The 72,089-nt window shown below is 34.1% G+C and overlaps 2 protein-coding genes across 3 annotated transcripts in view; one reads left to right on the top strand and one right to left on the bottom strand.

Annotated features, from left to right (window-relative positions):
• The window catches only part of LOC150077828 (uncharacterized), a 12,490-nt gene extending 10,818 nt beyond the window's left edge, over positions 1–1,672 (top strand). The window contains exon 2 of the mRNA XM_090384375.1: positions 677–1,672. Within this exon, the coding sequence (XP_090240501.1) occupies positions 677–1,672 (996 nt within the window). The remainder of the gene's footprint in view (positions 1–676) is intronic.
• Positions 1,673–24,602: 22,930 nt separating this feature from the next.
• Positions 24,603–61,805, bottom strand: Hmgcl (hydroxymethylglutaryl-CoA lyase). Of its 2 annotated transcripts, none has more exons than XM_090385549.1 (10): positions 61,701–61,805; positions 52,166–52,237; positions 50,244–50,351; positions 46,118–46,213; positions 40,303–40,361; positions 37,197–37,286; positions 33,930–33,997; positions 30,906–31,090; positions 30,180–30,305; positions 24,603–24,780 (listed from the first exon to the last, which is right to left on the bottom strand). In XM_090385549.1, the coding sequence occupies exons 1-10, from the start codon at positions 61,779–61,781 to the stop codon at positions 24,679–24,681; spliced, it is 987 nt and encodes a 328-aa protein (XP_090241675.1). In that variant the 5' UTR covers positions 61,782–61,805; the 3' UTR covers positions 24,603–24,678. The 2 variants fall into 2 exon arrangements, with proteins under 2 accessions (XP_090241675.1, XP_090241674.1); XM_090385548.1 differs by having other exon boundaries at positions 30,906–31,094; positions 33,934–33,997.
• Positions 61,806–72,089: the final 10,284 nt, after the last annotated feature.

The following is a 72,089-nucleotide window of genomic DNA, read 5'->3' as shown; positions in this document are numbered from 1 at the left end:
CACCGTCGGTTGATCCCACTGTACAGAATTTAAAAACTGTCTGAGACCACTGTACATAGTACCTTTTACAAGATGGACTGTAATAGAAGAGTTGCGAATGGAATTGCATAACTAGCTAGGTCAGATCAAGCGAGGGAAGTTTCTCAGCTTCCTTTAGTCTCCTTACAGTAATACAAAATCATATACATGACATTGTCAACTTGTAGCACTGTGCAAAAAATTACCTTGGAAAGCAATATGAATTAATTAGAAAAATCAGTTTCCCTATGACAACAACAAAAAAAAAAGTTGGGGAGAGGGCTTAAAATGATTTTCACATAACTGCTAATATGTTAACTAATACCTGTATCAAAAAAGTAAAATCATAAGTAGACACCCTCTTCAGAGTGTCAATGCTCTGCAGTATTGGCAAAATGTTGATGTTCCTCATTAAACCAACATACCTTCTCTTACATTCTGGAAACATATACAATAATGTGGCTTAAAAATAAGATTATTACTATAGCAGCTCACAATAGCTTATTTATTAAATAAATTTTTATCCATACAGTATAACATTTTCATTGTTTGTTTTAATGACAAAAACTAATAAACAGAATTTAAATTTTTTAAAAAATATGAGTTGAAAAAATTGTTACACTGTACTATTTTTAAAGCTTATATTTATTTTATTTAGATTTCTGTGCAACATCAAGGAGCAGCATCATGTACTGTTGTTCTTCCTTCACTGTGTAATGAAGATGACCAGATGATAGGGTACCCACAATGTATTGGCTATAATGGTCGATATGCTGTTCTGAATTACATCACTATTAAAGATTCTTTTATGAAATTTATTCTAATAGATACATGGGAATCAAAAGTTCTGAATGTAATGTCTGATCTTTCTCACTATTTCTACAAGGATATACTAGACTCAGCAGTAGAATGCCATTTGGAACCTGTATGCTCCTTTTCTCCATCACAGTATGTTCGTTGGATTTTACGCCTCCCACAAATAGTACTTACACCATACAAGTGGTCCAGAATGTATTTATATAAGCATAATATTAATTCTGGAGAGACAGAACTGACGATCCCAATGCGTGACCGACGATGGCAGGGTGTTGCCTTTCATCCTCAGGGACATCAGCTGTGCCTTTCTTTAGTGAATACATATGGTTATAAATGCAAGTTAGTGAAGATAGATTCAGAAACACTTCAAGTAATTAGTCAAAGAGACTTCAAATCATCTCTGCGCCTTCGAAAACCAGAGGAAGAGGGTACAGTTTCTCAGAGTACTCTTCGATATAGTCATGACGGAGATGGTCTTCTAGTTGTCAGCTGTTTGTCATGTGTGAAGGGAACATTTTGCCTCCTCCAGTTTGATTCCCTATCATTAGCATGCTTACGATGTCATCGAACCACTGATATTCTTAGTAAACCAGTGACTATTGATGATACAATTTGGGTATCTCTGACATCTTGTGGCAGTTCCATAAAACTGTGGAGGTGGGATGGGAATGCTGGAAATGTATTTGCCTCTTTACCCCTTGCAAAACCCTCTACTTTAATTTCAATGTGTCGAACAATTATCAGAGATTCTGTCCTTCTCCAGAATATACCAAAGTTGCCTCTTCCAGCTAAACTCCAGTTATATCTTATATTTCATACCCAAGTGCCTTTTATTTAAATATTATTCAGCTAATTTTCATATACAAACAAAAAAAAATTGAACATCTATGCAAACAAAAAGGTACAATTTATGTAAGCATTTTAAAAATTTTTATTCTTTTAGTTAGATTAGAAGCTAATATACACACTCGGTTTAATATTTTGAAAATATTTTAACCAATACTTTAAAAACTTTTATTTCCTTTGAAAACCTGTTATATGGCGATAATTTTTGATTAATCTTTTATCTCTGAGAAACCTGAATACTATTTTAGCAAGCTTGTTGAATTCAGAAATGTTTTATCTGATCTTTTATATTTTGTGACTATGCAGAGGGTTTCAAAATTGCATGGGACATTGGAGCATATTCTGCAGCTAAAAATAACAAAAAAAAAAAAAAAAAAAATTCCTATAAACAATTTTTTCAAGTCTTTATTTCTGAGATATTGAACATTAATTTCAAATTATAAATAAAACATAAAAAATTATTTCAGTTTTAATAAACTGAAATAATCCTCTAAAAAGGAAAACATATAAAGCAGTTATTTCAAAGTGACTTCCATTTTTTTCAGTGCAGCATTCAGCACAATAAATCCATGATTACAAGGAATGTCTTATAGTTTCAAGACCATTCTTAATGGCTTCAGTAACTTCAAAAATGTGATTTTTTTTTTTTTTCTCAGTTTGTCTGTGACCAGAACATGTCTGAGAAATTGAGGATGACATGTAGATTTTAAAATTCATATCTTGTGGCAAAAATTCTTGTATGTGCTTACTGTGAGATGGATACAATTGCTATTCATCTAATATCCTCCACATTCTTGCAAATGAAACAGTTATGTTGCCTTGATAACCTTGTGGTAGGAGTATTACTTTACAGCATGAAGTATTTATCTTCAAAATTTGCAGTTTATCAAAATTTCCCCACAGTATATACTCATAATGGTTTCAGTATACCCATTTCTGTAACTCATCTTTCTACAGCAGCAAATATTTTACGATTTGATAAAATATGGTGAAAATTTTTTGGCATATCTATTAAAAGCAGCCACTGAGTTCTTATGAACTTCACTATAATTAAAATCATATCAATTAACTCAGCAAAAACAAACAAGTTTAACAAATTCCATTCTGTAAACAATGCAGTCATAGTGGAACCTGGAACTTGAGTAACAAGCACATTGACACTGCTAGTATGTACTCTGCCACACTGAATAATTGGTATGATTTGTGTAGTAGAACAGCACTATTCATAACTGTGTTGAAACATTTTGTACTGTCTAATTATTAATATTTAATATCCCAGAAATAGACTTGAAAAATACATTTGTAGGAACTTTTTTCTTATAAAATGCTCCTACATTTGTTCTGTATAATTTTGAAACATCCTGTATAATACTTTCTTTACACAATCAGAAAAATGCTTAAAATGAAGGATGTGTACATCCTAAACTGTATGTGAAGGGTATTTGAAAAGTTTCTAACCTATCATATATTTCATTATTTGAAAATAAAATAAACACAATAATATTAATTACAAATGTTTATATGCATGCAACTTAATATTTAGAATAATATTTAAATTTTTTTATTTTTTAAAGTTTAAAAAACATTCACTTAAACCATTAAATTCCCAAAAATGAGCCATTGCAGTAATAATGAAGTACCTTTTTTAAAGGGCTGTCTAGTAAACAAATCCATGGCGATATGGGGCAGGGAGATTAAACAGTAATTGCCCATCATATAGCATGATCAAGAACTGAATTATGAATTCAGAAGGGGATCATAAAGTCACCAAATCCAGATCTAGATTACCCATGATTGTATCAACCATGGAAAACATTTGTTGTTCACGATCACGTTTTGGAAGATTTTTTGATTGGGTTACAACATATATATTATAGCCCAATTCAACAATCCAGGAAAGGTGTGGCATATTATATCCTCTAAATACGAGTCTATATTATAGGCATATTATATTCTCAAATATGAGTCTGTCAATTGTCCATAAAGAGTTGATTGTGAAAAATGTTGCAGATTTGATATCTATTTTGAGTATCTAAAGATTGTAATGCATACCAGAAGAGAGAAAAAGAATTGTGCAAAGACAGTTCTCCTAAAATATGGCCAAGATTCAGACAAGTTTGTCAACAAATTGTGGTGACTATAGGATGAAACTTGGATTCATTACTGCGATCCAGTGAGTGACCAAAGAACAGTCCATGGAGTGACATCATGAAGAATGTCTTACCATGACAAATTTTAGAAGATGCTATCAAGGTAATGGTATCGGTTTTTTAGGACAGGGAGGTCTGATATTCATTGATTACCTTCAAAAGAAAAATCCATTTCAGATGAACATTTATTCTTTCTTTGCCACTGAAAATTTTGTGAGCAGTTAAAGAGCAAATGTCATGAGAACTGCTCTAGAAGGATCCTTTTCCTGTGACAGCATTTTCAGTCATGAAGTTCAGGTAAAAATGGATACAATCAACAATTTAAGGTTAAAAATTGTCACACCCACCCTATTCAGGTATTGGCTCCTTCGAATTCTCTTCTGCATTGAAAAAAATCATCAGAAAGGGTGACATTTTGTGACAAATATTGATGTTATTATTATTTCGATTGAAGAGAAGTTAGAGCACCAAAATAAGTAAAAGGTTTATAAAGGATAAGGAAATGTAGCATCAGCCCTTACAGGTGATTATTTTGGATAAAAAAAAAAAAGACAGTTAATTTCCAGATTTCTCCTTTCTTTTAAAACTAGACCAGAAACTTTTCAAATGCCTCACATATGTATAGAATGATTATAAAATTTCTTCTAGAGCTTATTCATCTCTTTGGCTACTTGCTATAGGGAACTGAAATCTTGGGAAGATATCCTGCTACTCTACATTTTCAGGGCCAGATTTGCTTAAGGTGGTTTCAGTGTTCACCATTAAGTGCTGCTGATATAAGCAAAATAGAATATATCAGTTATCTGCTGTGTTTGTGACAGAAAAGTGGTGAAGTTTTTTTATATTCAAGGTAAAATTTAAATGACAAATTGGATATCCCAATTTTTCATTGAAAATGAAGAAATGGAATATCCCAGCTGCTGATCTTAATTTCAAAGTGGCAGTTATAAATTTGAAATAATGATATGCTTTACTTTTAAATTTATCATGATTGTCCGAATACTAAGATTAACATTATTTTTAAAATGATTTTTCCTGTTTTTGGCAATAATAAAAATTTAGAAGAAATCTTATTTATTTTATGCAAATAATTTTTAAATGGGCTACTCATGTTTGGATTTATTTAAGAAGTTATTACATTTTTAGTGATACTACTTTAAGAGATGCTACTTTAGATTTAGCACTGTTTTGAAACTTTTAAATATATTTTTGAGAAGAATAAATGGAAAATAGAAATTTAGAAGTTTTGAGTATTTTTATAGTTGCAAAAATCATTATAGGATTGTGTTGAGGTTGTTTTGACAATGAGCACAGCTTCAGTCTGCACTGGTTTCATCCAGATATCTGCCCAACTCTTTCTTAAATTTAATAAGTCTTCACTGTTGTAAAATTAGATGGCATTAATAACTTTTTGACCAAAAGATGATGTTCTTATATCCAGTGTAAACTGCCCTTAATTCAAATGCAAGCATTTTTTCACAGGTGGTACACATGTCAAAAAAAAAAAAGATATTCCCATTGTTTAATAAGTCCCCAAACTGTTGTTTCAAAGTCGTGACGAGATGTCTCGACTTTGAAAAAAATCTTTCTCTCTCTATTATACCAATAACTAACCTTTTTACTCTTTTCTGGCACCTTTTACAAATGCATATCCTTCCTAAAATGGAGGTTACAGATGTGCGTATACTACTCAAGCTTTTGCTTAACCAAGGCTTTATATAGTGGAATATTTACCTCTTTATCCTTAGTAAGCAATCTGGTATACCGTAGATAAAAACTCTGTATGCTGTCCTAGCACTGTTGGAGCAGCATGCCTTTAGGTTACCATTGTTTACTAGCGTATTTATGCCTTCATCAATGTTGTTAACAAATATCAGAAACAATATGGGACCAAGTACTGTACCCTGTGGAGCTCCATTCACAATCCTGGTCCACTCAGAGCAACAGCCATTTAACCAATCTTTTATCCATTGTAGTAATTTCCCGCCAGTGGGACAGTGTCAAAAGCCTAAATATATATCAGTATTATTCTTTGCATCTAGTTCTTTCTTAACCCCAAAACAGCTTATCGTAGGCAGTACATCTTTAATGGCAGATTTCATTCTTAATTTTCCTTATCGCTGAAGCTAAACTTACAAGTCTCTAGTTACTCATTACACCGTTGCAATCTTTATAAATTGCAGAAAAGACATTTCTACGTTTCTGATCTGGTGGGACTTTGTCCTAGTCATGATAGAGGTTTGGAATTTTATTTATTGCTTTCTTTAATATCAGAGGATAAATCTCTTCAGCTCCTGTCTTTTTCACATTCAAACATGATAATTGCACATCAAGTTTATTTGTTATTTGGGCAGATAGTACTGTTAGGTCCAAAAGAATAATTTCAAGCGAATATTGACGTAAAAAATTTATTTAGCTCATCAGCTATCTTTGTATAATCATCAGTGATGTTACCAAAGCTTTAACTGTGTAGTTCAGTTTCTTCCTTAGCATTTCTTAGTCCCTAAGCAGTATCATAGAAACTCTTATGGGGCCACAGTGTAAAGTTTAATTTTGGGATCATGGCTTTTCGATTCTTTTTTAGGCACCAAAAAAACTGCACCTCTCTTACCCTATCTTTCTTTAAGATTTTTCTCCTCTTTTTATTTAAGGAAAAGGTCACTGAATTTTCTAGAATGTGGTCATAGAGAATGTTAATAACAATATAATGCCTGGAAAAATCACTTGCAGCAGTCCACCAGATCTCATTTCAGACATATTTTAAAGAGAAAAGGGCTTCTAAAAACATGAGGATTGATATGTTCTCTTTCATGTAAGGTGGGGGGGCACTTAGGGACCCCATTTAGTTAGAGACTCTGTTTTGCTGCATGTGTGCTATGTGTCCCTAAGTACCTTTATTATGGGTTAATTTATACTTGTCATAGTATTCGGTGTCCCTTGATAATTTGTATTCACCCCATGCAACTTTCTTTTCTGTTGCTGATTCATCAGTTCTGTGGTCACCTGCCTTAATCTAGCCCTTGAATAATAATGCTTTAAAAGTATAAAATGATAAGTACCTTCAGAATTACTTCTGAAAATTTCCTACTTAGCACTTTTAGATTCAAACCCTTCCCTTGACAACAGTTCTCTTTAGATATGTTCCAAAGCCGCCTCCGTAGCCAGGTGGGAAGGAGCAGCAGTGCGTAGCACACGCTTCTTGATTAGACCAGGGTTCGAACCCATCACTACCAAATACGGAGGATGCGGAAAGGTCAGGGAATGACCACCGCATATCCTGGAGCAATATGGCCTTAGTTGCTAATGGTCCTAAAAAAAACCAAATAACAAATATGTTCCAAATTAATACATTATGAGTCCTTAATGCAATGTAAGGAATACATCCTTAATGCAAAAGTTCTCAATATCAGTTAAATCTTTGGTGAAAATGAAAATAAGATTGAGAATATTGTTGTTCATATTCATCCCACATTTGCTAATGATAATGTGTTTTCATTGTAAATTTTCCAGTTTTATGTTAAGTCTAGCACTTTTCTTACTTAGCATTTCTTAAGGCAACTACTCTCTTTGTTAGCAAAGTTTAATCACAACAAATTAAAATTCCTAGTTTTTTAAGTATAACTAATTAATAGGAGTATAATATATATATATTTTTTAATCTGTTTATAAAATTTAGTTTCTCGAATGTTTAGTGATTCAAAATCTTCATTCTTAATGACCAAAAAAATCCCCCAAAAAAATCCAACTTGCTGATAGAAATATGCAAAAAATTTAAAAGCCTCCCCACCATTTCTTTTGAAATGGTAACTAAAAATGTTTGAAACAAATTAAGTGTAGCTAAGGGAACTTTTTGACATCGGCCTTTGCCATTTTCTAAAGCTAGATTCTGTGTCAAGTTCCAAGCTTATATGCTTCACAGTATTCCCATTATTCCCAGTGTAATCAGATAAGGCTCAGCAGCACCAGTGCTTCAAACTCAGACTGCATGTTCAAACAGCTTAACTCCTTGTTGGTTGCTTGGGGTGTTTCAAACACCCCAGTGATTTTTGAAAACTTCTTTCAAAAAATACAGCAATGAAGTCACTTTCACTGCCTTTCCAAAGCAATACAAAAAAAACAGTTTATAGTAAAATAATTTTAGGAGAAGCAGTTTTTGAATGAGCAAGGGTCAAATTATTTGGGGTGTTTGAAATATGTTAGGCCAAAAACTTAAGTTTTTGGCCTAACTGACAGAAATTGTTTTAGCCCAAAATATGAATTTTTTAATTGATTTTATTTGTTATTTTTATAGACTATAAATTTATTCTTGCCTTTTATGACTAGCCTCCTCTGCATTCTGTGATCTGTTTGGAATATAGACAGGTCACTCACAGAATTTGGCATACTGCTAGGTTAAGTGAAATGACTACATATGACTTGTGATCAGAAGCTTTGGGGACTGGACTACTGGCTATTTAGATGGATTACTTTCAAAGAAGCTGTATACACAGTGTCTCTTTGGCACTGTATACACAGATTCCAAATTCTCCAACTTCTGGAAGCATTCCTGGAAGGCTTCTTTTGGAATTGCTAATAGGTCCTATGTTGCATTTCAAATTCTTCAGTCTTAAATCTGTGACCTTTTTAATGGGAACCCTAAGCTCGGGAAACAAAAAATAAAGTAAAATTTCGATGAACTAAATCTGGTGAGTATTGGGGGTTGCATTGATGGAGTGCTTTATAAGAAATTATTGAATCAAAAGGGCAGAGCACAGAGTCTTTGTCATGAAGCAAGCACCAATTCACTGAAGCCATATTTCCAGCTATTTTCTCAGAACAGCATCCACAATTGCTGTAAAATTGTTTTGTAGTATTCCTGGTTTGCTGTTTGATTGTGCAAGACAGACCCATAATGAACAATTCCTTGTGAGTTCAGAAAATATAATAAGCATGATCTTCACATTAGACTTAGTTATCTTGCTTTTTTTGGGCCTGGAGTAGACTCCGTCTTCTCCAATCCCCCAAAAAAGAAACACCTTGGAGAGGTGCCTCCATAGCCATGTGGGAAGGAGCAGCAGTGCATAGCACAAGCTTCTTGACTAGACTGGGGTTCGAGCCCGTTGCCACCAAATACGGAGGATGCGGAAAGGTCAGGGAATGACCACTGCATATCCCGGAGCAATATGGGCTTAGTTGCTAATGCTCCTAAAAACCAAATAACTAACTAACACCTTGGAGAAGGCTCTGTCTTCTCCGAGGTTTGTCTGGTCATAGCCATACATGTACAATTCATTGCCAGTAATGATGGAAGAAACAGTATGTGTCAGCAGCAGCAGCACATTGATGAAGATCCTGTCATGCAAGACCTCACTGCTCTCTGGAATCAGTACTGTGAATGTGATGCATTTCACTTACCTGTCATTTCACATCACATTCCCAAATCTTGTGTTAAAATTGATATGTACAATAAGAAATACCAATTTCGTGAATGCCTTCGCAAATAGTTAAATGTTGATCACTACTGATCAGATCACAAATGTTTGAATTTGGAGGTCAACAAGAGTGAGGATCATCTTCAATTATTTGACAGGCCCTCCATAAACTTTGTGAACCATTGAAAAATCTTCAAAGGACATGTAGCAGATCTTCTCTGAAAGCTATTTTTGACATTTTGTGGATTTCTATTTCACTTTTTTCTAATTTTAAACAAAATTTTGATGCGGATTTGCTGCTCAGTGAATTATGCATTTTGAAATGCAACTAAAATGCCTATTTAATCATGCTAATTCAGACTAACTGCAGATAAATGGGAAATTTGTACATTACTGTGTGTAGATGAATCACCCAAACATGTTGGAACTAGTCATAACAAACTCCAAGATATAAAGTGTCTGAAATTCTTTTATAACACCTTTTCTGATTTGTAGAAGTATGCTAAAAATACATATAGTCATAGTAGTAACTTTTAATATTTATAGTACATATTCTCAAATATCTTTGGATACAATCGACTTTTCAAAAACATTTACTATCAAATCGAATCATCATTCGCTGTAATGCTTAAATTCCTACCTCAGGACTAGGCTTTTAATTTTCAAATTAAAGATGAGTAAATATTATTTATTGGTCAGAGTGTGATTTACAAATAAATGGTTAACAGATTTATAAATTTAACAAAAGTTAATTTAGAAATTTGTATTTCAATGAACTCCAAGGAAAATCTGCACCAAAAATATTGTCTGTCAAGATGTTTTATAAATTAATGCACTCTAGTGATGTTGGTAATAACAAAACTAAAATTTAAGCATTGTACGCAGAAAAATTGCTAATTCTTATTTTTAAGTTACTTTTTTTTTTATTAACAATAATTACTCATATTGGTAAAAATTAAGCTAAGCTATACCATACAATTCTAGTCATATTGGTAATAAAATAGTTTTGAAAATTTGATTTTATTGAAAGATATTTATTTTTTAATTTAAAGTTTCTCAGCTTAACTGCAATCTATTGTTATAAAATTATAGCACTGCAGAAAATAGTTTTTTTTATAAAAATCATTGAATACATATTCAAATGAAACCACTGAGAAACATTTTGGACTACAACTGCAGTTTCTATATATTTTTTTAAAACTTTCTGAAGTTGTAGCCTGAGGTGTCTGCGCTCGCCCCAGTTAACCTTGTCCATTCAGACTTATTTTTGAAATTATTTTAGCACTACATAACTGCCTTTCACACTATCTCTAAAAGATACTGAAAGTCTTGCACTAGATGCTGCATTTTTTTTTGGTGGGAAAATTTTAAAAAAATCAGTAGTGTGCTTCCAACACTTGAGGATTAAATTTCTCGAATAATAAATGTACACGCTTGGCTGCTTGAACTACTAGATAAATTCACAGAACACTGACTATTTAAATTTGAATTTAAATGCAAGTAGACTTGCTTAATATAAATTAATATTTAATTGTATCACATCAGTGATGGGCAGTGAGTGAACTAGACACAACTAACATGTGCTCACTGATAATAAATGGGAAAACAAGTAATTTTTCATTTCAAAAATCTTCTGCAATAAAAAAATTTAAACAAAATGTCATGAAAAAAATGTAATAGCTTAGGTACAGGGGTCTTTTTTAACCTTCCATCCAGTCATTGATCCAGCAACATCCTGTGGGTTAACAGTTTGCTTCATCTTGTCTAGTAGCATGAATACACAATTGTATTATTATTATTTCAGTGAGGTCAGTCTTCTATTACATGCTTGGAACTTCCCTTCCCCCCACCCCTATACGCAAGTGATAATTCGTGGTTATGCTTGATCACATATCATACCTGCTTAGCTGTGACAGATGACAATCTCTATTAAAAGTGGTACTCACGGGGTAATTCCTTCCACTTTGTGTATATAGCTTGCCACATTTGCCTTGAGTTAATACCCACTTGTTTTTGGTTATGGGGCTGTATGAAGTCTCATATTTATTATGAGGTTTCCAAGATAAACACTGAACTGAAAGAATAATCTGATAGGATGAGGACCACTAGTGTATCAAACTCTTGTGGGGGTCCCAGATTCATGACCCTTTGTTAAGTGGCCAAAGGAAACTCTTTTGTACCCCTCTGGGCTGCTCTTGAAGAAAGGTAACTTTCCAGCTGTAGTCCAAGAAAAAGGTCAAAATGAATTTCTGAGAATGTGATTGTACGAGAGAACATGGATAACAATATAATATTGGGGGGAACCACTTGTAAATCTCATTTAAAGTACACTTTAAAGAATGGGATCTTTGAAAGCACAAAGAATTGTGCATTCTACATTCTTTTGTTGGTTCAATATAAGAATGTCAGGGTATTTAGGGCATTTTTATGGGGTTTAAGTGCACTGCACTGGTTCTCTACATGTATGCTACACCTCTGGTGGGGACCATTCATGTAAGAACGTCTGCTGCCACAGCTGTGATTATTCATCAGGGTATTGTGAACATGGTTGAAGGGTACCTAAATAATTGAAACCTGGTAAAGGAAAATTTATCCTCTGAAATCTGTGCCTGTCAAATTGAATGTCCATTTGAATTTCAGCTTTTTATTCAACAAATAGATGCACAGCTATGTAGCCATATTATACTCTAGAAGAAATTTCATCATGCCGTATAAAATACATTTATATTAATTTTTGTGGATATTCAGGTAATAAATCAGGTAATTTTACTAATAGAAAAATATATATATACAGATTGAAATTATCTTCCTTGAATAATGTTCTGAATTCAGACCTTTCAACAGTCCACTTTATCAATCAGAAAGTAATGAGTAATTAATGGAAAGTAGTAATACATTTTGTATAAATGTATCTTAATGTACAGAAATAATGATTTAGGAAACTATACAAAATTTTCAGTTTGCTTCCACACAGTTTCTATATGGTATTTTCTGTCCTAAATGCTGAGCCTTGCATTTTTTAAAGAAAACTGACTATATTTGTTTGTTGGCTGTAATTTTGATAAATTGAGCATTTTAAATGTTTTTGAAGAGCTTTGTATATTTTAAAATATGCTATACTACAGCTTTAAATGTATGTTTGAAAGTTTGTATAAATGTCTTTTTTCTAATAAATATTTTCCCCTTTGTTGTAATATTTACAAAATATTGTTAATTATGTACAAATTGTACATAGCTGTGTAAAAGTTATTGTACACAGCTATATCAAATGAATTAACTTATATCTGAATCTAGAACTTTCTCTAAAACAATGTTAAGTATCCTTACTTTGTTTAGTTGGGTTGTATGTACTTAACATGTTATAGGTGTATATACACTGCTCTTCAGAGTAATGTGCATTCCAAAATCATACGTCTCAGTTTTTAGATACAGCATGTCTCATTCTATAAATAAAATAAATTCATTAGTGAGTAATATTGCCTTGCATCATCAGGCATGAAATCAGTGATTTTTTTTTTATTACACTACAGGACAAACTGCCAGGGTTGAGAAGCTCTATATACATTCCAAGACTAGGTTATGTTGTAGTGTCATGGAATGTATATTCTGTTCATTTTTATTCTGTTCAGAAACAATCATTCACAGCGATTTTAATAACATTCTAAAAAAAATGCTCCTGTTATACTTTAATTATGTATATCCACTGTCCAGTCAAAACATTATGATCACTCCTGTGTTTTAGTAATTGGTGTTCTCTCCACCTAGTGGCACATGTGACATGGTGAAAACCAGTTAATATAATACTGCATGTTCTTGGCATGCATTCTATACAAAGTACTTGACCAACATGGGCAAGGAATGTGATCTGACAGACTTTGAAATATTGATAATTGTTGGGTACCATTTGAAGGTGGCAGTATTACAAAAACTGCAAACCTTGTGGCCTGCTCATGGAATGCTGTAGTTAAGGTGTTCCAAGGGTGGATGGATAGTGGACAGAGCAGTAGTTGGCAGGCAACAATGCCTCATTAATAGTCATGGTGAACATAGGCTGTCCTTATGTGACTTGCTACATGAAAAACAGTGGAATTACTGACCATGGACTTTAACCAACCAGCAGCAGTTCCAAGACCATGAGCCAATGAACCTTCCTCTTATGGGCCTTCAGAGTAAGTGTCCAGTCAAATTACTTGTACTTACAGTCACTCGTTGCCAATGATGCCTAAAGTTTGCATCTGAATAACATCATTGGACCATTGATGACTGGAAAAAAGCTGCCTTTTCTGATGAATCACATTTCCTGCTATGTTGTGTGGATGATAGATGAAAGGTATGGAAATAAACTGCAGAGAGGAATCATTCCAATGTCCTGGTCCAACAGAAACAGGGCAGGTGGCAGTAATTTTTTAGTATGGTGGAAGTTTTCCTGAGAATCTCTTGAAACCCTTATCTCCAAATTTTAAAGAATTCTGGATTGTAAACTGCTGGATTTTACAAAGTTTACTGTATGTGTATATATACTTCTCTAAATTATCATCCTCACAGCTAGGAATTATAACTTGACTTGGGTTTGAGCCTGTCTGGTTTTTCTCTCTGAAATTCAGCTTTTTCATCCAGCACACATACAATAGAATATACATAGTTTACAGACACAGTACACTGACATGTTGACTTGAGTTGCACTGATGCCAAATCAAACAACAGTAACTTGAAATTATAGCCAAGCAACACTAATGATTTGTACTTGTGATATAGACTACTTCTTTAATAGTGGTCATGACTAAATGATTAATAATCAGTCAGTTATTTCAGTAATTGATTATGAAAACGATTCACTTAAACAATAAAAATTTAAGGGAACAAAAACGGGAGGGATTTTATCTGATACTATTAAAACTGAAGTCTCTACCACTCAGGTAACATATAAAGTTAGTTTGAATCCCTCCACTGTCTGTTTTTTCCTTCTTAACATTTGTTTTCGATTTTATAATTGAATGAGTTGTGTAATTGGTTATTTTGATTATGACTTTCAATTATGCCCATCACTAGTTATTTATTTATTTTTTTTTTTCTTGTATGTGTGGGCTATACAGGGTGTTTCAAAAGTGGTGGTCAATAATTTAAAGGTGAACTGTACAGACTACAATATGCAAAAAAAGCCTAGTAAACATGGGTTTACTAGGCTTTTTTTTTTGTGTGATGCCTAAGTGAATCGTTTTTGAGATATTGCACATTTCTTGTTGGGATCCACCACTGACAAGGTGAACTGTACAGAGTTGGGATCCACCACTGACTTGTTTGTTTAAGTTAGGTTATGCTCATTTTCTCCCTTTCCCCTCTCTCAATGCTCTGAGACGTAACAAGCATACTAGTACTTGTCAAAGGATAGTCAACATGGAAAGAGATTACAGCAACGAAGAGTCTGCAAACATGCACTTCATGTATGGTAAAGCCAATGGCAGTGCACTGAAGGCTGCATGTTTGTATCAAGAAGCATTTCCCCGCCGAAGAGTGCACATTCATCAGGGTGCATCAATGTCTTAGAGAATGTGGGAGCTTCGCACATGGAGTATGAGCAGGTAGGCCCAGAAGCATAATACCTGATGTTGAGGAAAGGGTGTTACAAAGAATAGAAAAAAATCCAGGAATTTCAACAAGGATGGTTCTCTGCAAGAGCATGTACTGAGTCATAGCAGTGTGTGGTGAATTTTACATTTCCAATTACTGTACCCCTATCATATCTAGCATGTACAAGGTTCCCAGCAATACAGACTACTCTCCCAGAGTGAACTTCTGCCGGTGGATGCAACAACAGTGTCCTGAACCCCCAATTTTTAAACATTTTGTTCGCTAACATAGCTGGGTTTACTTGTGATGGTATTTTTAATTTTCTTAACTGTCACGTTTGGTCCGATGAAAATCCTAATGCAATTCATAAGTTACAACATCAGCAACATTTCTTGTTTAATGTTTGGGCACTACTACTAGGAGACTGTCTAATTGAACCACACTTTCTGCCAAACAGGCTAACAGGAGAGCTGTACCTTCAGTTCCTGCAGAATATTATTCCAGATCTCCTTGATGATGATAATGTTCCACTTCAGCAACACCAGAACATGTGGTTTATGCATGATGGTGCACAAACATTTTGCTTGAGTTGTGACTCAGTATCTAACTAGAAGGTATGGTCAATGGTAAATAGGTAGAGGTGGGCCTGTAATGTGCCTCCCAGATCACCAGGCTTAGATTCTATGGATTTTTGTAAAAAGCTTGGTGTACACATCTTGACATTAACACAGTTGAGGAATTGCAGCATCAGGTTGAAGGAGCCTTTCAGCAAATCAGAAATGACCCAGGAAAGCCTGAGAGGATTTGCAACTTAATGCAGAGAAGACTACAAAGCTGTGTACGGATGCAAGGGCAGCATTTTGAACACCTTTTGTAACATCCTGTAATATGTAACATCTGTAAAATCCTCTGGCGTTGAAACCAAAAATTAAAAATGCATATCTTATGTTTAATAAAACCACTCTTTGCAAAGGATTCGCAGCTTTTTGCTAAACTAGTGCTCCCATAGTCAGTGGCAGATCTTAACAGAAAATGTGCATTATCTCAAACGTTTCATTTGCGGCCCGATGTTCACTGGGACTTTTTTGCTTATTTTAGTTTGTACTTTTCACCTTTAAATTATTGACCATTTTTGAAACACCCTGTATAAAGGATGCTGTTTGTGCCACAATTGCTAAGACATTCCTGGACTGAAACAAGAGCTCACTGAGAATGGCATCAGTTGCCACTACAAGGTATTTTGTAACCCTCAGTGCAGAAATATTTTTGTTCAAATTTATTTTTTACACAGCAAAATAGATTTGAGGTTAAATAACAGTATAATATAGTGACTGTATTCACTGCACAAATCCGCCCACCTTTACTTAATTTTTTTTCAAAAAAATAGAATCATATAGTCTGTATAAGCTTAGTAACCTCTGGCATTGGTGCCAAAGGCAGCACCAGTATGCAATAAATGACAATGAGGCTATGATTTACTTCATCCCCAACAAGGTATAGCCAAAAAGAAAGATAAACATGCCTGTGTTCCAACTTAATTTTAAAATGGTGTCTCCCAAAAGAATATTGAAAATACTCAACCTCATTCACTCCATGTGCACCTATTTTTGTAAATTAACTGCAGGCAATTTCTATGCACAGACACTGATGTCAAAAATTCACCATAAACAGGCTAAATCCAAAGCCCCAGACATGTATAGGTTGTCAGCCCTATTTTATATGGCCAAAGAGAAAAATGTAGAAATAAAGATCTCAATAATACGTGTTTATTGCAAATCCACTTTTAATTGATTATACTGGCTTAAATTTGTAAAAAAAAATTTAATGCAAATAGGTGGAGATAGTGGAATCTGTATGTATTTTAAACAATCAGTAGTTTGCAATAGAATAATGTATCACAAAAAAAAATAGGTATGTGGGTATATTTTTTCCACTTCGTCTGTCCAATCCTCTTTTAACCCTCTACTTGAACCCTAAATGAAATATAATTATATGGCATCTGAAAACATAAAAAATTCATATCTAGCTTTTTAAACAGAAAAGTCATATTATATATATTATATTATGATTTGCTCAATTTAATTACAAAATATCAGACAAAAATAAATGAGAGAAGCCAATAATGCCACATGAGCATCGTTTTCTCAACTGTTCATTATTATTATTATTAGCTATATGGCACAAGCAAGCCTGAGGCTTATGCTGCACCAGCCAAAAAAAAAATTCCCAAGTTACCCTGAGAGAGAATCAAAAGTAGAAGGGAATCATCAAGAAAGAAAAGAATGATGATATCCAGCTCAGGACCCTGGGTGTGCCAAGCCCATACTCACCAGATGTAATAAGCCCCTGGGGAAACCAGAGTTCATGTTTGGTTTTAGTTGAAAATTTTTGTAATGTCGGTGAAACCAAAGCTTTATGGAAAGAAAGCTGCAGCTGGCATATGTGGAAATAATTTCTCATTTTACAGTCTATTTCAGGGTCTAGTAACCTATGACATGGTGCCTAAGGCAGCACCAGACTTCCCTAAATGACAGTATATTGAAATGAAGATTGAAAATATATAATCATTTAGAGACTATTTGTGGGGAAAGGTAGACAGGGATTTGATTTTTTTCACATTTAAAAAGATAACAGAAATTTTTTAGAAGTGGTATCTATCACTTCTAAAAGAGAGTTAAATTTATTCAAACTACCCCCTTCTGTAAAACTAGGAAGTTATTGTTGCAATTGGTTAGTGCCTGAAAGCAAACTTTTGCACAACCATCCTTTAATTTAAGTGGCAGATTTTTTATCAGACCCTTTTGAAATCCATTTTATAACACCCTTTATTAAATATCAACCTATAAAATAAACAGGAAGCAGTCACCCAAAGCTGATCCGACATGTAATTAAATTTACAATTTTGTTTTCAGGAAATTCTACATTTTTCTGAATCTGTTTAGCCAAAAACCCATATGAAAACAGTTAGTTGACTAAATTTTTGACACTGCACTTGTAATTGAGCCACCACCACTTTGCTTATTGGAGGCTTGAAGTGGTGAAACCCATGTTTAGTCTCTAGAGCAAAGTTTCCGGGATCCCCCTCCCCCCATACTTCTCCTTCAACCCATGCTTTTTTAACCCAAGCACGGTATTAAGTACTATAGGTTCTAATACCTCTCGTGTTTGGGGTTCACATAAAAAAAAAAAAAAAAAAACAGATTAATAGTGCAATGCTATTGCAGTAACTGGCAACACAATGTATGCATGTACCATAAAGCAATGTTGTGTGGTTTCTCTGTAAAGTTCTGATATCTTTTAAAGGAACAAAATAGTGTAATTAAAACATGCTTACACTGCAGTTTAAGTGCTGAAAATATTGCACTAAAATTTTGCATTGGCTGTAACTTAAGTGAAGTGGTGGAAGCCCCCCCATCTCTTCCATCATTCTTGACGTCTTTTGAGATTATGATGGACATTCCTTGCATTTTGAGGGTACAGCCCTAAAATGTTCTCAGGCCAGCCATTAGATAGTCCATTGGATTGAACCTATTGGTGCTCTAGGAGGCTTCCAGATAGGCTAGTATTGAGGTGTTGAGTGCAGGGAGGGAGGGCACATTATGGCAAGGAGCTGGGTATATTCTTGCCATGTGTACACCATATTCAAAAATTTCATTACTTCATACAGCATATCCTCACCACTGAATAGTGATACTACTACTGAATACATCATGAATTGTCAAACTAATAGAACAAACTTATCTGCAAAAAGATCTAAACCTCCCAAACACCATGTACTTTTTCTGACAGAATCGCAGTTATCCGTAGATTCAATCACTGCTCATCTTAGTTGTCTGAATTATTCACTGCATTGTTCCTTTTGCTTCAAAGGTAATACTTGTGTATATGTCCATTCTGATGTTCCGTCAGACTTAGTAATTTGGGATCTCCTATTTTTGATCTTCTCTGGCTTAAAATATCTCTACCAATCTGTTAAATCAATCTGTTGCCTCTATCATTCTCCAAACTCCACTAATCACTTGGAACCCTTTGACTTCCTCTCTTTGAAACTTGACTTTCTCCAGTCCAAATTTCCTAACAGCAAGGTAATTTTCTTTGGTGATTTTAATGGTTGGTCAAAACTTCAGCTGGCTTCTGTTTTCTAGCCATACAGTTCCAACTAACTAGTCAAGATGCTGAGGCTTTTGCAATTACTACTGACCTTGAAACCAGACAATCCTAACCATGTGGCCAACATGCTTGATTTTTTCCCCTCACAAACAACCCTTCTAAGTACACAGTTGAAGTGAATGATCCTTTAGGCACCTCGGATCACAACTTGGTGATTCTCTTCTCCAACGAAGTCTTTTTCTCATGGCTGTTCCCAACCTAAATGCAAAATGTCTGCAAGATTTCTTTTCCTTGGTCAGGTTACTGTTTCAGATCTGATGGTAATGTTTGCTCAAACTGTCAGTGAAATTATTCTTGTAGGGATGAAATCCTTTATTGCACACTCCATCTTGAAATATTTTCCTTTATTGGAAAACCAAGGTTTTCCAATAATTGTACGTAGGCTGTTCAAGAGAAGAAAGTTGCATATTGTTATTGGCTTGTATCCAAATCTCCAGATTCATTTTCTGCCTACACCAATTATAAAGCAGTTATTAAATCCCAGAATGCCCAGTAAGTTGCTGAGCATCCTGGGATTTCTTCATCATGCACTGAGGTACTTCCAAATTTGAATCGTTTATACCAATGTGCAATAACACTAATCTGGGCAGTCTTCTCCATAAACAGCAACCATTCCTTTGTGGATTGTTTTCTTTCCTTGCAGAAAGAGGAACTGAATCACTGATCTATATTTCACTTTATCCATTGTGACACTTCATTTGGTGCTGCAAAGAAAAAAAAAAAAAAAAAAAAAATTTCTGTGGTTGCTATAGAGATTGCAGTAATAAACAAAAAAAAATTGTCTGCAACAATAATTTTTGGTGAATACAAATCTCTTTTTGAAGCCCTCCCCACCCCGTAGGTCAAAATTATTCTTTGTATCCGTGCAAAATTATTCTTTGTATCAGTGCTTTCGTGACAACTGCACAGTAACTAACCACATCACATGATTTTTCTTTAACAAGTCTGTGCTTTGGTTTCTTACACCTCCTTCCTATCACAATGATCTTGCATTAGTTCCTTAAATGTTGAATCACTATTTTGCCTGGTATAGAGGTGAAACTTGCAGCTAGTATGCAAGCTCCTATTTACAATAGTAAAGTTACCCACTTTACCATTGTAAATAGGAAAGCAACTTACATATCACCAATCTATAAGGACATTCCCCTGACTACAGAAATGTTCTTGGCTATATGTTTGATTACTTCTTTTAATAACTGGATAGGCTCCAGCCAGAGGTAACTTCTTCACTTTTATTTGTGGCAGTCTCTTCTGTCTTCCTTTCAACTATGAAATAATCATTTTATTCCATTTCTCTTATCCCCATCATAAATATTACATGCTTGAATGTAGATGCAAAATATATAGTTTGCAGGAGCTACAAACTTACATATATTGCAACTACAGTATTTTCAGTACTTGTGTTCATTTCAAGTGGACCAATATGATTCATCCCTTTCCTTTGTTAATATAAAATAGCAAAGAAGTCTTTGCTACTTTTATTTTCATAATCTGCTTAACCCTCTCAATAACTTGTATTAATTTTAAAGACTTGTAGTACCCTTATTTCTTCAACTAAATTTTTTAGCCATAGCTTGTTTCTATGGTAGTATAAACAGCTATAATAAGCTATTGCTAAAAAATTTAAGCCTTCTGAATAACTTGATTACAGACTAATTTATACCTTTCCCTGAACATTTCCATTTGTTCACAAATTCAGTTAGCCCCACTGAAAATAATTTAAAATATAAAGCCCACTGTAATTATCTTTGTGAAAACAAAATGCCTTCCCTGTACAGTTATTTCTTTGAATAAATCCCATTGTATTATCACTGCCAGTTAAAAGCTCCTTTACTTGAAGATTCTTAAGGAATCATTGCTACTATCATATCAAGAATTCTTTTGTTTGTATCCTCTGCTAACGCTGTTGGCATTGAAAGTGATCTGCTATTTAGCAAGTCACCAATCCACAAGCTCCAGATATAAAGTTAAAATCACTCATAAGACTTCCAATTTGTTAGCCTCCCTATAACATACTTCTACTCTGCTTTTTATTTTCCTAGTGCCAACGTTGCATCACACTGGCAACCTACCTCATCTAATTCTAATAAGTGTACTGTTTTTAGATGATGTACAACCTACATCATCATTTAATAAGTGTACTGTTTTAGAATCTAAGTGCTTCTTAACCAAAAGTGTAATCCTCACATCTTATTCTATACATTGCATTCTACAACCCCATTATCGGATTTACAGTTTCTTCCGATATTCCTATATCGGCATTTGATGAAACCAAAGCTTCATACATATATATGCATGTCCTTTGCAGGCCTGTGACTGCAGGGATTTTAGTAAATGTACTGGGTAGTACTCAAAGGCATTTTACTATGCAATAAATTCATGAAGAGAGCAAAAAAGTTTGCAATACAGCCTAGCCTTCCACTTTTGAATAAGAACACATTCAAAAGTGCAGGGTTAGGCAATGTAAGAAAAGGCTGTTGTTACTTATTTTCAGTGAAACAGTGCCACCACCATGGTACACCCAGGCAGCACTGTTTCAAAAATTTGTTCATTCCCTCTTCAGTGGCTAAGCACATACTGCAAGTAGAGAAAACTTAGAAGTGAAATATTTTTGCAATGAGATATGCCAAAAAAGGTGTGCAAATTTGGCATAAAGTTTAATTCTTTACATTATATAAGAAGTTCAAGGGGGAAAAATATGACTAATATTATCCAAGCCCCACCATCCATAGTGCTGTTTTGCATGAAATCAAAAATTCCAGGTGTCTCAATACTGACTGCAGATTCTCAGGCACTGCTGTTCCCAAATTCATGACACACTTCCCACCGATTCATTACCACCTCTTCCACCTGTCAGTGAGAAAGCCCGGGATGAGTGAGAACACTTGCATCACCAACTCTTTCTAGAAAGGGTTGCCAATAAGCATGACTAAGGGTGTTCCAATTTCAATGACTCACTTAAGTAAAAGTAAACATATTTGTGAAAAATCTGTACATGACAGCAAAGACTGGATACCATTCTATTGTTCAAATTTTTAATTACCATTTTCAGTGCAAGTTTTATGCATGATGTTAAAAAATGTTTAATCAAAATAAGGGCATGAGAATAATACAGAATAAAGAGTGCTTTTTGTAAAACAAGTTTTATTTTAAAAATGAATAATAAGATATAAAAAAAACATTTTGAAATGTTTCTTAGATGAATGTGCAATTTAAGCATTTCTCAATAATATGTATACATCAAAGATGACAAATTCAACTTTGTATCTATGAAAGATAAGAAAAATTCTCTTATAAAAATTAGATTGTAAAAAAAAGTTAGATTAAATAAATTACTGGTACAACAAATTACAATTCAAATGATATGGCCTATTTAAAATAGTTTTTATAAATTGACAGATTTATTGTTTATTGACAGATGCATAGTTATGACAATCTCACCAACCAATACTGAAATCAAATTATATATAAAAAGTAAAAAAAATTATCCACAGCTTTGTTATTTAACTAGCTAGGATGGTGGATAAGTAAAACAAATTTATGTTACTTGTATCAACAGAGTAAAAGTTGGCATTAGAATAACTAAACAATACAATGAACTGTTATTTTTCTGCATCTGCCAAAAAATAAGTTCCAAACTGCACATGCTATGAAGGCTGCCAATTGCTAACTCTTCTTTCATTTTCTCTTTAACCTCTTGGTTTCTTTTACTAGTTGTACCATAATTCTTTAATCAAACAACATGCAAGACACGTAAATTAGGACTCAGAAAGTGCATTTGTGAAGCCATTCGATTCAATTTAACATTTTTTTTTTTAAAAATATACAAGCTATTTCTCCTTCAGGGTGAACTTAACTGAATTCAAAGAGCAGCGCAGCCACTGATTACAAACTTCAGTGAGTCTTAATTTTCTTCCCATTCCTAAAGACAACTTACAAATCAATCAATAAAGATTATTTGAAGCAACTTTATTACGAGAATAAGTATTAATTAAAAAGCTACATTTTCGACAGAAACATTATTGAAGGTATCCACATGCTTAAGTACCAGACTTATTACAAAAGTTTTTTTTTTTTCATGATTAGATATTTCATTAAACACTGGATAGCTTTTATGGTATTACATAAATTACAGCCAGGCCTTTCAGGTAAATAAGGGTGAATATCACCTCATACTATTCATCTTATTAAGATTTTATATCGGTTTTCTAAAATTTTCTATTCTAAAAATATATGCAGTAGCAGTTCAAAAAAAAGTTATGTAGAAATACCTAACAATATGTAGCTTTGATTTTCAGAAGTAAAATTTAGGAACTTTCAGTTTATTTAATTTTAAAAATTGTTTAGTTTAAACATAGTTCATTCAGTATGAAACTGGGTAGTTAGCTATCCAAGTATTTTTGGTATAGTTTTAGATGAGTCATGAATTTATAAATCTAAATGCAAATTTTGTAAAGTAATTTTAGGTTAGCCATGGGAAGCCTTTACAGCAAGTATCTATTATCACTTGGTACAGAACAGAACACATTAGCTCTCCACATATTAAATACAATACATAATTTTTCTGTCTGCAATGTTTCTAGTATATAAAACCTCTTGAGATTCTTTAAATTGGAGTCTTGTAAATGAAAAACTGATAAAATATGTAAAGATGTTTTCTATTTGGCAAATTTTTTTAAATTGAAAAAAAAAAAAAAAAAAAATAAATAAATAAATAAAAAAAATAATAATAATAAAATAAAAGGATGAAATTTAGAGAGTACATTTGTCTGCTTACAGAAAATAAATGCAAATATTAGAAGACTGGAAAACATCCACGATGCTAAAGGCACAGCTTTGGACAAATAATTACTAATTTTTTTACATTGACTGTTTGGTGTATGTATTTTGTGTGAGGTAATTTTTGGAATGAGTTTCCAACAAAATGTGGCAGAGCTCAACCAGCTCATATTTTAAGTACTTCCAGAAGTGGCAGGAATGCTGAGACAATTGATATCAGAGGGAAACTTAAGAGAATCCTTAGAAAAAATGTGTAAGTAACCAATTTCTTTTTTAAAAAAATAAAGCCTTAGAACTTTCTTGGTTACTAATTATCTCTGGATCAGCTTTTTAATGTTTGCAGAATTACAGAGCACTTCCTTTCATATGACCTAAATAAGAGTTATTTCCACTGCAAAGAATGAACAGAACTTTCACCTCTGTGGGCCATAGAGATCCCCCCCATTAATCATCTATCACCAGATAATTGCGTCTACTGTACTTCAGTGCATAATTTTGAAAATGAACCTTTTTTTTAATTAAAAACTTTTGATCACAGCAGTCTTTATTTCCTACCATATGTAATTTCTGTGGTACAATCATATAAAATTAAAATCTGTCATTTACATTACACCAAGTGTATAAATGAGTTGTATACACAGGTCTGAACTACACTAACTTTATGTATATCCATACATAATTTCATATCCCTCAAAACATTACATTGTATTTAACATATATATACATATAATTTAATTATTTGCTATATGTACATTATATGCCTTTACAAGAAAAAAAAAAAAAAAAACAGCATATAAAACACATTTAAAAGATTAAATAACACTCTTGTTATTTCTTGCTGTACAGTTTCCAACTTTGATTTTACATTTCCAGCTTGACAGTCTTTATGTACACATACTTTTCTATGCTATTAACATGTCTTAAAGCTTACTAACAGCTTTTGCCACTTTTGAAGATGTCTGCCTCTGTAATGCTGTGCAAATATATTCACCAACATTTAAAAGCTTATTCAAGTCCACTCCCTATGAAGAGAAAATGGTTTTCAGTATTAAATGTAAAAAAAAAAAAAAAAAAAATTATTTTTAATTATCAAGTAGATTTCAGTATTAATAATAGCAATATTAAGTAACAATTTAAATTACAGTATATTATACAGTCAGGTAAAGAGCAATTTAATTAGTTTTTAAAATCATTCAGTGCGTTTCGATATATTTTAAATTAAGACTTGGTTTATTCTCAAATTAAAATATCACAATATATGTGCAAACTTTTAGAAACTGCGCACAATAATATGCATATAGGTAAAAAAAAAAGTATAGGGTGATGCAAATAAGCAAAGTTCATACAGCATCTGCTATAAAAAAATAAATAATAATAAATAAATGAAGTCTTCCTCATTTTATATTTCACATTTCCCCCACATAGTCATCTAATCCCTTTTTAAATCTACATAAGCACTCTGATTTTACAAGACCAGATGAAAATTTGTTCCAACAGTTAATTACTCTTTGACTGATGGCAGATTTTCTGACATCCATTCTACAATTTTTTTTTTTTTTTATGAAAATCCCAAACACCAAAAGGTATCAAAACCTATAGTACTCAGTACCGTGCATGGGTTGAAGAAGAAGTATGGGGGGAGGGGGATGCCGGAAACTTTGCTCTACAGACTAAACATGGGTTTCACCACTTCAAGCCTCCAATAAGCAAAGTGGTGGTATTTCACCGGTTGATGAAAGTCATCTACCACCAATTACATTTCTTATTTGAATCTGCCCACTTATTTATGATTGAAACTGTCAAAGTCATGTCCCTAAATGATTACTTATGCTTAAAATTTTAAGGCTTTAAACACGTCAATCAGATCTCCACACAGATTCCTAGTTTAAAAACTTTGTAGCCATTACTGCTTCTGAACTGTTGACAATCCTGCTACCTAACCATCATTGGTAAAATTAACACAAACTATGTTCAAACTGTTAAGCCTTCCTAAATCTACATAGGTGGATGTTACTTTCTACTCTACTTTTGAAATGCAGTTAAAAAGTAAATTTGCCACAAAAGACAGGAACTTAATATTAATCATACAGTGTAAGGAAACTTTTACTTACACTATATCTAGGTTTTTGCTGCACTAGGAAAAAATAATAATTTAAAAAAATATATAAAAATTGTAAAAGTAGATGGCTCAACTACCTCTGAAGGCAAATTGTTCAGTAATCAACAACTTCCTGGCTCAAAAAAAAAAAAAAAAAAAAAAACCCTTTCTACAATCTAGTCTAAACCGCTGTCTGTGTAATTTGAATTTATGGCCCCTAGTTCTGGAATTCTTTATAACAGTGAAGGTGTTGCCTTTATTTTGCTCTACCCCCCCCCCCCAGAGCCTTTTCAATCAGGTCCCCTCTAAGATGCCTGGTTGCCAAGCTCTCCTAGTTGCCTGTTTGATTATGTGGATTACCACATAATCAAAGTCTTTCCTTGTACAGTCATCCTTTTACCTTGCAAGTTTCCCATCTTTGGACCCTTTCAAGGAACTTGCCTTTTTGTAGATGAGGTCTCCATATTTGAATACGGTATTCCTGGTCTGATTGTACAATTGCTTTATACAGTGGGATTGTGAACTCAGTTTCTACAGGCTATTGTTCAATAAATCATCGTCAGGACACCATGGACTTTTCTGGCCATTTTCTTACACTGCTCTGAGAACTTCATATCTGCCTATATCATAGCTCTTGGGTCCCTACTGTTTTTAATTCAACCCTACCAAGTATAGTATTAGAAGTGGCAAATGATGCAAGAAAACAAGCTCTCATAACATTAGCAAATAAAAAAAAAAAATCCCAAATCACCTGTCCAGTTCTTTTAATTTATTCAAACAACCCACTTACACAACAACAGATGATGAAAGTCCATTCCAGCTGGCTGAAGGCAAACTTCTGCACATTTATCCTTCCTCAATATTTCTTGGTAAGATTAAGGAAAAATGATTCAAACCTGTGTGCCGTCTGTAATTACTCAAGGTCTGGCCTAGCCATTTCTCAGCCCATAAGCATACCTTCATTGGTGCTATTAACTACCCTGCCAACCACTGTATTGTCTACAAATGTAGACATTGAGTCTGATATGCCTTCATCAGTAGATGGAGAAAATAAGGAACTGGCACAGCACTGAACCTAGGGTACTCCACTAATAACATTAGTCCACAAAGAACAGTGTCCACTAAAAATTGCTCTCTTCTCTCACTCAACCCTCCCTTTATCCATAACATTCCTTTAATGCCACAATGCTCCAATTCACACAGTAGTTTTATGTGCAACAGAATCAAATGCTTCCCAGAAATCCAAATATATATCAAAATTATTTTATGCATCTAGTTCCTTTTTTGCTGCATTATAGTATCCAATCAAATTGGTCAGATGAGATCTGCCCATTAACAAATCCGTGCTGTGACTCAGTCCTGTCTAGATGGTCCTGCATTACATCTTTAATTAGCAACTCCCTATTTTCCCTAAAATAGAAGTTAACCTGACAGGTCTGCAATTACTTGTTGTCCTTAGATCACACAGTGAATTGGAGATACATTCATGTCTCCAGTCCATAGGAACTTCCACTGAATCCAAAGATGTTCTCATATGAATGGGTTTGAAAAATTTGTGGCCTGATAATGAAAGGGTAGTGGTACAGTGTTCAAAATTTCTGTACTTAATGCATAGCACTTCAAATAGTAACCCACCAAGTTTCATGCAGTTTCAAAAATGTCTTTTTTTAATTACAGATCCTGAAGTCAAGAAGTTGTGCGAATGAGGAAAATGAAAATTCCAGTCAATATCTAGAAAGTTTATATCCCCCATTATAAGACATTCTGATTTACTGGCCCACTTTTTTTTTTGTAGTACTGTATACCTGCCAAATTTTCTGGGAATACTGGAAAAGTTGGCAGGTACTTACAAACATACTTTCAGGTGCCTCTCCTTGAGTAGGAATAAGCTGAAAGAGATTATATGTATTACAGTATAAAACAAAAAAATCCCCATTCTCTACTTATAAACTCAAATATTAACAAATAAATATGTACAGTGAAAGTCCAAATCTGTTAAAACAACATTTTTGCTATAACAAGCATATAAATCTGCAGAAGTAATGTGTTTTTTCTCATATTTTTGCAAATATGTATCTCTTGTTTAATCTTAATTGTTGTTTAGAATAGGATAATGGATGATAGAATATAGTAAGCAACAGATTTTCTCAATTTGTTTTCCATGGCATTTATACATTTTTAACCTATAATTTGGATGTAAAGAAATCATTACAAAAAAAAAAAATCTGATTTTTCTACTCTATTGTTACAGTGCACTTTCACAATGTACAGTAAACCCCGCTATTCATGGTTGCCGATTTAATATAAAATGAAACCTAAAAAAATGTGAATTTTAAAGTGCCGTGAACATTTTCCGCCATAAAAAACATGGGCGTGGCTAAAATTATCTTTCCCGGTCAAAACAGCACTCGGTGGGTGGGGGGAGGGGTGACAAAATCGCGAGCGTGGATGTTTCTCGCTAATCCTTGTTCAGTATGTGTTATGCGCTTGTCATATAATGTTTCGTCATTTGCTTTTAATTTATATGCTTATAAATTTATAAATTAATATGCTTATAATTTATAAATTAAAAAATCTACTGTTTTGCAGTAGATTTTTTAACAGTCCATTTTGCAACAGACTTTTTCGAGCGTGTTAACGGAAGAAAGTGACTTTATTGTGGACAAGTTCTTTCTAACCCGTACAAAAAATATGGCTACGAATAACAAGGGAAATGTGAAAAGATCAAAGAAGGTGATGATATTAGCGAATAAAATTGAGTTATTAGACAAAATTTCTAACGGTGAAAGTGTCTCCTCAGTGGCAAAACATTATAAAATCAATGAGTCAACGGTACGATCAATCAAAAAATCTGCCATAGTGTCCGTGAAAATGCACTAATTGCTTCAAAAATTTGCTCCGGAAAAAGCTTTAAATCTATGGATAGAAGACCGAACTCAAAATAAATTCCGTTAAGTTCACTCATCATTCGTGAAAAGGCAAAACTCCTTTATCAACACTTTAGCAAAACTGGTGATAGCACTGGTGGGATAAGTTTTTTAGCTAGCAAAGGTGCTGGTTTGAAAGATTTGTTTGAAATTTCTAACAAATATTACACTTAATATTAAATTGTTTCTTATTTTCATTTCGATGCCATATGCTTGCATTTCACTATGTACTGTCTATGTACATAGTCATATTTATGAAGGTACATATAATACATACATACATAGACAAAATTTTAGACTAGTTTTTCTTATATATTTCATACTTTGGAACAGAACCCCTTTATTACTATGGGAGCCATAACTCAGTATTCGCGGCATTTCTCAGGAATGTAACCCCCGCGAATAGCGGGGGTTTACTGTATTTATAAAACCTTCAACAAAATTGCATCATGTCTTAATGTCAGCAATTTGGACCAATGTGTTCACCTAGTGGTAAAATAAATCAAGAAATTCTTAAAAAACTGCTGCCATTCATAAAATGTAGCCTACTTAATCGGGGGGGGGGGGGGGGGGGGAGAAAGTGAATGAAAAACCATGTGCAAGTGTTATGAAAGCTAAGTTATTAAAAAAAAAAAAAAAAAAAACTACAATATGAACATGATTTTTTTTTTTTTTTTTTTAATCACTACTGTAAAAATAAAGTTTTCAACGAGAATACCATAAGTAGATATGTATAAGCTTCTCAAGATGAGTCATGAACATCAGCCTGCACACAACTAATGGATTAAAAAAAATTATACTGAATGAAAAACATTACTTGGAATATGAATATTCAAAATTTGACACTTGACTATATTTTTAATATACAATTTCAAATGGTTTATTGAGTACACATTTTTACTCCAGAAGTGTTGACAAGAATACAATATGTATTCTTGTCAACATTTTGGGTCCAACTTTGGGTATCTGTTATCAAGACAAAGTTGAGTGGGTAATACAAGTTTGTTTGAAGGGGACCTGTTAATATTCAACTTTGTAGGCTTGATACATGGTTAAAAAGTTTCTTCATCTAATTTCAAGGTTTCAATAAACCATTTAAAATTACACATAAAAAAAGATAGTCAAGTGTCAAATTTTTAGTAACTTTGGATGCTACCATTAACAAATGTATTATTTTTACAAAATGTAGAGTTGCACTAATAGTGCAAAAAATTTCAATGGCAATTCCTCGCATTATAGAATTAGCGCGATCATCAACAGGTCCGTGATACTCAAGCTTAGCATTAGCTGAATTATTTTTTTATAACTTAATTACAAAAAAATGCATGGGGGAAAAAAAAAATCATACATACAAGGTGTCCAAAACAGTGCACATTAAAATAAAACTATTACTTACTGTTCTAATATTCATTCCATGAAGCATATATACAACATCTTCAGTTGCTACATTTCCTGTTGCTCCAGGAGCATATGGGCAGCCTCCTAATCCAGCTACTGCTGAATCTACTACAGCAACTCCCATCTAGTGAAAATGATAAACAAAATATTTTAAAAAATGAAACATTGAGTGAAAAATGATGCTCTGTTAATATTAATTAATTTATTAAAATAAAATAGAAATAACTGTTCACTGAACTTACTATTTTTAAATTAAAATTTGAACAAAAGTAAAAATAAACTAAAGAAGAATAATAATTTAGATCCAAAAGGGGAGGTGAGGTTGCATGATCTTATATTTCAGCCCATTCTGATCTTGTGTGTCCAAAGCTGTGGTGAAAGAATGTTCTTTTCCTCAGTTATTTCTATTTTATACACGGTTATAAATGATTCCAGAACTAGGGGCATAAATTCAAGTTATTGGGGGGAGATATTTACCACTGTTAGTAGGCAAAAGCAACTTTTCACTGGCCCTTTTCTAAATTCATTTCAAAATTGACCAGTGCAGCGTGTTAAAAAAAAAAAAAAAAAAAGAAAAGAAACAAAGGTTATGGTTCCTGGTGTGTGCTGTTTTATGTTCATATTATCCACATTCTCTATGCTTATTATGAAAAAGTGATTCTTTTAATAAGTTACTTTTATTTTTTTAAATGATAAAAATTTACAATAAGTTAATTATACTTACTTCTAATGCTGTTAATATATTAGCCAGAGCCTGTCCATAGGTGTCATGGCAGTGGATGGCAACAGCACTAACAGGAAGATGCTGAAGTACTTCTTCCAGCATTGCTCTAATACATCCTGGGGTACCAATCCCTATGGTATCTCCTAAGGAAATCTCATAACAACCCATGTGGTACATTTTTGATGCTACCTAAAGTTGGGATAAAAGTGCATTTATAAATTTCATTATAATCAGAATAGTTAAAGTAACAAATGTCTTTCACAGTCTATTCTTTTTGCATTTGACACTCTTACAGTTCCACGTTTAAAAATACTATGACTTGCATATTTCAAATATGCAAGTCATAGTATTTTTAATGCAACCAGTATATTATACAATAATTATAAAAAGAGCAAAAATATGCAGATCAATATAGTGATTAAAAAGCAATACCTTCAAATAATTGTAGGAGGGAACACAATAAAACTATAAAAAAGATCACCAACCACTGGTTTAAAAGTGGTCACTTGCACTGTAATTTGCAAATGAATGAAGAACTGTAATGTTCAATTTTTAATTGAAGGATGACATTTTTCCTTCAGGGTTGGTTCCTATTAAGTTGATATTCATTTGTCCAGCATTGTACGTTTTTTTCATTTCTCCATTTATTAAAGTAGATACTTGTCCCATTTAAAATAAATTTATATTTATTTTTAATAAATAAATTTAATAATAATTTTAAATAAGAACTTCAGATATACAAAATAAGATATACAGTTGATTCCGGTTAGTTGGGCCACATCAGGACTAATGCATTTTGCCCCGATTAAGCAGCTGCCCCAGTTATCCGAAGTTTCACGTAAATAGTTAAAAATATAATGGACCCCCGCTTTACAATTGGTTCACTGTACAATCAAATCACATTATGATGGAGTCAACATTGTAGAGTACCGTTCACTATACGATGTATAATAAGCGCCAGTCATTGTGATCATGCTTGTGAATTGAATTTTAATTCTATTAAACAGCGATTCTAATTAGCAAAAATAGGAGGAATATTATCCACAGGCTATAAAAGTAAAGATATATTAAGCACAAATTTACCCTTTATTACCTTGCCAATTAAAGTATACGTGAAATTCGGAAGAATATATGTGATAATTGGAATAATTAATACGTACTGTAATATGTACATACTAACTAAACTAGTTGACATTTCTGTTCACTGTCATTTGTGGGTGGGGGTTAAAATTTAAAACAGTAAAAAGATAAGCAATCAATAACAAAGAACATGGCACACACAAACTGCAAGTAACATGATACATGCAAGTGAGAACGGAGTAACAAATTACGAAGCTTTAAAAATAGGATTGAAGAGAAGATTCAGAAAATTATTTTTTTTATATGATTGAAGATTCCATAGAAGTGTAAACACATTTTAGCATAATAATCCACAGAATTCCAGCTGTCGGTATTATCGCAAATTCAATAAGATCGAGTTTACTATCAGTTTATGATAGATTTCACTAACACAAAAGCCCAATAAACAGGTGACTGCTAATTGTTTTATGGTTCTGACCTCCAGAAATCCAACTGAACTACGTGGTACGGGGTCAGAGACAATCGCAGGGTAATCTTCAGTGCTGCGGTCTCCTGCCCCGATTAAATCCTGGATATTTTCTCGATTGGGTTCTGTTTTCTAAGATTTTCCCCAAATAAACGGCTACCCCAATTAACCGGAATCCATTGTACATCTTATTTTGTATATCTGAATCTGTTTTTACACAAATAAATTTTAAGCTCAAGTGATTCTTGGGTCATCATTCTAAGAGTACTCAAAGACAGCAACTATAAAGTATCAATTTTTCTTAACAATTAAATTTTATCCCCTGGAAAATTTTTGTACTAAAATTTAAAAATCATCAAAAAAAAAATATATATATATACAGTCAAACTTGGTTATAACGAGCACAGAAATAACGAGATCACAGATGTAACGAGCAAAAAGCCATAATAATTTTAATTTATGCGTATTCCCATACAATTGCTCACTGTTATAGCGAGCATGTTACATGGATATACTGTAAAAATTTTGGTAACCATGCAAACATTCTTAATTGCTCGGGTAGTCAAAAAAACAATTCTTGGAATAGATAAAAGGGCAACTTAGCTTTTATAACCACCCACATCGCATCAGATTAGCAGCTGGTTTATGACCCTGTCCTTTTGGGGATGGGCTATACAATAGTGCATTAGCATTCCGATTGTCGCATTACCTATTTACAGATTGTCTTGTATTCACTTGGAGATTTACAGATTGTAAATCCCTATTTACAGATTGTCTTGTATTCACTGAACCATAAATTTATTTCGGAACTTCTAAGAACTTTGTATGCAAATCATTTTAAATAAAATCAGTTAGAAACAAACCCTTCCTTTGGAAACATGTCTACTAACAAAAGAAAGTGTCTCTTGATTCGTGAAAAAGTCGAAATTATTTGAGAGTTAGAATGTGGTGCAAAAAATGTTAAAGTGCGTAAAAAGTTTTTGTCCTCTTTAACAGTAATGACGTTGTGGAAGAATAAACATGTTTACATATTGGCACTGGAACAGAACATAACCGGAAAAAAAATAATAAATTAGAAAGTGCGAGGTTACAAATGCCGATGAAGTACTGCTTCAATGGTTCTCTATACAAAGGTGCCGGATTTTCAATACACAGTCCGATCTTGAAGACTGAAGCTGAAAAATTTACTAAACGATTTGGACACAACAACGGTTGGCTGGATCGATTTAAAAACCAAATACAAGCATATTAATACAAATAATATGTAGGTATATACTAATACTGTATTATTTGTCTCTCTAATATTTCTTTTGTTTTTTGAATCTATCTTTTTATCAAGTTACTGAGAATTTTTTAAAAAATAAGAGATAGATTTAATTCATTGCTGATATAGTGAGTAAATTTTGTTCGTCCCTTGATGCTCGTTATAACCAAGTTCAACTGTATTTATATAAAAAAGGAAGTGTGCATGTCGTAACTTACCTCAGCAACTACTGTTGGCTTAACTGGACCCTCATAAGGACATCCAGCAACACATGAAACATACCTGGATAAAAATAAAAGATACTATTTGAATAAGATAATATGGATAAATGAAAAGAAAACAACATTCAAAGAACTTACATGCAAGGTCTATTCAAAAGATATTGGATTATCTGAATTGTGCTTGTTCAAGACTGAGACAAACAATAACATTTTTAGACATGCCTACAAGTAGCAAACTATTCACTCACTTCAGACATCCTATTATTGTCAGCAGTAATGAAATCGTATTTACCTGTCTTGTCATATTTTAAAATGTCAGAGTGCATTTTAAAATATGAAAACGCATGTGCATTAAATTTTGCTTTAAAATCAAAAAAAATTACAAAAAATAGTATATGGGGACTCTGCAATGAGCTACACACAAGTCTGACTGGTACTGATGTTTCAAAGAGGGTTGGGTGTCTGTTGGAAGTGAAGCATGATCTGGATGGTTCTTGAATTTAACATAAAATGAAACAATTTTTTTCTTGCCAAATACTTTTTTGTGAATTTTGATAATAAATGGCCAAAGAACTTTTCTTCACTAGCTCCCATCATTCCCTTTTAAAGAAAACATTCTGAACACAAGGTACATTCCCACAAAGTTTGTGCTATGGCTGTTAACAGAGGAATAATGTGCATCAGCAAGTCATTTTTGATTTGTTCGCACATGCAACTAATAAGAAACTTTTGAAACATTAGAACTGAAGATGAAGAATGAGTTGACAGACATGATTATGAAACCAAACAGCAGTCATCCCAGTGGAAAACTCCTCCTTTCCCCCCATTACTCAAAAAAGAATGGCAAGTGTGCTGCAGCAAAAAAAAAAAAAAAAGCCACGTTGCTAGCATTTTTTGGCTGAGTGTTGCTACCATGAATATCCTCCAGTGAGCTAAAAAATTAATGAAGGGTTCACTTTATTAACTGTTTCATTAAAGGAAGTTCTAACATCCTTTAATGAAACACTGGTTACTTTTCCAACAATGTATTGCTGCGCCAGTCACTACCTAAGTTTTTTTTTTTTTTTTATCTTGCCAAATACAAAATTGCTCAAGTCTTGCAATTGCCTATTCATTGGATATGACTTCATTTAAATATTTTTTGTTTCCTAAACTTGAAAGGGGGGGGGGGATACCTGAAAGACTATCAATGAAAGACATACAAAAAATACAGAGTAATGTTACAGCTCAGCTTTTGGAAATTTCAAAATCAGCTTTCTAGAAATGCTTCCAAAAGTAAAAAAAATAATTGAGCATTGTAAGTAAAAAAAAAACATTTTAAAGGGGATTGGCTCATTGGCCCTAGGTATCTGTTGCCACTATATCATAGCAGTCCAAATTTGTTTTGAACAGACTTCTTAAATAAAAGTTACTCTAAAAATTCTTTGTTATGAGTGTTTACTTGATCAGACTTGTTTACTTAATTTTAATGCTGTTGCCACTGTTTTCAGGCATAGTTTGCAACATGACAGTGTAAAAAAATTATGGAGTCCTAAAGTCTCCTCAACTCTCACAACTTTATTAGTTGAACAGACAACTTGAGTAGTCAAGACCTGCTAATTTTTGTAAAGACAAATGCTAATAATTTATTGTAATTTTTCCTTGTAGTGAATCTGCAATCTCATGGATGTAAAATAAACTTTGTGGGTTTTTTCCAAAAAGAATAGTATAGACTATTTTTGGAATATTCAATTTTAGAAATATATATTTTAAAGTAAAAGAATACAGGAACAGCTGCATCCGGGTGAGGTGTAATTCGAACCGTGTTGAAATAGTATATATCTAGTAAGGGGACAAAGGGAAAAGCAAGCTTGTCCTAAATCCTTGCATGGGGAGTAATTAAAAGTATAAAGGGAGATGATGTCCTGAAGCCTGATGGGGGCTTTTCGTTTATACCATCTTCAAAGGAGAATAATTACATGTCATAGGATGTCTTTTATAGCCCGGGCATGTTCCATTGCCTTATTTAAAAAGCATGGGGGGAAGGGGTTTGGAGTAGTCGAAAGGAGAAATAGGATAGAAGGAAAATTTTCCACCCCATCATATTACACTTATAGTTTGAGAATTTGGAAATTATAGATTCAGAACAGCTTACAGGATTTTTTGGGAGAAAAAAAAATTTAAGTTAGAAGCCAGTGAGACACGAGATCAACAAAGAGATCAATAAACATACATAGACCAATAATAATCTCTGAAGAATGGGACCTAAAACAAATATCCTGTAAGTTCAACTTTAATAACAGAACATAACACCCCCCCCCCCCAATCCAGGACCTCTACTAACGGGGTTAGGTAGTCATGCACCCAGATTTCTGAGTGAAAACTTTCTTTCTCTTTCCTCCCTTTTTCCCCCCCCAAAAAAACACTATAAACTGTTCTAAATCTACAATTTCCAAATTCCCAAACTATAAGTGTAATACGGTGGGGTGGGAAATTTTTCCTTCTATCCTACTTCTCCTTTCGACTACTCAAACCCCCCCCCCCACAATGCTTTTGAAATACGGCAATGGAATGTGCCTAGACTATAAAAGACAGCCTATGAAACGTAATCACCCTCCTTTGAAGATTGTATTAATGAAAAGCCCCCATCAGGCTTCAGGACATTATCCCCCTTTACACTTTTAATTACTCCCCATGCAAGGATTTAGGACAAGCTTGCTTTTTCCTTCATCCCCTTACTAGATATATACTATTTCAACACCGTTCAAATTGCACCTCACCCAGATGCAGCCGTTCCTGAAGAAAACCCCAGGTAAGAGATTCTTCTGCTTAAAATATATAATATTTCTAAAATTTAATATTCCAAAAATAGCCTATACTATCCTTTTTGGAAAAAATCCACAAAGTTTATTTTAAATCCACAATGAGATCGCAGATCCACTACAAGGAAATATTACAATAAATTATTAGCATTTGTCCGACTTTACGAAAATTAGCAGTTTCGACTACTCAAGTTGTCTGGCCAACATAGTTTGCAACTTGATTAATTAGTATAATCTTGAAAATTAGATTAAAAAATATATGCTATACTATAATTTAGCTAATGTCTGGCCTGGTTTAATATTATCTGTTCAAGTTGCCACTATGTTCTAAATATTTAAGGTAATGTTTTTTAGACAGAAATTACCTAGTAAGGTTATTTTTTGACTTGCGACAATAGCATTGCAAACATGCATTGCTATCATTTTACTCTGAGGATACAGTCAAAAGCTTTCACTTACCCTCTGACTTTTACTCCAGCTGTTTTGGCTACTCGGACAACATCTTCAAATCTTTTTAAACTCTCGGCAATTGAGCAATTTATGTTCTTTCTGAAAGAAGATTACATAATCTCAATAAACTTCAATGAATTCACATGCAAAATCTCAAACACTAAATTTATAGTCATACAAATATTGTTGCTGGAACTTAAATGTTTTTTTGATTCATTATCTAATGTTTGAAATTCTGCAGTTCATTTCAGTTGACACATAAATAAAAAATCAAAATAAGAATTTCTTATTCTATAAAATTCACATTTTTTTAAAGCCAAATACATTAGGTAGCAATAACGACGTAATTTTGATTGAAATTTGATCTTTTTACTGATACCTTAAATCATATGACTTTATGCTTAACTGTAATGAGCAAAGGAGCTTATATGTGGCCTAAATATAGCAGGGCAAGCATAAGCTTCTCTAGAAAGAAATGTCATACAGGAAATCAATTGCCTTTTATGGTTTTACAGAAAATTTGCTTAAAGATTTCAGTCAAGTTTGTGTTAAGTTTTTCAAAAACCCCACCAAAGGCATCAATATTAGGAAGAGAAAATGTTATTTTTTCCAAAGTGTTTTTCACCATTGTCCTATACGTCACTCATTATCATATAATTGTGCAATAGCAACTTCTTGCAAAAGCAAGGAAGTATTAAAGAACAAAAGGCCTTCTGGGATGGGAATGAATGACATCAGAATATTCTTTATTTACTCTAACCAGCCAACAGAGGTAAAATAAAAATAAAACGAAAAAAATTTCAAAACGATTTTCCTTCCTGAAGATGACAACGCTTTTCGACCGTATGTCGTGATCATGAGAATGAAAATATTCATTTTCATTCATTCCTGTAATTTTCATTCCTGTGATCACGACATATGGTCGAAAAGCATTGTCAGCTGCAGGAAGGAAAATTGTTTTGAAATTTTTTTCGTTAAATTCTTTTAATTAATTTTCTTATTTTTAATTGTGTTAAATTATTTTTTAAACTATTTGTTACTCTAATGTAAGTTTATTGATTTTTTTTTCGACATATGGTCGAAAAGCATTGTCAGCTGCAGGAAGGAAAATTGTTTTGAAATTTTTTTCGTTAAATTCTTTTAATTAATTTTCTTATTTTTAATTGTGTTAAATTATTTTTTAAACTATTTGTTACTCTAATGTAAGTTTATTGATTTTTTTCATTTTAATTTCTAGAGAGTATCATACGGAAGTGTTCCACGTACTATATTGAGGTAAGCTCCTCTTATTATTTTACAAACATAAAACTAATAAAACTATTGAGTTGAAATGAAGCAAAAATATGAATAAAAATGGATTATGGGTTTTGATATCCAAGGATGTCTTGACATAAAATTGTAAAATAATGCTACAACAAATAAATAAGTAATGCAGTAACTGAGCAGGATGAGAAGGTTGTGTAACCAGTGTCATTCAGTAACTACTTATGCCATGTTCTATAATGCCATCTGCTATCCTGGGTTAAAACTTACCCAAATACAAAGTTATGGTTAAAGCAAGTGGGAATGGCAATGATGTAAAGTCATTCCACCCAACAGTAGTAATACAGGCACAGCCTACCACATAAGCCTGATTAGGATCAAGTGCTCCAAAAATTTCCAGGAATTCATGGAAAGAATTGAATGTTCATCTAGGTGGTCTCGCAGGCATCTCTTTAGTTTTGCCTATAAGCATACACCATATTTGAGGCAGCCTATATTATAATAAGATAAACCTCCCTGCTCTGAAAAAATATCAAAATGGGTAATTTCACCTGCATAACATGAAGTTGATAAGTTTCTTTAATGTGTAACTTGTTTAATAATATATCTACTTGCGTCACTCAAGCAGATAAGAGCAGGTTTGTTGTTAATAAAAAGTAATTCTAACAAGTCGGAATTTTGTTCGTTTAATTATGTGCTGTTTGCAATCACTTAATGAGCTATTTAGAATGGAACAAGGTTATTGCAGTCATCAAATAAAAGACAAACTGGAAACAAGGAATACAGCATATTTATTTTAATAATCTTTACTCAACGTTCTTTCTAAAATTAAGAACAAGTAAACAGAAACAAAAGACTGAGGTAAAAGAGGATTGGTCATTTGGGATGTAGTTCCTAAATGATAACGTTTTTGGCTACAAATTTTTATTTCAGTGAAGAGCTTACACAGCATTGAGTAAACAAGTGGAGTTTCCAATACACAATTAGAAAACGTTTGGTAATAGGTAATCTAGTTGTACAGACATCCTACATAAGCTAAAACAGCTGATGGTAAATATCCTCAAATACAAAAATGTGTAAAATCTTGTTAGTTCTGCACCCTTGCTTATCTTTTGAAGCATTGGCAACAATGGAAAAAGCAATTTGGAAGAGTTAAACACTTATGAAGAAAGGCAAAAACATTTTTGTGGTAATCACCACATTTTCCAGACTATACAGGGATGGCAAACCTTTTTAAGGGTTAAATCTTTTATAAAATACTACCCTCAGTGCCCCTAAGAAGGCGATATTAAAGACATTTAATCACACAATTTCATCAGTATGTCTGACCAGTCCAACTTCAAAGAAATCACTGCAGCAATAAAGCTATTTGCTGAATGGTTGCACATCACTACATGCATGGCAGAGAGAACAAGTCATGCACAGATCACAACTCCAGGGGGTTTTTCCTCAAGTGATGTTTGAAGGTTGAAATATTTTTGGGACACTAAATTGCAAGTGTCCAAAAATTTGTATGCATGCCACTTTGGGCACACATGCCATAGTTTTTCCACCCCTGCTCTAGACATACTGGACCATAAGACACACCCAGGTTTTAATTTCATAAAACTCAGTAACTCTTAATCCAAATGATTGAGTTACTGAAATGACTGAAACTTTTGTTTGTGTCAGTGAACTTTAGCTAGTGTTTAGCTTGAAACAGAGCAAAACCACACATTTTTCCAATTTTTATCAACTTCTCATTCTCCTACTAGTTAACCTACTCAACTTTTCATTCTTGGAAAGTTGGGATCTAAAATGCTTAAGACAATTAATGCATTTTATATTTTTAATCTGAATAAATCACACTTACTTGCTAAATGTTTCTGATGCAGCTCCAAATATGGCAACTTCCTTTACACCAACGGATAACTTAAAAGGAAAAGAATATCAAATATCATTATCATATATATAGATGCACACACACAATAAGAGAAGATATTATTTTGGACTGATTTTCTTAGCAACTATTTACAGTGAAAATCCATTTTCACTGTACATAGCTGCTAAGAAAAATTATATATATATAAATATATATATAGGATGACATGGATGTTCCTACTTCTATTGCTATTTTACATCTTTATTTATTTAAAATACTCTTTTTCCCTTCCCCATCCTCAATTTAATTCAATACCTCACCCTTATACCATTTGCTTGTTCTAAATCTATTTTTTAAAATACATTGATTTCCTATCTATACAAAATTAAATCCTATACCAAATTCTACATATATATATTAAACATATTGATATTAACCATTTTTATCCCAACTTGATACTTATTTTTACCTATATAAATTATACTGCATTGGGACTACCTTGTCCATACTATATTAGAAAGTGCTAATTTCATTTTCATTGCTATTTTGGCTTTTCACTTTTCTTCTACTACTATGGACAAGTATAGAAATGCAGTTCCTGATATGTGGTCAGGTGTAGTCTCCTGATCATGTATCAATATTTATTTCAGCTGACATCAGATCAAGCATTTTTGCATTACCTATATTAGACTATTTACTAAAAATGTTTCCTCCCAATATCTAATGACAGCTACACCATTTTATTTTTATTTTCATTTTATTAATATTTTGATGTGTTAATTTTACTTTACAGTTCCCCCACTTTATATTGGCTAGAAAATTCAGCCCATAATTTTCTGAATTCATCATAACCTCTAGGATATTAACATTCTTTCACCTTTCATAAATCTACTACACTTCTTTTTCTACTTTCCTTGCCCTTCTAATTACTGGCACTTTGTGTAACTTTCACATCCATTTATGCATACTTAATTCAATATATTAATACAACTTATATATACTCTTGCATCCTTTAATGCTGCTTTGTGCTTTTAGATGCATTTGTCATACCTGATTTATTAATCCTGCATTCACTAAAACCTTTTCATATGTAACTCTTTAAACATTACCTTTAAGGGGTTACACTGAATACCTATTTATGTAAATATAAATGTTTACTGTTAAGTTTAATCTATGTATATATTAAGTGCAATAGCATCATTAATACACAGCCATTTCTGAATAAACAGAATATTTATAAGGCGGCATCATTTTAAGTTATATCTCATATTGTGAATACCTTCACGAGTTGCCATGATATTGTACTACTTCAAATAAGTAACGCTTCACCTAAGGAGAAGACTAATGTTACTTATTCTCAGATAGGTACCACCACCCAGACGGTACCATTTGAAATATGGTATGGGATAAAGATCTCAGTAATCCTCATAATGCCTAGAAGGAAATGCCATAGAAGGAAGAAAGGGACAGTTACTCCTTCAACTCACAGTCAAAAGCTCATATATTCCTTGAATAGGCAACACTTCCCCAGTAGAGAAGACTGTTGTTACCTATTCTCAGAAACTCAGTGGCCATCGGGCCCCCCAGACGGCACCGTTTCAGGGCTATTTGGCCCTTCTTCGGTGAGTGGGTAGGTACCCAAGTGATGCAATGATGGCAAAACAGTTATGAAGTATAACTCCACAATATGAGAGATGCCAGATGGTGTTTGATGTATTGACTAAGATGCATTTAGGGCTAAATGCCTCAAGCTGTGAGCAAATTTAGACTATGTATATATTAAGTGCAATAGCATCATTAATACACGGCCATTTCTGAATAAACAGAATATATATACATAGTCTAAATTTGCTCGCAGCTTGAGGCTTTAGCCCTATATGCATCTTAGTCAAAATACATCATACACCATCAGGCATATCTCATATTGTGGAGTTATACTTCATAACCGTTTTGCTATCACTGCATCACTTGGATACCTACCCAACCACCGAAGAAGGACCAAATTGCACTGAAACAGTGCCGTCTGGGTGGTGGTGGTACCTATCTGAGAATAAGTAACATTTGTATCTCCTTTGGTGAAGCGTTACTTATTCGAAGTAGTGCAATATCATGGCAACTGTGTGAAGGTATTCACAATCTGAGACATAGCTTAAAATGATGCCATCTTATAAATATTCTGTTTATTCAGAAATGGCTGTATATTAATGATGCTATTGCACTTAATATATATATAGTCTAAATTTGCTCACAGCTTGAGGCTTTAGCCCTAAATGCATCTTAGTGTTAAATTTAATGTATTTTACATTATTTTTTTTGTTCTAATGGAGCCCAATTTATGTAACTTAAAATAAAGTCCAGCCAATTCTGCACTAACATAATTAAAAAATTATAGTTTATCAATTCATTAAGAATTAGAGCTTACTTATTCAGTAACTTTAATTAACTTTTGTTTAGCAGTAATTCTCATATACAGGACGCAGAGAAACTTTACCGACAAACTTGAACAGGTGATAGATGGTACCAAAAGAAAAATTTTTTGTCAAGTAAACAGTTCGTAAATGTGTCGTTATAACAGCAGAAGCTATTAAAGGGTTGTAAAAATCAGAACAACACATTTAGTAATTTAATGTATACAAACCATTTGCTGTTGCACACAAAATAGAAAAAACAATTCATAAGAAGTACTCAAACTGGTTACTGTGATGTTCAATGCATAACTCACACCGACGCATCATTGAATGTTCTGGGCATTGGAAGTTCCTAGGATTGTCTCGTATCTCTGCACTTGCTGCAACAATCCATGCTATAAGTTCCTCCACTGTGTCAACTAGCATTTCATACACAAGAGCCTTCATGTATCCCCAAAAGAAAAAGTCCAAACAAGTCAGATCAGATGACCTTGCTGGCCAGGCTACAGGTGCACCTCGACCAATCCATCTGCCTGGAACGGTTGTATGTAAGTGTGCGCATACACGTCTGTCAAAATGTGGTGGTGCTCCATCATGCTGGAACCACATTTGTGCTTGGACAATCAGAAGAACATCCTCCAACAACTCTGGAAGTGTGTGCTCTAGAAAACGCAAATAAGAGTCGTCCATCTAAACGTGCAGGTAACATGTATGGTCCAACTAAAACGTTTCCCATAATGCCTGCTCATACATTGACACTAAACCTGTGTTGGTAGCCATGTTCAACCATTGCATGGGGGTTATTCTCTGCCCACACATGACTGTTGCGGCTGTTGAACAAATCCCTCTTGGGTGAAACATGCCTCATCAGTGTAAAGCACATTATTGGCAAAATCAGGCTGCAAGTTGGTTTCCTGTAAAATCCAGTGGGAGAACTCGACACAGTGGGCAAAGTCAGCAGGTTCTAGTGCCTGCACTTTCTGGCATCGGAAAGGATGTAGTCTGGCTTCGTGCCCCACATCCCACACCAAACGATGCTGCACATCCACTCGGTGTGCAACAGCTCTTGTGCTGGTAGGAGTATTAGTGAAGATCTGCAAAACCTGTTCCTCAAACTGGGTTGTCCTAGCAGTGTGTCAACTTCCAATATCATGCATATTCACACCGAAAGCACTATGTTATAGATTGTGCTTTCTATTTTGTGTGCAACGGCAAATGATTTGTATGCATTAAACAACATTATATTACTGAATGTGTTGTTCTGATTTTTACAACCCTTTAACAGCTTCTGCTGCTTATAGCAGCAGAAGCTGTTAAAGGGTTGTAAATGAGTCGTTATACGACTCATTTACAACTTATGTTTACTTGACAAAAAATATTTCATTTGGTACCCTCTACCACCTGTTCAAGTTTGTCGGTAAAGTTTCTCTGCACCCTTTATACATATAAACACCCACTGGATCTAAATTTCACAGAAATTCAATTTTAGCTTTTTTAAGCCTAACTGAGGTCAGACATAATCTCCTCCAATTGAAAAGCTACCCCCCACACCACCCTTGCTTGCTTGCTTTCTTTCATTGTCTCTTTTTGTGCATGTGGTAAATCAATGTTGTACATAAATACTTTCAAGAAAGGTGCAAATGTTACCTTGGGCCACATCACCAAGCTGAATCTGTCTAACCTAACCTAACTTGGAGATGGACAATCAAATGGCTAATATAATTCTCTCTCTATCTCTCTTCCCCCCCCCCAAAATGTGCATCAGCTGCATTTCCAATTACACCCTTCCATTCAATTATGCCAATCCCCACCCTCAATTATCAGTTTCCATGAACCCTTAATGCCTCATCTATGGTATTATTGAAGATTCTTCTGTTCAAATGAATTCCATTTTTACTAACAGATCCCTTCTAAAACCTAGAGCAGGCCCCATCATAAATTCTTCCACCTGTCACATATGGACAGAGTTGCAGACACTAACATTTCAACCAGTTTTTCCAGCACAATTATATTTTAAAACCAAGCCTTTTCATTAGTTCTCATATGGATAACCATGGCTACTTCCCCTAAGAGCTGATAGCTGGTGAGTAACATCATTATTTTTTTTTCTTCCAGAAGTACTATGATTCAATGTCTTTATTAAAAAAATGTTCTCTAAGATTCCATGAATAATTGAGTCTCCCACTAAGATTACTTTGATATTAAAGCAGTCAGTGCCCGACAACCTGCATCTGGGACAGGATACATTGAGAAAGAGCATCATCTGGTGTACACACATAAAAATTAATGAGCTCCCAAGTTTATTAATTTTCAAGACATCTACTTGCTTTTTTGGAGACTCAATCATGTTTAACAGTATGCTAGTTAACTTAGCATTAATGCACTCCTTGTAGTGCACGAAAAAATTAATTACCATTAGAGGTAATGAATTAGCTTACTATACATGCCACTGAGTACAAGAAATGAGACCGTGACTCACATACGAATCACCAGTGGATATTTCCCAACAAATCATGCTATGGAAACCATATTAACTGCTAGTTAAAATAAATGGAAAATTATTTTAAAAAATTAAAATACATTGAATAAAATAATTATAATATGAGTATTATATGCATAAATACCTGCTATGATAGATTTGTTTGATCATGCATACCCCAATACACAAAGTGTATAATGCACATGACTGAACCACTGCTACTTTTAGACTACTTCTAGGCTTCATGCACCACTCATCTTTAGGTGATGAACAATGATTCAAGTTCTGCATACAATCAAGTATTAACATGGCTTTATATCACTTCTTTTTTTTTATTTAGTATTTTATGAAGGTAAACTTATGGGCTTATGTCATTTTGCGTGATTGTGATATTACATAAAAACAGATGCATAAAAAAGTCTACAAATTTTTTGCAATGATTGCCATAAAAATCATTTTCATAACCCTGCTTATGGTGAAAATATTCAGGCAATGAGTGTGTTACTGTAAATAACTAAGGAAATACTATCCAAATCCATCTGCCATGATTCCTGTGAATCTACATTGTTCAATGAGAATGGCTTAACATGTCGGACAGACTTGTGTGATTAAAACCAGCTTTAGTGAGGCTTGATCACACAAGTTGTCTGTCCAACATGTCTAGTATAAAGTTGAGACAACAAGGATTCCCATAATGTTTTTATATAATGTCAATATCTGAGACTGGCTGAACAAATACAAATGAAATTTAGCAAACAATGGCTCCATATTAAAAAAATTTCCGACTTTTTTAAAGTAAAACAGCTAAGTGAAAAATCATCTGCACAGAAAGTAGGTTATTACATTTTAAATAATTAAAAAATAAAATAAACATACAGCTATACATATATATATATAAAAAGACTAATATTAAACTTACAGCAGCTTCAAGTCCCTTAAGATTTGGAACTAAAACAGGATAATTAATCTCTGGTTTCTTAATAATTTTTTCAAACACCTCCTTATGATCTGCCATCTAAATATAAAACCATATATAAATAATAATTTAGATACTTTTAGCAAATAGATGTGGAGGCAAAAAATGAATTTTCAGAACATATTAACTTAAACAATTTCCATCCTGCTTCTTAAAGACAACAAAACAAAAATAGCCTCTAATGGTTGGTTGGTTCTTGGGTTTTATTGGCGCATTAGCAACTAAGGCTATAATGCGCTTCCTCTAATGGTAATCTGTCTGAGGTAGAATAGCATTACAGACTATATTTTACTTGTGTTCCAGAGGCGCCTCCGTAGCCAGGTGGGAAGGAGCAGCAGTGCGAAGCACACGCTTCTGTTCGAGAAAAATTTTATACTGCTCTGCACTGTGATGAAAAATTGGTAGACAGAATGAACTATTTAACCTTCTATTATGGTTATCAAAGTTTTGCTTTGTACTGTTATGATCATCAGAACAAAGCAAAACCTTAAAGAGAGAGAGAGAGAGAGAGAGAGCAGCACATCAGCAGCTCTCTCTCTCTCTCTCTCTCTAAATGAATAGCCAAGAGGGGCAAACCCCTTAATTCTTACTGATGGTTAGTTGGGATAGTGTCTTAATGAAAAAAAAAATGCCTTTTGAATAATCTGCAGTTCAAATAATCTTTAGTATTACATCAAACCAGTGTTTCATCATAATTCAGAGTAAAAAAATAATTACTAAAACATTAAATATATAATGCTTCAGTAACACACACACTTGACCTTTAAATCCTGTTATTAGACAAGGGAAACATTTCAAAATATAAATTCATATAACGAATTTCTTCATGATGCACTTTAAAATAACTTTGTTTATCAAGGCAGCATATTATGATGGTTCTGATGAGCAAAATATATACAGAAAAACAAAGAGCACATAGGTGATGCTATGTCTATTAAGAGCCTTTGTGCAGACATACTGCAAAAAGTTCAGAATGAATTCTGAATTATTAGTCTTTTTCAATGTCCTGCCATGTGCAACTCCCATAATGCTTTTCAATTCACATAAATATGCAAGTAATAGTGGTTGATACACCTGATCCTAAACAAAACCTACAGAAGGGGAAAAAAATCTAGTGGTGTAAGGTTCACAAATCATGCCAGCAGAATCGGACCACTTCATTCCATGCAATTTGGAAAATTATATCCAGATGGTATCCCCATTTCTCTCTTCACAGACATGAAGAGAGAAATTGGGGGAAGCACCACTTGTTAGTATATGAACTGATGATCTATACTGTTATACTGCCATGAGAATTAACTCATGGTCACCACTAAAGTAGACTGTTGACATAGTCTACTTTAGAAGCGGAGGTGTGATTAGGGTGTTTTGTTTTTTCAATAAATTTTTAACAAAGATATTAATATAAATGTATAGAGTCAATAGGATCATAAACAGTGAAGGTTTTACAAGTAAAATTCACTAATCGAGTGCTATTCAATGAAGGATTTTGATTATTAAAAAAGAAAAATAGGTATTACCCATTCCCTTACACCAGAAATTACCATTTTTTAAATATTACATGCATGCCAACTTCCATCGAAGTTCAAAACCAATAAAAATGCAAAACCATAGCATTCATTCAGTGCTTGATATGATTTACTACATTCAAAATTATACAGAAAATTATAGGCTTACAAAGTTGTAGAGCTACTTTTGAATTACCTTATATTTAAGAGTATAAGAATTTGTTAAACTTTAATAATATTTTAGATATTTGATATGAATAACTCTCTAGTGCAGTGACTCCCAAACTACTGTGACCCCCCCCCCACACACACATATTCAAAGAAAGTGCATCACCTCTTAAAATTGTAATTATCGTCCAAATAACTAAAGTATATGGCAATATTTCTTAAAGATTGCATCACATAAGATTGACATATATAGATGATGTAATATTGCATCAGCTCTTACTTTCAGCTATATAATCATGCTCTGCAAGGGTTGCAGTCATTCCTTGCTTTTGTCAGGATGGCGAGTTACATGCAGTTGACATCACAAAGAAAGAGTGCTACTGTTGCTTTATGTGAGGAAGGACGTTCACATTGCTTATAGTGTCTTGTAATCAGTTGACAGTGAGTATATTTCTTTCCAAACTCAAGAATACTGGTTCTCCTTATAGGAAAAAAGGAACTGGATGCAAACGAGTCTCTATGCCAAAACAGGACCACGTTTTGAAGCACTTATGCCTTAAAAACCATAAAGCTTCTTCGTCTGAGCTGAAAAGAGAATGGGACGAACATACAGGAGTGGTAGTAAGTGCAGTAACAGTCAGAAGACTCCTCTTCAAAAATGGACTTGTAGCCCATCATCCTAAGAAGAAGCCCCTCCTCACACAAAAAATGAAAAAGGCCCGATTAATTTGGTGTAAGGAGCATGTCAAATAGATCCCCGAGCAATGGAAGTCAGTTATTTTCTCAGATGAGAAGAAATTCAACCTGCATGGCTCTGATGACAGACAAACGATTCACCGTAGATGTGATGAAGAATACCATCCAGACTGTATGGTGTCTATAGTGAAATTTCCTACCAGCCAAATGATATGGGGGTGCATTTTGTATCGTGGAGTAGGTCACCTGCAGTTTATAAAAGGTTCCGTAAATGCCAATGGATACCTGGCTATACTGGAAGGCAAATTTCTGCCAACCATTAGAGACCATTTCAACCTGCCAAGTAACTGCATCTTTCAGGACAACTCCGCTCCTTGTCATTGGGCAAAAAATGTAAATAGGCACTCCTGTAGTTACTTTAGCTTCATTTCTACATTACAGGTTCGACAGTAATAGGTTTACATTTGCTAAAGGTTCCAAACACCAATTATGGCTACCACATGTAACGAATGTTACAGGTGGAATTGGTGTTTGGAACCACGAACTACCAGTTGCTTATCTTCAGAAATTGATCTTGTCAATGTCTCGAAGGTGTGCTCTTGTTATCAGGGCCAGAGGCGGTTCAACTAAATATTAGTTTGCACATGGTGAAGTTTTCATTTTGTTTTCCATTTAAAATGATAAACTGAAGCAAACTGAGGGCTTCTGATAACATTTCAGCCATAATTGTCATGTTTACCAAAACTGATGTATAAAGTTGAAAATGCTCATTTTGGAATATTTTGATAGCACCTAGTCAAATATTACTTAGCTTTGCCTTAACTATTAATAAATATCTTTTGTTTCTATTTCTGTTTGTGATGCTAGTCATTAATGTAACATACCATTGCAAAAAAAGGGTTAGAAATATGAAATTCCTAAGTGATTCACTTTCTTTGAACACCATGTATGTAGGGGTCCTACATATATAAAAACACATTATCACTTGATACCCCTTCTGAACATTTTGTAGACCCCAGTTTGAGAAACACTGCTTTAGTGAACATATGAAAAAAGCTACAACAGCAGGTGCATTGGCATACAGGTTTCACAAATGAAATATTTTTTGGAAAAATGGCAATAAATTGTTTAAAATGGGAAATTTTGAAATTTATTCTTAATTCTGACACTGACCAAATTATTTTTAGAAACAACAGTCCCATTACCTAATAAATTTTAGAAAAAATTTAAGCAAAAATTAAAATAAAATGAAACTTTATAAAAAATTTACATGCCAGGTGCTTTTTAAGAAGCCTTAAAGAATATTTTGTAGATTTTCATCATTATTTTTCTCCAATGAAAAAATAATGATGCAGTTGAGGGACTTCCGGCATAATTGAGGAATACTACAATTTGCAGAAAATTCATAAAAAAGTTTTTGGTTGATGACATCAATCAAAGGGTGCCTCCGTAGCCAGGTGGGAAGGAGCAGCAGTGCATAGCACATGCTTCTTGATTAGACCGGTGTTCGAGCCCATCACCACCAAATACGGAGGATGCGGAAAGGTCAGGGAATGACCACTGCATATCTCGGAGCAATATGGACTTAGTTGCTAATGCTCCTAAAAAACCAAATAACAACAACAACATCAATCAAAGCACAGTTAATAAAATTATTTTATTAATTAGAATTAAACTTTAATTTTTTAACTACTAACCTGAGGAACCCATTTTGGAGAGACAAAGCCAGTTACTTCAATAACACTCAATCCTGTTTCTGACAACCTGTTTACCAGTTCAACTTTTGTAACTGTAGAAACAATTTCCTAAATTGCAAATAGACACAAAATTACAGGGAAGATATGAAAAACAAAATGGGAAAAATTTAATCTGTATGCAAAAACAAGTAGAATATGACTAAAGAATACAGTGCTAATAAAATTATGTTAGTAAAAACAAATTAAATTATTTAAGCTACAAATATGAAATCAAGAATTGCTTATAACAGTGAAATTTTCACAGCACCCTCATTCTCAGAGCCTTATTATACCTCAGTTAGATCCCCTCTAAGATGCATAATTACTAAGCTCTATAGCACATGTATTGAAGTATTTCTCCTATGGTCATCCTTCTGCCAATCTCATCAAGTGCATTCCTTGTCTTTAGAACCTTTCAAAAAATCTGATGTCTTTTTTTAAGTGTAGCTTCCATATTTGTACAATATTCCAAGCATAGTCTTAAAATTACTTTAAACAATGGAATTATGTTTCCCTATCTCTACAAGAAACTAATAAATCACTGAACACCATGGGCCTTCCTTGCTCCTGCTTACACCTCTGAGAGCTTCATGCCCACCTATATTGTAATTCCTAAATCCTTTTCTTCTTCTGCTGCTTCTAATTCAACCTCAAAGTATACAAATCATTTTGGAGTTGCCATTCCCCAAGTGTAAGGCCTTGCATTTTGCTGCATGAAAACTCACTTTTCTAACTATCTAAGTCATCCTGAAACAATTCTGCTAGGCACTGATCATTAACTTCTCTACCAATCTTGACATCATCTGCAAATTTTGACATTATTCCCTATATCTCTTCATTGATGTCATTAAGAAAATCAGAAACAAAAGTGGTCTCAATACCAATCCTGAGAGAATCCCACTTAAGTAACCAACACAAATCTCTATTTCCTACCTTCCAGCACTGCAACCCACTTAAAGATCCATCTACGGTGTCAACAATAGAGGTTGGTGGTGACAGTGTAATGGTGTGGGGAGCATTTTTGTGAGTTATACTGGGCTCCTGATACCAGTGCATTTGGTTACGACAGGTTATCTGAAAATTGTTCCATCAGGTGAAAACAATTTTCAGAAATGGTTGTAGTGCATCCATATCTGTAAATGGATTCCTCCAACAGAATAATGCACCAGGTCAAAATTGTACAAAACGAATTCCAAGAATATGAAAATGAATTCAGCCTGCTGCAGTGGCCTCTATCCACCAGATCTCACTGTAATTGAGCAACTGTGGGATGAGGTAATAGGAGCTCTTCAAAGTAGAGATCTGCAACCATCCAATTTACAACTGTGTGTGGGTAAAATGCCTGCCTGGCAACCCAAAGGTCGCGGGTTCGAATCCCGCCTCGGGCTTGGATCAAAGTACCGCAAAAACCTTGGGAGGTGCATTATGGCCACAGAAGCCGATGCACCAACAACTATAAAAAAAAAAAAAAAGAACAACTGTGTGAAAGCAACTGAGTCAACTTGGGCCAGCATCCATTTGGCATGCTTTACAGACCACATTAAGTCCATGCCAAGACAAATCCAAGCTGTTCTGAAGGCTAAAGGGAGCCCTACTCACTATTAGATAGGTGCATTTAATATAAAGTTGCTACTCAGTGTATAACCTATATTTAATATTTTAAAAATTAATGCGATTTTTTGTAATTTAGTGAAAGTTAGATTATTTTACTACTTTTTTCTGAAATATTGAAGGATATCATATATTCATTTAAATATAATACAAGCAATATTAATTTTTTTTGAAAAAAAATGTATAGTCAAGTTTATAAAATATATTTATAATTTTTAAGAAAACTTAGATTTAAACAAAATCACCATGTCTAATACAAAGCAAATAATTACCTTTTCATTCTGCAAGCCATCTCTTGGTCCAACCTCAACAATCTTCACAAACTCTGGGAATCGCCTTGATACCTTTAAGTAAAAAATGCAATGCACAAGTTTACACATTTGCAAATAAAGTATTTAATACATTTGTATATACAGTGTATAAATATGAAAACATTAATTTTGACTGCATGAATATCTTCTCTTAAACACTGCATCGGAGTCAAGCAGAAGCAGACTGGCCCAAGCAACTAGGTGGCAATCATCACAAATTTGTAGTGTTACCGCTGAAAAAAAAAAAGAGGATTGGACCAAAATTTTTGGGTGCTGCCAGAGTCAAATTTTGCCACTCAGCTAATGATTTCACTCAGGAATTAGCATCAACAAAATACACTATTTTTCAATTCAGTACTTGTAGCAACTTGACTTACCACATACTGAAAAACAAAGGCAGGCCCTCTCATACATTTACAGAAAAACAATTTGTGCAATTTTTTTTCGAAATTTGCAATTTTATTTTATAAATTGCAGCATAGTTTATTTTTAGAAGTATATCAAGGTATTATAATTAACATTATATTTATTATATTGCTTATAATTTTTGATGCTTTTGCATTAACATGAGGGTAGGCATATTGAAGGGGATCAAAGGTCCATGACTCACTGGTTGAGCCCTCGTGGGTAGCACAGTTGGCGCAATCAGCATCCTCCCCACGCCAGCTGGAAAAGACCAGAGTTCAAATCCCATTGATGATGTGGGGAATTTATGGGTCTTTTCACAATGCAGTTGAGTTAGTCAGTCTCAGGTGAGGAAAGCACTGTTTTTTCTTCCAAAAAAACACTAAACTGGCCACAGAACACATGCAACTAACAGCTATATCATATATGGCTGAGATGCTGATGTGCCTAAAACCCTACAACTCACTGGTTGTTGTAGGGTTTTATGCACATCAGCAACTCAGACCATATAGGGTTTTAGGTGTACAGTACTTACTTGATATAAATGCTCATAAAAAACCTAAATTTTAATCAATATATTGTAATTTGTGTAATTTCAATATTGAATTTTATTTTATTTTATTTTTCAAGTGAACATTTATATCAATGCTCTATTTTGATATTTTTTTACATGAATTTTTATTTAAAAGTATGTTTCAACAATAAAAGGCAGGCATATGTCTTTTACTTGTACTCATTGTCATGTCTATGCAGAACTTTTATTAGCTCAATGTTTTGCCACTTGTACTCCATGTAACTTATTAAAGTGGTCTGCAGGACTAGGACTTGACAATAAAACAGCTTTTTTGCAGTATGCAACAATTCCAATAACAGTGATGGAAAATTCAAGTATGCCTATAACAGCTCAACATATGTTAAGTGAGCACACATATCATTGTATTTAAGAGTTAATAATATTTTTGCATGTATAGTTTTAATATTTTTTGGTCTCCGACTTCTACTTCAAATAACTAGCTTCAATAACTGGAATGATCAAGAATGTCATATTCCTTCTATGCAGGATGCTGATGTGACTGCATTTAAAATATTGTAATCAGATCTGAAACCAAACCTGAAGAAAAACTCCTCCTTCTCTAGCTAAGAGTAGCTAGAGAAGGAGGAGTAGCTACAGAAAGAGATAATCCTAATACACAAATGGAAACCTATCATTTTTCTTTCAGTTCATATAAAATATTTACCAAAAGAATGGTGCAATAGAAAAGCAGAAAATTTTTCAGGGAAATTACTTGACAAGAAAGAGATCACCTGCATATAAAAAACCAAATATTAAAAATATATATATAGATTCACAATTTCTCTAAGTATTAGCAACAGAATGCAAAGCTTATTCAGCACCAACAAAAAAAAAAAAAAAAAAAAACCATTTCATTTGCCCATTCTTAATAGTAATTAGCCCAATTAGGAATGTGTCCCCCCTTGTGGATTGACAAACAGCTAATGTTTTCTAACCCCCTTGTGCTGGAGTTAGAAAACATTAGCTGTTTACAAAGACTAATTTTTCTCGACTACCAAATTCTATAGCCAAACATGAAGGAGAGGGACTTTTTTTCTTTTTGTGTGCAATGCAATTAAAGCAAAGAAAGACCAGTTAGAAATTTCAACTATCCCTGGAGAGAAAATCAAAACCAAATTTGATGTTTTATAAAACAGCTCCAGATGTCATATTTTAAGGAAAATGGATGACTTCGTTAATGGAAATGAGCAGGAACTCCCATTTCAAGTGGAGGCTTCAAATGCTCAGGTTTTAAATTTAGTCCAATAGCTTCTGCTGATGTGGAGAGATCATTTTCTGCTTTTAAAATGATTATGAATAATAAGTTACTTTAATAGATTATTTTAACGAAACTTGGGCATCTGTGCAATACCCCTTTTTATTTTAATTATAAAAAAATAATTTTTTGCTTTTTTACTGAATTAAAAAGGGTGATCTATTAATTATGATTTGTTAAACAATTAAAAATATCGAACAAAACTAAAGAGAAAAAACATTTGTTTTAGAATTAGGTTACTCATCCTCCCAGATTAAAACACAACTTGAGTGGTATCTAGTAGATGCAACATGAATGTCTATGTTTTTGTCAGCTGATTGCTTTTAACCAACAAAACCAAAGCACTACAAAAGATTAAATATCTCACTGAAGTCTCACAGATGCCATGTGGGAACTGCCTAGAGAAAGATCAATGCTTTTGCTCACCTGACATCTGTCAAATGCCAAACAAAAAATTAATATCTTAATTTAAAGCACATCAAAATGAAAACAGAAGATACTCACTAATTAGAGAATATTGGTAAACAGAAGGATTTGATTTCATTATAAATAAAAAAATAACAGAAAAAATTTAAAAAAGTGGTGTCTATCAGATGCCATACTAACAGTGGATGGTTAAAAATAGCTTACTGTAAAAAAGATTATTCCATGTGCAAGTTGTAAAATTATCCTTATTCTAAAACTTTTCATTAAACAGTTTATTACTTTTAAATAATACAAAGAAATTGTAATTCAGTTTAACTGCGATAAACTAGTAATAAAAGTAAAAAATGTTACTGCATGTAACAGCATGTTCATATTTTGATGCATAATTTTCTATTTTTAAGCATATCATTTGATGCCTAGTAATAATATAACACTGTTTCCACCAAATTTATAGCAATGTGTGGTGCAAAATTTAAATAAAGAAAATTCATATATACAATCTAGTAACTTGATAAATCTTGCACTACGCTTGCAAGGAAAAAACCTGTGCCTTTACATAAGTGTGACTGAATTTACATGTAAGGGGCCCTCTATACAGGGGGTCTTGGGTATTCTTTTACTATTGGGTACAGGATGAAGCATATTTTTTGAAACATGACTAACATGCTCTCTGGCAGTGCTACTTAAAGTGTGGTCCATAGACTGTTTGTTACTGGTCCACGGATTGGAAATTCATCGCGGACCAGTAACAAACAGTTATTGGACTGTGACGATTTGTCTATTACCGGTCCACTACAATTTGTATTTCACAAAAGTACTGGTCTGTGATGGATTGGTTAATAAAAGAAACTGGTCCTTCACCACAGTTAGTTTGAGAAGCACTGCTCTATGGCATCGTGCATGTTCCTGCTTACTCACAGCCACATGCAAAAGTTAACTGATTGTAGGACTAAATTATTTTGAAAGTTCAGATTTTAGAAAATAAAGACAAGGCTGGAAGACATTAAATTGTTTAAGTTAGTAGTTGGTCTTGATACTAAAATGAAAAAACTATTTCAAAACTATGCTTTTTTGATGATTTCCAAAAATTAATAATGGTTTTCAACATGCGAGTGTTGCAAACTTTCAGTGATTTGTTTAAAAAATAATATTTATCTATTTAATATTTGAATGAACCAACAAATCATATGGAGGCCAAGAATCACCTCATAATGTGTTATTCTATGTGATCAAGATAAAAAAATTATAGGTATAAAAGCAAGATAAGTTTTTATAATGTTGTGTCACTGTTCGCACTTCAAAAATGTTTTTTCGGAACTGAATCTTTTCCTATTATAACAGAATTCTTTTGCACACCATTCTCAAAAGGGATTCTATCAATTTTAATTCATTTATTAGCAGCTAATTACAGCTGTTCATCTCTAGCAAAATCAAGTCTCTATAATATTAGGTAAACAGGATAGGATCTAACTTGGTAATTAATGAAAATGCAGTACTTTACATATACTTTGATTCTGTAGCAAGTTATACAATTAAAAATGTTTTGAATTTCTTCAACAAGACAAATTAGTTTTTAATGAAGTAAAAACTAACAAACACCTGCATATTTTTGTTTTTAAACTTATACTATGAAGTTATTACACGGGAGAAGGATTAACAATGTAATAACTTAATATCATTATATGAGCTCTATATACTCCAGTAATTGGATCTTTAAAGATTTTAAGATTAGAGCCAGCAAAGTGTCCTTTAGAACTGAAAGTAACAAATAACAAGGTACGGGCTGTTCTGAGGGTGCACTGCACCCAGGCACCAACATTCAAGGGGTGCCTGAAAACCTGAAACTTACATAACATATGAAGAAAATTTAAAGGGGGCACCAAATTTCAAATGGCACCCAGGCACCACATACCATAGGAGCACACACCCCTGCAAATAACACTTTCATATCTTTGCAAATATCATTAAGTGCAAGAATATTAATTTTTTACCATGAAGTACATGGTAAAAAATTAATATTTTACAATGAAGTACAAATGCAAACAATGTATAAATTGGCACTCAAAAAGGGAAAATTGCTCAGAGTAACAAAAAATGATAATGAGATGTTCACACACAAGAGTAAGCATGCAAGAAGACACGTTTTCTCAAATAAATCCACAGAAAATAAGCTCTGTACTAAACTTGATAGTAAAAGAATAACGTCTTGAAAGTACCTATTAGATTAAGAGTGGGTAGTTTGGAGGGGGGGGAGAATATAAGGATAGCCTGCCGTTATGATACTAAAATTGAATACAACTGAAAATAAATAGCAAAAAACATCATAAAAATACTATGAAGTGTTTCTCAAACTATCTGTGGTGAAGGACCAGTTTCTTTTATTACCAATCCGTCGCGGGCCGGTACTTTTGTAAAATACAAACGTTGCGGACCGGTAAGAAAAATCGTCAAGGAACGGTAACGTCCGCGTTTCCAATTCGTCGCGGACTGCTAAAAAACAGTTCGTGGCCGGCACCCGTCCACGTACCACACTTTGAGTAGCGCTGGATGTTATAAACTGCTAAGGAAATTTCTAAAAATACCAAGGAAGTCAAACAAATGACAATATCCCTCATCAAGGACCACAATTACTGGGTTTTTCTGAGGGCATTAAATTTGGGTGACCTAGTGGGCCCAGAGTAACAGCATTGTGCTGTTGAAACAACTGATATGATCCCAACACTGAGTAATGTTTCAATTTAATTCGGGGTTTTTCACTTAGGTAGGAACTACTAAAAAAGAAGAAAAAAATTGTGAAAGAAAAGTATGGAATTCTCTTGAGTTATAAGAGTAAGGAAGAAGCAGTGGTTAAAATCCAGAACTTGGGTACAGCACCGTACTTCGGCGGGAGGAAGACAGTGATAGGTCGGTTCTTTTCCCCTCTCCGCCTAGCCATCACGTTACTTGTGGAGAGGGGGGGTCACGTGATATCACAATACATCGGAGCTGAAAGGAAACGGCAATATGGAGCAAAAATGACTGAATTGAAGTACATTACTAAATGATTTCACGTGCAATCAGAATTGCTCATGCACATCAAAATAAATTATTTTCTTTTTTTGCAGTCTCTCGCTCCATTGGGATTAAACACGGAAAAACAAATAAATAAATTTAAAAAAAAGACAAAAAGAATTAGAGACGGCAGCATGACGACGACTAAACAACAGCACGACAAACAAAGCAAATGACAATTTCGCATTTCCCGCTAAAACCAGAAGCGAATTTGTATCCAATCAGAAAATGCAAAAATGAGGTAAATTTACTCATTCCCAATAATCAACCAATCACAGAACTCGACCGGGCAATCACGCTGAAATACGGAGTTGTACCCATGTTCTGGAGTTCAGCTGGGTCAGTTTAAAAATTTTGTTTAAAGAATAAAATAATGTTGACCTAATTTTTTTTGTGAAGTCTATTCCTACAAATGTAGCCTCCTAGTAGTGTACAAGACCAGCTGAATTGAAATTAATTAAGATAAATTGAATAAAATTAAATAAAAGAAATGGAAAACCTTATTTCTGCAACTCCTCACATGCAACTAATAATTAAACAAGGAAAAAAAAAAAAAAAAAAAAAAAAAAGGTAATTTCCCGGAATAAGGTTTTCCATTCCTTTTATTTATCATATCAAACTCAAGGTTATCCATAACTTTAACATAAATTAGAATTAAATCAAGTGCACAGCATAAGCTGAATTAAATTAGGCACATGGTATAAGTTAATATCTTTGGAAATAAACTTAATCCTTAAAAAAGTTATTATTTGAGAAGAATTTATAAAATTAATACCCTGGTAGAAGTTAATAGCTTTAGATATAAACAATAAAATTAATACTATGGTATGAGTTGATAGCTTTAGAATAGGAAAATTACTAAAAATAAAATAACCTAGCTGAACTGAATGTAGGGTTGCTTTAAATTTTTAACGACCATGGAAGTTAAATAAAATTAAATTGTATAAAAATATAGCATTAAGTAAAATTAAACAATATAAAAATACAGCATAAAATACATTTTTAACAGAATAGAAATACAATAAGCATAAAATAAAATTTAACAGTATAGAAATAATACAATAAGCAAAAATAAAATTTAACACTATATGAATACAATAGCATAAAATTAAATAGAATAAAAACAGAAATAAATTAAGCTAAATAAAATTAAATCTTTGCTGAATGTCTTACCTGGTAGTCCATAGCAATAGCAGTACTAAAGTGAAATGAGCTTTAGGTTTTTGAGTCTGGTCTATTGTTAAACACCGTGGCTCCCTCTGCTTTATGAGTACTTGAGGTTGAGTGTTATAAAAAAACTCAAGTTGTTTTGAAAAGTAGCCCAAAAACTGGGGTGTGGCATAATAAATTAATAACTGAAAAGGTTCATATGACAAATAAAGTTAAGTGAGATTAATAATAAAATAAGAAAAGAAAGTTGAAATGAGACTAATAATAAAATAAAACAATAATGAAAGAAAGCTGAAGTGAGAATTAAGACAAAGAAAGTTGAAGGGAGACTTAAAACAATAACAGATGATTACTCAGGTGATAACTGGTTTTTGAGACAGAGAAATGGGATTATATGAATTGATATGAATCCATAATTAAGACCAAAAAATGAGAGAGCAAACTCAAGAAAGATTAAGTGAACACAAGACGGATTGTGTGTATATAAATGGGCCCAGGAAAATGAAACCAAGAAAATATGAATACTTAGTACAATACATATAATTGAAATCAAGAAGATAAACTAGGATAATGAATTAAAAAAATAAAATCAGAACAAAAAAACCATGTTGGGAAATGATAGTTATAATAGCAAGTAGAGGTAGCTGTGACCAAGGACATGGATGATTATGATAATTGCAAAATAATTTTATCATAAGAACTGATTTTTCATTGACTTTTTTCTGATCTTTCTTTTTAAACTCTCATGTTCTAAAAAACACTCTATTTACAGAGTTGTAATTCAAAAATACCTTTCAAATAAAGTTTTGGCCCCAGTTTCTCCATTAAAAATTTCCTTTGAACAGCATTAAAATAATTCACAAGCACCTAAACTATTAAACAAACAAGGGAGGAAAGAAAAAAGGATAGTATAATAACTTAAATTTAACATGCCATTTCCCTTTCACCATTATTTTTTTTAAATAATAGTGAACAGCAATTGTGTGCAAATCTGTTTTACTATGAAATATTTGTTTATTTATTTTGAAAGAAAATTTGGGGGTATTAGCAATGCCATTTGCAAAAATGGTATATGTAGTGTAACTCTTAATGTGAGGATTCATAGTGAATTTGTTTTCAACATTAGAAAGAAAGAAAAAATGCAAACTAAAACTTCTTGCTTACTTCAAGGTAAATAGAAATACTGTATATCCATACAAGAACAAATTTTTCACTGAATATAACAGTGTGGATTAAACAGTCCTTGAAACTTCATGCTAGCATGGCATACTAGTGTCATTACCTAATAACTTTTATGCATGAGCAATTTACATTAAAATAATAAAAATACATCCTGAATATTTATGTTACTTTAATAAGGTAATTCACTTTTACAAACAATAATCACAATTAATATTTATATTATTTTAAGCCAATTGACTTTTGCAGACAATGATCACAATTTTATCCTTGATAAAACTAGTATATTTCCTCATACATAACATTTTTTTTTTTTTTTTTTTGCCTTAAACCAAGGTAATTGCAAACCTGAATTACATATACCATTTTGCAAAATGGGTATATGTAGTGTAACTCTCAATGTGAAGATTCATAGTGAATTTGTTTCCAACATCAGAAAGAAATAAAAAATGCAAACTAAAACTTCTTGCTTACTTCAAGGTAAACAGAAATACTGTATATCCATGCAAGAACAAATTCTTGGCTGAATATAAGTGTGGATTAAATACTGTTTTTTTTTTTTTTTTTTTTCCGGTGTTCTTGTTGCTTATTAATGTGAGGATTCACTCAAATAATTGAAGAATAGGTTAAAAAAACAGTACCCAATGCGTTAAAATCAGAATTTTTTTTTTTTCGTGAAATTTATAAATGGGAATTAACAAATTCAGCAAGCTTCTTTTTAACCTCTCCACATGAGTTGTCACATATTCCAGATCTTTAAACACTCACATACCTAGATGATGCAACTGATTCATTTATACGAAAAAAATCACTTTACGATCACAGAAAAATGCACACTCAAAAAAAATACTGAATCTGAAGTTAAAATTCATATGTGCTGACAAAAACCTTGAAGTTATTAAAACAGTACTATCATATATTCTACTATACTTTGGTAATTTCGCTTGCACTAAAAACGATACAATAAACTTATCTTCAGCCAATATAAATAAATTTCCAGACATTATTTACTTGCCAGAGTTGTAAAAAAAAAAAACAGCAGATGATCTCACCGGTGCATCAGACTTTTCTGATTCCATCATCTCACAGTAAGAGGATGAAAAATTACCACAGAAATGGCTGAAAACTAGACGAAATTTGTGGATTATCTTTATGATGTAAACAACACTACGCACTAATGAATCCATTGAATAACGGGAATACATTTTAAGAGGAAGTTGACAATACATACTTTCCTTGAACGTGTGAATTTTCCATCCAAGCCCTCATTTGTTTATGTGGAGATTGTGGGACTACAGGTGACGTGATATCTGACGCGAGTAAGGCCTTCAACCTTTTTTGTATTCTGAACTGCTTAGTATTTCATATTTAAAATAAGAAAACACATTAACTGGTTTCGAAATAACGAAAGCTGCATATACATAAACCTGTTTTACCGTAAATGTTCCTAGAGGACGACAGAACTTCTGAACTAGCTTCACGATCCCTCCAACCACACCACAACTGGAGAGCGCCATCTTTCCCAACCGGTTAAAGGTCAACATGCCTTGGCTTAGTGAATGAAATCGACATTCATTGCTGGTTGGCCAAAAATATAAGCTGCCATTGGTTCACGCATATAGCACGAGGTCTGCACGCATTGACTGCTGAAAAGTAACGGCCATTCTGTATAAATAAAAATTAACAAAAGGTATCGAAATACGTGAAAGGAGATATCGGCTCTATATTCTTATAAGTGAATAGACTGAATTGCTATTTTGGGAAAAAAACGTGCGATATAAATATAAGGCATAACGGACAGCTGTGTTACTAGAAACGAAAAATCGCCATTCTGTTGCTATGGTAGCAGATAAAAAATGTCCGATATTTCTAAGGAAACTTTGCAAATACTGTAAGTTAATAATAACACTAGCCAACAAAAAATATTTTTTGCCATACCTCCGCAATGAAAATATGTGATTCTGGAAGAAATAAACGCGCTGATTCCGAAAATCACCATGATAAGTCTCTATCACGTCTACATCAAAAGATGTACCAACGTTTAATGTTAAAATAAAGGGATATTTATGTATAATTCAAGTTTGTAATACAAGTTTAAAAAATAAATTATACGTTCTCTATAATTCATTTTACTTCGTCAAAAATATCATAAATCATACTTGGAACGGCCTACTAAAATCCTCACCAAAAACGCTAAGTGTACTCTCGTCAAATTGTAAATTGTGGCAACGGAATTTGAACTCAAGAACCATAATAGTTGAAGAATACGTTTAAAAAAAACGGCATCCAATGCGTAAAATCAGCATTTTTTTTTTTTTCGGGTTAGAAGGCTAATTCTGTTTATCACTAGAAAATCGAGGCCAGAATCTATTGCTAAAATTAAGAGAATTGGCTTATATCTGTTAAAATAAATCAATTTGTCATACATTACTGGCTAGATTATGCGAAATTGGAATATTTTGGTAAAACGTAACTCCCTCTATATTTAAAAACTGTGGTGTGATGTGAAACTATTATGGTGATTTTCGAAATCTACGCATAAAATTTAAAAATTGGTTAAAAACAGCATTCTTGGAGGAAAAAATCGTGTTGGCTAGTGTAATTTTCCGATAGCGTTGTCAAAGGTTGATAAAAACCTTACGTGAATGTCATGTACAGTATTCACGCAATGCACACTAGGCGCCTACATGTTCTGTAATTTTTTTTTTTTTTTTTTATGAAAACCCAAAATACGAAAGGTATCAAAATCTATAGTCAGAGCCAATCCTAAAATTTGTGGGATCCTGTTCAAGAATTACTTGTGGGGCCCTGGGGTTCTGTGAAAAACTTATACGGGATGATTTTGCAATAGTGATTTTTTTCAAATTTTACAGTAATTAAGAATAATTTTATACTGAACAAAAAGTTTGAATACGAATAATATTTACATTAATCAACAATGATGTTTTGACCATTTGAACGCAGGGTCCTGTTCGACAGAACCGGTTGAACATGCTTATGGTCGGCACTGTAGGTATAGTACTTGGTACCGTGCATAGGTTGACGGGGTTGGGGAGTAACCAGAAACTTCACTCAGGAGACTAAACATGGGTTTTACCACTTCACGCCTCCAATAAGCAAAATGGTGATATTGCACCGGCTGATGCGAGTCATCTACCACCCAGGAAAAAATGCGCTACTAGCATTTAGATCTCTTTAACTAGTGATTTAAATGCATCACCGACGCATTTACGTCACTAAATAAAGTGACCAGAATTTCTGTGACCCCAGACTGAGATGGATAGATGTGTGTATGTCGCAGCGATCCAAGGTCATAGTGCGACAAGTCTCGCATAAATGGGAAAGCTCGTTATAACGTGGCCATTATAACAAGGTATTCATCTTTTAGAAGTGAAAAAATCAAGATCCCTGTAAAAAATATAACAAAAATTAATTAAATAAAAAATTTTGCACTGTTTACTGATACAGTAAAAAAACATATCTTGAGGACAGTCGCAATTAGTAAGCACTCATGATAATAGACAGAATTATACAGTACTCTTTAGCTAACTTGAAACCAAATGCCACAAATATTAAAAAATCTTGTGCCACAAATATTTCATTTTCACCTTTAATTCTTATTATTTTTTAATAAAACCGAACTAACAGAATTTATGCTATTTGTTCGGAGTCATAAAACAAACACTTTTTTATATAAAAAACAACACTATATAACAAATTTTCCAAAAGCTCCTGTTTATTTGCATTTTTTTGTTGTTTTTTTGGAAATTTAGGAATGTTGATTTCGAATATAACATTGATTTTCAGTTGTTTTTCGAGAAATGAAAGAAAAATAAATCTGCAATACTACTACATGAGATTTTTTAATATCTGGTGAACACCAAAAATGTTTCTGGCATGAAAATAGTCAATTCTCCTTAATTTCATCATGAGAAAATGAATATAACATTTAAAACCCTTAGTTAGCTCTCGGTTCCACGATAACCCTTATGATTTAGGGGAATATTGGTGAATACTAAGGAATTTTGGAGTCTAGAGAATAGAAAAGTTGGTAACACTAAAACAGAACCGTTTTTGGTTTTTTGGTTTTTTTTGTATTTATTTTTATTTTTTATTTATTTATTTTTTTTTTTTTTTTGTATTTCTGTGTATCATTTACTTTACAAGTGATGTTATGAGGGATGTTCATTTCTTTCTTCTTTTTTTTTCAGGTTTATGCACAAAAATTACGTAAAAAGCCAGGATGCCACATAAATGTATTAACAGTGTTGATAATTTTTGTTAACACTGTTAATACATGAGAAACGCCAATTGACTCCACTTGCGAGAAGAGCCTACTACCATTATTTTGGCTGTAAGGTAGGCGATGAAGAAAACCCCGGGGCACCTCATATTTTCTGTAAAACTCTGTGGATGGTTGAATAACAAAGGACGTTCAATGCCTTTTGCCAACCCACTGATTTGTAGGGAGCCTTCAAATCATGTAAATGACTGTTATTTCTGCATGATGCCTACTCTTCATCATGACATGTCAAAAAAAAAAAGGAAGTGGACTGTGGAATACCGCAACATCCCGTCAGTTACCTAACCAGTCTCGAATCTCAACCAGTCTCCTAGTGGCACATGGAGATGGTCTGCCTGTACCTCACCCTCCAGTAGAGTACACTTTGGAGTCTGATGAAGATGAGAAAAGTGTGAGGAATGAAAGTCAACCTGGGCCTTCAACATTAAAGGATCCTAATTTTGTGCCAGAACCTGAGTTGCTGAGTGACTCATGCAGAATCACTCAAGGAGAACCAAGTGACGTAATTTGAGACCTAGATCTATCAAAAGATAATGCAGAGCTTCTGGGATCAAGGCTCCAACAGCGGAATCTTCTGCAACCAAATGGCTTCTATTGAAATGAGCAGCAGCCTGGAAAACAAGATGCAGGATATTTCAGAGACTGCTGGGGCGGAACAAGTAAACACATGGGTTGTGTTAGAGTAGCTAATAATAGAAACAGGTGCATGTATACTTGCGTGGACACCAATGCTAGGAGTTTAGTAAATAAATTTCATGAATTTGAGGTATTGCTCAAAACATCAAAGGCATATATTGTTGGGATATCAAAGACGTGGTGTCACACAGATATAAGGAATGCAGAACTGGAATTTGGGGAATACAACGTCTACACAAACGATAGACAGGATAGGAAGGGAGGAGGGGTTATGCTATTAATTAAGAAACACATAAAATCCAAGGAAGTGAAGCCAGTCGACATCGATGGACAGTGCAGTGTCGAGTCAGTTTGGTGTGACATAGGTAAAGGTGTGACATAAGTTATAGGCCTAATGACTCTGATGAGTATAATAAGATACTGTACAGGGAAATAGAATGGGCCAGTAAATCAGAGAGTCTTATAATGGGGGATTTTAATTTCCCAGATATTGACTGGAATTTGTGGGTTGGTCACTCACACAATAGCAAGGCTTTTGTGGATTTATTGGATGATTGTTTTCTACATAAGCATGTTCGGGAGGCAACTAGAGGAAGCAATACTTTTGATCTGATTATCAGTAGTGATTCTTCATGCATTAAGAATCTGCAGATAAAGGAACCACTAGGTGGCAGTGATCACAGTGTGCTGAAGTGGGATTTACTCAAGGAGGTAACTACCATCAGGGGTAAAGGGAATGGTTTTTGCTTTTGTAAAGGCGACTACGATGTTCTGAGACAGTATTTAAATTCTATACATTGGGACCAACTGATGATGTTACCAACAGCAAATTCAAAATGGGAAGCATTTAAAGAACTTATCTTGGAAGCTACCAGGCGTTACATACAAACTAAGAAATATTGTTCAAGGTTTAGGGCTAAATGGATGTTAGATGAACTAATGAGACATATGGCAGAGAAGAAAAATGCATGGGATACATACAAATTAATGGGTGATATGGAAGCCTATGATAGATATAAGGTGGTCTGTAACCAAGTCACAAAGGAGATTAGGCAGGCAAAGGCAGATTATGAGAAATCCTTGGCAAAGGATGCAAAGAAAAACAGAAAAGATTTCTTTACCTATGTAAACTCAAGAAGGAAAGGGTTGAATCAGATTGGTCCACTGGATATTGATGGTTCAACAGTTGAGGATCCTGCTCAGGTGCCTAACAAACTAAACGAGTATTTTGCATCTACATTCACACATGAGGAGTTATTCAGGAAGGAGAATGCCGTAGGTGGAGTAAACACTGGCAGTGAGCTAGATGATTTTGTAATAACTGACAGGAAAGTGGAGGAGAAATTGTTGAGAATAAACATAAAAAAGGCACCCGGGGAGGATGGGATCTATCCAGTTATATTAAAGGAGGCAGCAAAGGAAGTAAGCAACCCCCTAGCCATAATTATGAGAGCTTCTTTGGACTCAGGGGAGGTAATCATAGACTGGAGATGTGCAAATGTAACCACAATTCACAAAGGAGGATCAAAGGCTGACACAAGTAATTATAGACTTGTGAGTTTAACTTCTGTTCCAGGAAAATTAATGGAGGCACTGGTTAAAAAGCACTGCAGGATCATCTCGACAAGAATTCAGTTATAGCTCAGACACAGCATGGTTTTCTTAAGGGAAGGTTTTGCCTGAACAATTTGATTGGATACTATGATGTAGTCACAAAAGAACTGGATGCAGGGAATAATTTGATATTATATATTTCGATCTTAGAAAGGCTATTGATACTGTTGCACATGGAAGACTGCTGCACAAATTGGAGCAGTGTGGCATTGGTGGAAAATTTCTGCTATGGATAAAGGGATGGTTCAGTGGCAGAAGACAGAGAGTGGTAATCAATGGACACTGCTCAACGTGGACTAACGTTATTAGTGGAGTTCCTCAGGGTTCAGTGTTGGGTCCATTGTTGTTTTCTGTATTTATAAATGATATTGATCATGGTATTTCAAGCTTAATGTCCAAGTTTGCAGACATACAAAGGTTGGCAGGGTTGTTCAGGACACTACTGACGCTATGCTGCTGCAACAGGATCTGGAAAGGTTGAGCAGATGGGCTGAGAGGTGGAAAATGAAGTTTAACATTGACAAATGTAAAATACTACATATGAGAAGCAGTAAACCCAGAGTAACATATCAACTCTGTGGTACCCCACTGACAGTGGTAGAGAATGAAAAGGACCTGGGGTTAATTGTGCAGGCAGAGATGAAGTTTTCTGTGTACTGCAGACGAGCTGCAACAATAACTAATGGTGTCTTGTCAATGATATACAGAAAATATTCTAGCAGGGATAGGGAGGTGATTGTTCCCTCGTATAAGGCAATGGTCGGGCCACATCTTGAGTACTGTATACAGGCCTGGAGGCCTCATTTCAAGAAGGATGTAGAGCTGCTGGAACGAGTACAGAGAAGGCAAAAAAAGATTAGTGAATGGAACAAAGTGTTGCTCTTAAGAAGAAAGGCTTAACTTTTGCAAATTACAGTGTCTGGAGACTAGGCACTGGCGAGGTGATCTGATAGAGGGGTATAAAGCCTTCAATGGTTTGAGCATGCTCAATGCTGATGGGATTCTTCTTTTTCTCAGAATAATCACCTGAGAGGGCATAAATTCAAATTGAGGAAAGACAGATGTTATACAGATGTGCGGAAATTTGCCTTTAGCCAGCGGGTAGTTGGTTGGTGGAACAGACTTCCATCACTTGTTGTGGAAGTTGATAGCCTAAATAAATTTAAGGGTCAGCTGGACAGGTATTCCGAACGAATAGAGGGGAGAAATGAGAGTGTTTTTTTTTTGGCTGATGCTGAATAAGCTTGCTTTCTTGTATTATATGCATCTACTAATGCTAATGTTAATGTCAAAGTGTCCGTGTACATGAGCAGGCATAATGCTTTGACTCCATATTTTTAAAGTGAAAATAACCTTGTTGCCAGCTGTGATGTCAATGGTTTGATGACAGCTTTGAATGGGGAGCACATCCTACAGGGCTGGAGGCTATTCAGAGACTCATCAAAGTTAAGTTTAAAAGCTGTTTTGCTGCACAATGGCAACACTCTTCCTTCAATTCCTCAAGGCCATGCTGTCCACATGAAGGGCTGCGCGGGTAGCACAGTAGTATCGTCACCGTCCTCCCCACACCGGGTGGAAAAGGCCTGTGTTCGAATCCCGTCGATGAAGCGAGGAACTTTAATGGTTTTTTTTCACTGCGTGGCTGAGTTAGTTGGTCTCAGGCGTAGATAGCAAGGTTTTTCTCCCCAGTAACTGGGGTTTTTTCGTCCAGTAAAACAGGCAAATCAACCATAGAACATACGCAATTTACAGACACAAATACGGGTTAATGTATTTAATTACGGGCAACCCTAAAATAATAATTTGATTTGTCCACATGAAGGGGCATGCGCCAGTATTGCACTCCCTCTGGCGGGTGCGAGATTTCGGTGGTAATAACACCGGTACAAGAGGACTGTTGACCCAGTCCCGGTGCTAGTGATGGGCACCAGGCGGCAGCTGCCCATACGTTGGCTGCACCCTGGTGTCATAATAGCCTGACACAAAAAAAAAAAAAAAAAAACACATATTAATATTACACACATACACTGACACTTTTCAGGCCCGTTATGCAGAGTTTCTGCACCATAACAGAGTACAAAGGTGGGGATGGGCTAAGGCCTAGGAGCCACCCCGATATAAGAACACCCACACACAGTACCTTGATTACCATTATATAGAATGGATATATATATATATATATATATGATAATGTCTATAAAACTGTATAATATCTTGTATATAAATTGTTTATATCATGAGAATGTACATAAAATTGTGTGTTTAAATAAATGGAATGGAAATATCCACATGAAGGATCTGCGCACGTAGCACAGTGGTATCGTCACCATCCTCCCCACATCGGGTGAAAAAGTCCCGGGTTCGAATCCCGTCGATGACGCGAGGAACTTCACTGGGCTTTTTTCAATCCGCGGCTGAGGTAAACGTTGCTTAGATAGCAACGTTTTTCGTCCAGCAAACAGGCAGATCGACCAGATAACATATGCAGTTTAGATACAAAATAAATATGGGTAGATGTAATCATTTAGAGGGGACCCTAATATCATAATTTGTTTTTTTTTTTTTTTCTGTCCACATGAAGGAAGGGGATTTTTCCCCAGACACTGGGGTTTTTTCGTCCAACAAAACAGGCAAATCGACTAGAGAACACATGCAATTTACAGTCGTCATACATACTGTATACGGGTATATATAAAAGATTACGTGTGTCCCTAATATAATATATTCAATTTGTCCACATGAAGGAGACATATGAGAATACGAAATTAATTCTGGAGAGAATGAAGTACAAAGATCATCAATGGCAGATCTGTGAAAACCTGAAGATGATTACAACTGCAGTTGGGATACACGAAGTATTGCAGTTACGTAAGTGAGTTTCTCCTATGAAAGCTGTTTCCTATGTAAGTACACAAGAAAGGCACCTGGGGTGGATGGGATCTATCCAGTTATATCAAAGGAGGCAGCAAAGGAAGTAAGCACACCCTTAGCCATAATTATGGGAGCTCCCTTGGACTCTGGGGAGGTACCCATAGACCGGAGACGTGCAAATGTCACCCCAATTCACAAAGGAGGGTCAAAGGCTGACACAAGTAATTATAGACCTGTGAGTTTAACTTCTGTTCCAGAAAAATTAATTAATCGAGGCACTGGTTAAAGAAGCACTGCAGGATGGTTGTTGGTGACTCTATTGTCAGGGAAACGGGGAACATGCTTTGTAAAAAAGACAGGTGGAACAGGACCAGGGTATGTCTGCCAGGGGCAAAGGTGGATGACGTTGTAGAGCGAATATCATCTTTTAAGGGCACAAAAGGTGATATAGTTGTACACGTTGGCACTAATAATATTAAGAGTAGGAGACCGGCAGAATTACTTAACAAGTACAGGTCACTGTTGAACAAAAGCCGTGAAATAGGGTTGAATTTGAAAGTGTCTGCAATTCTGCCCAGACACGATAGGAGGGAGTATATGATGAGAGCCTTGTCGATCAATTCGGCCCTGGAAAGATTGTGCAAGGCTCAAGGGGTAGAATTTTTTTCAGCCTGGACTGTACTTGTTAACAGGAGAGATTGCTTCTACAGGGATGGGATACACTTAAATAGAAAGGGTGCAAGAATATTTGCTGATGCTATCGAGGCAGTGTTAGGTGGGTCGGAAAACTGCTGGCTTGGGGGGAGACAAAGACCAATAGATTGACAGTAGCCACTGGCAGAGGTGAAAGAGATTCTTGCACTGCTTCTATTAGAATGAGCAGAAGCCTGAAAAACAAGATGCATGATATTTCAGAGACTGCTGGGAGCCATTGCGGTACAAGTAAACACATGGGTTGTGTTAGGGTAGCTAAGAATAGAAACAGGTGCAGGTATACTTGCGTGTCCACCAATGCTAGGAGTTTAGTAAATAAATTTGATGAATTTGAGGTATTGCTCAAAACATCGAAGGAGGTTTTGTTGGGATATCAGAGACGTGGTGTCACACAGATATAAGGGATGCAGAACTGCAATTTGGGGAGTACAACGTCTACAGAAAGGATAGACAGGATAGGAAGGGAGGAGGGGTTATGCTATTAGTTAAGAAACATAAAAACCAAGGAAGTGAAGCCAGTCGACATCGCTGGACAGTGCAGTGTGGAGTCAGTTTGGTGTGACATAAACATTGGGAGATCAAAATTGAGAGTAGGAGTGTGCTATAGGCCTAATGACTCTGATGAGTATAATAAGGAACTGTACAGGGAAATAGAGTGGGCCAGTAAATCAGAGTGTCTTATAATGGGAGATTTTTATTTCCCAGATATTGACTGGAATTTGGGGGCTGGTTACTCACACACTAGCAGGACTTTTGTGGATTTATTGGATGATTGTTTTCTACATCAGCATGTTCGGGAGGCAACTAGAGGGAGTAATACTCTTGATTTGATTATCAGCAGTGATTCTTCATGCATTAAGAATCTGCAGATAAATGAACCACTAGGTGGCAGTGATCACAGTGTGCTGAAGTGGGATTTACTCAAAGAGGTAACTACCATTAGGGGTAAAGGGAAGGGTTATTGCTTCCGTAAAGGCGACTACGATGGACTGAGACAGTATTTAAATTCTATACAGTGGGACCAACTGATGATGTTACCAACGGCAAATTCAAAATGGGAAGCATTCAAAGAACTTATCTTGGAAGCTACTAGGCTTTACATACCAACTAAGAAATATTGTTCAAGGTTTAGGCCAAAATGGATGTCAGATGAACTAATGAGGCATATGACAGAGAAGAAAAATGCATGGGATACGTACAAATTAACACATGACACAGAAGCCTATGATAGATACAAGTTGATATGCAACCAAGTTACAAAGGAGATTAGGCAGGCGAAGGCAGATTACGAGAAATCCTTGGCAAGGGATGAAAAGAAAAACAGCAAAGAGTTCTTTACTTATGTAAACTCTAGAAGGAAGGGGATGAATCAGATTGGTCCACTTGATATTGATGGGTCAAGTGTTGATGATCCTGCTCAGGTAGCTAACCAACTAAATGAATATTTTGCATCGACATTCACACATGAGGAGTTATTCAGCGAGGGGAATGCCAGAGGTGTATTCAACTCTAGCAGTAAGCTACAGAATCTTGAAATAACTGGGAGTAAAATGGAGGAGAAACTGTTGAAGATAAACACAAGAAAGGCACCCGTGGTGGATGGATCTATCCAGTTATATTAAAGGAGGCAGCAAAGGAAGTAAGCAAACCCTTAGCCATAATTATGAGAGCTTTCTTGGACTCAGGG

Source organism: Mastigoproctus giganteus, chromosome 11 (assembly GCF_048544385.1).
Source record: "Mastigoproctus giganteus isolate SK-2022 chromosome 11, ASM4854438v1, whole genome shotgun sequence".
NCBI classification, from domain to species: Eukaryota; Metazoa; Arthropoda; class Arachnida; order Uropygi; family Thelyphonidae; genus Mastigoproctus; species Mastigoproctus giganteus.
Note: the sequence above shows the minus strand (reverse complement) of the source record. Positions and strands in the feature narration are given on the sequence as shown.

Excerpts from the sequence above, each read along its gene's own strand:
- Hmgcl (XM_090385549.1), bottom strand. The coding sequence starts at position 61,781 with ATGGCGCTCTCCAGTTGTGGTGTGGTTGGAGGGATCGTGAAGCTAGTT. Across the intron at positions 37,287-40,302 it reads GCATCAGAAACATTTAGCAA|AAAGAACATAAATTGCTCAA; the intron begins GTAAGTGTGATT and ends ATCTTCTTTCAG. Across the intron at positions 33,998-37,196 it reads GCTGGAGTAAAAGTCAGAGG|GTATGTTTCATGTGTTGCTG; the intron begins GTAAGTGAAAGC and ends ATTTTTATCCAG.